Genomic DNA, 72,089 nt, shown 5'->3' with positions numbered 1-72,089 from the left:
TTATTGTTAAAGAGTTTTTTGTTTTAATCAAGCATATTGACTCATCCCGTAAATGACCATTTCATTCAAATAAACAAACAAACAAGCATTGTTTTTGTTCTTCTGAATGTGAGTCTTTCTGTGTTTGAAGCAGAAATTTAGGTATGCTGATTATGGAACAAAATAGCCATTTAGTTCCAGCCTTTAAAACAAACTAGATGACCCTACAACTAATGTAGCATTACCATGCTTCATTTCCCACTTGTAGGCCATTAGTGTAGCCTAGCTTCCATTATTTGAGTTATTACCGAAGTAAGAACCTCAAGCGGTATATGATACCAAGGAAGTTTGATTGCTAGGTCACTTCTCTTTAAACATAAACTTATAGGTAGAAACGGAATCGTAAATTCCTTTCATTTGTTCCTCGTTTTCCTATTTCTTGTACCCTTTCTTATAGTCTTAAGAATTGAATTCTTTAGTGTTGACTTTTATACTTTGTTAGACATGTCCAATGTCACCAACAAGGTTCTTTACCATTTTAATTTATGTTGAATATTTTGTTTCAACTAGATGATCTTACCAGAAGCTTCTAAAGTTCTCTAAGCATTGATCTATTCGAATGTCTAGGGACTAGACTCATTCGAGAATTAAATGGACAAAGATATTATGTTGTTAACCATTGGTAAAGCTGAGCGTTTAAGCTCAATGCTTTATGATCTCAAAACTACAGTGTATTTTGAATTCACAAGCACCAATTGGATTGCCATTCGATTTTGATATTCGAAAACAACCATAAAAGTCGATATAAGAAACGTACATTTTAAATTGCTCACTTTCTCTCTTTTCCGTGAATCGTTCTTGGATTCACTACCAATCGAGGAAATTTACTGTTACCTTTCTAAAAGGATTTATTGCAGTGCAAGATATTTAATTATAAACAATAATTAAAACATACATTGACGCATGCAAAGTCTAAACATTTATCATGAATAATAACTTGAAATTAAAGCAACCATGCAATTCAAACAAGTTATTAGCATTTTATTCGATTTTATTGTTCCGGCAGGTGTGAATAAAATGATTCCAAGACCCTAAAACCATTGAAGAATTAAGCACAGTTTGTCGACTCAATTCTAAAATATTTTAGGTAAGCAAAAAGCCTTTTGCTAATAGTCTAGGAACTACTCTTGGTTGATAGGTACGTCTAAGAACTTATTAGGTAAACCTATCGATTTTGCCACGACATAAAAGGACTCCTTACTTATATCGTTGAGTTTCACCAAAACTAACATGTACTCACAATTATTTGTGTACCTTGCCCCTTTAGGACCAATAAGTAACACCTCGCTGAGCGAAAACTATTACTAGATTGATGTAAAGGATATCCAAGCAAGTGTATATTTTGGCATGGCACCTTTTAACTCAATTTTTAAGTTTGGAACTTAAGGCTCTTACTATGTTGGTTAGATTTTAAGTGAACTAAAATCCTTAATCATGCAACATAATCAAGCTTTTGATCTCATGCATTTTAAGACATATTTAAAAGCAATAAATAACTTAAAACATGCATAAGATAAATGTGATCTAGTATGGCCCTGACTTCATCTTGAAGCTTTAACTTCAAAGTCCGTCTTGAAAATCTCCGTGGGAGGCACCATTTTCTTCAAATAGGATAAGCTATAATTAAAACTAATTACAACTATTTGATGGTACGCAGACCATATTTGAATTGAAAAACAACTTTGGTACTTTAGACCAATTACATTCAAATTAATGGTACGCAGACCATATTTCTATCCTATTTGGGCCATACTAGTCACTTCATAACCTGCAAAACAGTACATATACAATATATACCATTCACCCATTCATTATCATGAATGGCCCACATAGCTGGTTAGTAAAACACATTATGCATCACGTAAATATTTGCAGCAATTAATCAAGGGCACCAATAATCTACCAATTATTCAGTCCTTATTAATTCTAATCAAGTTGTTTTAACCTTAAGGATTTGTAGACCTAATCAAGAGTTTATGACTAAAAAGCGCTCCCACTTAAACCAATAAATTTATATGCTTTACTAATTTTAAACATAAAAATGTATTTCAAGTCTAACCGGAAACATACAAATTTAATTAAAATTTAAAGCCCATATAAATTTATAATTGAATCCAAAAAGTTTAATTTAATTTCAGTCGTATTTAAATTAATTCATGATTTTAATTTTAGTAAAATAATTAGAATAAATAAAATTTATTATAATTACAATATTCAAAATTAAAATCCAAGAAAATAATTTAAATTATTAATTTTAAAATTAATTAAAATTACGTAAACTGAAAATTTCAAATTAAAATTTCAAAACGATCTAATCGCAACGCAACAACCCTACGCATCGCACGCCCATGGGCCACACGCACACAGCCATCGCTGGCATGTGCGCGCAACCCATGCGCTCGTCGCATAGCTGCTGCATCTCCCATCGCAAGCCATCGCACGTTGTGGTGCTCGCTGCGCGCGCGCCAGCGCTCGACGCACGCGAGCCATCGCTCGCTGTGCGCGCTCGCCAGCGCTCGCTGCACGCGCTCCATCGCTCGCTGTGCGCGCGAGCCATTGCTCGCTGTGCGCGCGAGCCATCGCTCGCTGTGCGCGCGAGCAATTGCGCGCGATCAATCGCTGGGCGCAGCGCTCGTGGCACGCGAGCTTGCGCTCGCTGCGCGCGAGGCTGCGCGCGCTTGCGCGAGGCAGTGCGCGTCGTGGCGCAGCTCGCTTGCTGCCCACACGCGACTGCCTTGGCTTGCCTTTCGCCCATGCCCATTTGTTCATAGCTCGTGGCCCACGACACAAGGCAGGGCTGCTGCCTTGTGCTCGTGCACCATGCCCTTGCTCATTGCATTCGTGCCGCACGGGCGACGAGCTCTCTTGCTCGTCGTCGCATGCCCGCACTATACAACACCCCTTAAGGGTAACACGAAGCGTCCATTGCTTTGTGCGTGCAAGTTATATGAACGAATCGCATAAAAAATTAAAATTTATATTTAAAATTAATGACAAATTAATAAATAATATTAATTTCATAATTTTAGGGCGAAAAAATCGAAAATTTATTATCCAATTGATTTCCGATTATTATGGATTCAAGTCTAGGTCATAAAAATTTAAAATTTATCATAAATTTACAATTTTTATGGTGGTTTTCAATCATAGGTTTCTAATTAAATTATAATTAATTATGAAAATCAAATTAATTCTAAATTATTCTAATTTTCAACAAATTAATCATAATTACAAATTAGATTGCATAATTAACAAGGCTAGGCATTCAAACTTGTTAAACATATACAGTAGGTCAATCAAAAATTCAAGATTTATCAACAAGAATCCCAAATATTTAATTTAACATCTTAAATTTACGAAATTTTGCATTCGAAAAACTAAAACCTTCGAAAAGTCATAGTTAGGCTTCGAATTTGAGAATTCTGGAATTTGAGTTAGCCTTACCATCTCCATTAAGTTCACAAGTACTGAAACATCTGGCTCTTGCAGGTATCATTTCTTGGATGCCATAGATATAAGATGACTTGTAAATTCTTTGATGTAAGGACTATTTCTATCAGACCCACATTCTTCTTTCAATCCCCCAGACCTTGCAATGGCACCATAAGCAAAAAAGATAGCCCAAAAGACAATCCCTTGCCTCCTAGAGTACACAAGAACAACAAAATGAATATATCTGTTATAAAAAATCAAAACCAGTTGCAGAAAAAGTGAATTTTGTACCTGCCCTTTCATTAAAGAAGTGACCTCCAATGAATCAATAATCAGCTTTAGCACTGAATCAACTCTAATCTTAGAATTCATACTGGTTAATGGTGTCAAACCTAAAGCAAACCCTTGTCTTGCACACTGCACCAAAAAGGAAAATTAATTTGCATCGAGATGATGGCTATGTAATAGATGCAAGTTATTACTGCCTAAAGAGCACCATAAGAAAACACACCATTAGATTTAACTAATCTTACTGATAGAATGATATGACACCATTAGATTTAATGAAATTGCAATGCAAAAAGATCTGTTTCCATGAATATTAAACCCCGCCCTCTCCTCCTCAATATCATAATTTCCCCTTTTTAATCATCTGATACAGGGCGTAAACTGACCGTGTGTTCCAAATCACTTCCAGGGCATACTACAACAGTTCTAGAGAATGACATCGCGTAAGGAGTGAATTATAAACTGACCGTGTGTTGACTCACTCAACATTATTTAAGAATTGTGAAATCCTCTAGGCCCCCCAGACGGCAAATGAATTATTGCGCTAACTCACCCAATAACACCGCATAACTTCTAGCACCACCTAAGAAGACGGAACCAACAACTTATCTAATTGTTGTGTTAACTCCACCCCCCTTATATAATGCATAATTGGGATGTTCTCTAGCCCCCTGAAAACGGGAACAACTAGAAGCTTATTCTAAGAAACCATGAGTGAGGCAATTAGTTTAAGGATATTTGTACCCTTAATGTGTTTTAAGCAAGGCTTCAATTTTCCATTGTTTAGTACTTGAAGCCAGAGTCTGATAGTATCAAGCTAGGGGTTCATTATGTGAAGCGTATAGTGATGTTAGGTTATGATACATATGACAATTCATAAATCATGCGGAAAAACCATTTAGCCAGGAATACATATTATTTACACATAATCATATAGCATAGTTTAGATGCATACTCTTTGTTGCGTGCCTTCCCTAGCTGCGCCCGAACCGAACAAGAACAAGTCTTTAGGACTCCAAGTGTCGTCCCTCCGTAGATAGTCCACAGCACGTCCGGATCCGCCTTAAGATTGACCAACTAGAATCGCCCTTAAGGTACTAGAATTTTCGGCACTCTTAGGTAAGAAATATGACTGAATTTTTCTCTCAAAACTCACTTTGAATACTTGAATTAATCTCTGAAAATATGTGACCCTAGGCACGTATTTATAGAGTTATGGAAAGGGAATTGGAATCCTAGTAGGATGCGAATTAATTAAACTTAGAATCCTACAAGAACTCTAATTAATTAATTTATCCTTTTAGGAATAGGAATTTAATCATATACTAACTCTAATAGTTTTAGGAATCATGCATGAACACAAACTCACACACACACGGCAGCCACGAGGGCCGCCCATGCGTGTGCGTGCGAGCAGCAGCCCACGCAGCGAGGCCATGGCCTTGGCGCGCGCTGGGCCTGCCTTGCGGTGGGCCTGGGCGCTGCCTTGGCTGGGCGCGCGTTTGGCTTGCTGAGCGATGGCCCGAATTCGTGCTGGGCCTTCGTCCGGCAGGCCTCGTCCGATGCTAATTCGTACGATACGCTTCCGATTAAATTCCCGGTTCCGGAATTCATTTCCGATACGAACAATATTTAATATTTCCGATTCCGGAATCAATTTCCGTTTCGAACAAATATTTAATATTTCCGTTTCCGGAATTATTTTCCGATTCCGGTAATATTTCCGATTCTGACAATATTTCCGTTTCCGGCAATATTTCCGATTCTGGCAATATTTTCATTTCCGATAATATTTTCCGATACGTACCATGTTTCCGTTTCCGGCAACATCTACGACTTGGATAATATTTATATTTCCGATACGATCCATATTTCCGTTTCCGGCAATATCATCGTTTCCGGAGTATTCATTTCTTGCCTGTGACGATCTCAGCTCCCACTGAAACCAAGATCCGTCGATTCCGAATATCCATAGATGGAGTATTTAATGCCATTAAATACTTGATCCGTTTACGTACTATTTGTGTGACCCTACGGGTTCAGTCAAGAGTAAGCTGTGGATTAATATCATTAATTCCACTTGAACTGAAGCGGCCTCTAGCTAGGCATTCAGCTCACTTGATCTCACTGAATTATTAACTTGTTAATTAATACTGAACCGCATTTATTAGACTTAACATAGAATGCATACTTGGACCAAGGGCATTATTTCCTTCAAGTGATTGACCAAATTCAAAAATAAGTATGCAAAGTGTAATGAAAAGAAAGAGTGGAAGACAATCAGATAACCAATTCTGCAGGCAAGATCAATAAGTCAGTCAAGTAGAGAAGGATTTGGATTCATGTGGGATCCAATGTTTAACGCATTCATGTGATCTGGTAACAATGGAAAACAAAAACTAAAAGTGTAAATAGTCACAAGCTAAGACCTGATTTTATGTTTCTGAACTCTCGAGCCAATGAAGATAAATACCTCAAATTTGGATCAATACACAAGTCAATTCAGTAAAACAAAGGGTAAGATCAATATACCAGAACAATTAACTACCCGATTGAGAGAATCCTACCTTCAAGCCTCAAAATTTTGCTAAAAAAACCCAAACCTCCAATCTGAAATTTAACAATTAAAACATGAAAAAATAGAAATACATAGATTTAATCTAACATAATCCATCAAAACAATCAAGGACGATAAGAAAAGTTTTTAAAAAATAAAACATTGTTAATTTCATATATAGGATAATCACAGAATATTGATCATATTAATAAAATTTATCATAATTGTTTCTAAAATAATTGAACTATTTGACAATAATTGGACTGTAATACACCAATTAGATGAAACATAGTTAAGAATTCTCAAAACTACAATTCCAAAAAGCGTGATTCAAATAAAACATATGCTTATTCAGACCTTGGTCTTCTTAGCGACAATGCTAATGGGTCATACCGCCGTCGTGCCGGTGCCGCTATAGCTAAGCCGATTGTCAATCGTTGCAGAGGCGCCAATTTCCTGTAAGAGAACAACATACAGACTAATGATTAAGATCAAGAAAATCTTGTTAATTTCATGACTACTTAAGACCATATGCTAATTCAGAGTATATAAAGGAGTTTCCCAGTATTGCCTATGGATCGGCATAACTGGAACTTGAGAAGAGGAAACATTCTAGGGGTTTTTTTTTCCGACCTAGGTTTTGTAGAGTGTTTATTTTTTAATTACTAGTAGCTCTACCACCACCCCCTCCTTCCCCAAACAATTTCGCATAAATATCATCCGCGTCTCTGGGATTAAACCGAAATGACGAGAAATTAGGGTTATGGTTTCCACTATGATGATTGCGCTGACGATGGTGCGAGGCCGAAGCGCCACCATGAGAGGCGGAAGGCGGAGGAGGGAATTGCCCTGATTTGAGAACTTCGCCGCCGTAAAGATCGTTGATCTGACGCTTCTAAGGATCGCTGAGAACATCGTACGCTTTCCGGAGGTCATCTTCGCTTGCATTTCGATTCACTTTCAGAATGTTGTAGTAATCTACCCCCATTTCAAGCGGAATTCTTTTTGATTGTTGATTGAGTAATTGATTGATTATCTAGGTTGAATTTCTGGGAAATGCAATCCAAAATTAGGGATTTTTTTTAATTAGGAATTCAAGCCAGGAAATCTTCACAAGGTTTTGGAGAGTTTATTTAGAACCGCTTTGCACATTAACGACAACAAAAAAAAATTGAAAAATATGGTATTTATTTTTAATTTAAATCATCCAATAGGATCTGCGCTCCTTTTGACCAGATTTACCTTTTAACTTCTTTGACGACGTATTTATTTTGTTGGTCGTTATTTAGTGGTCGTTGTAGGCATCATTTCTAGTAGTGTGCCCTGCCTAGGAAGTCTCTGGTTGAAAATGACCAGGTTTGCGCTAACTTCCTGTGGGATTCTGTTCCTCAAAAGAAAACCACCCATCTTGTCTCTTGGGATAGAGTTTGTGCTCCCACCCCTCAAGGGGGGATGAATGTTAGGAGAGCTTCGATTCTAAACCAACTTTCCATGATAAAACTGTGTTGGAGAATGAACAATTCCAAGAATCTAGCTTCTACCTTGGTTAGAGAAAAGTATGTTAAGAATAGAACGTACCCAGCTAATTTCAAAACAGGCTCTCACATCTGGCATGACATTGGGAAAGGGTGGGAGGACTTTAATCTGTTAACTGAATGGTGTCTAGGAAAAGGAGAAAATATTCTGTTTTGGAAGGACAACTGGACGGGTAAGGGGACTCTTAGGGAAACTATACAGGGACATATGACATTGGGGGAGGAAAATAGGAAAGTTTCTGATGTCATTAGCAATTGTGCTTGGAACCTTTCCCACATTCCATTTATTCTCCCTAATCATATCTCCCAAGGGATTAATGCTATTCCAATCCCAGCCTTGGGAGAAGATACTCATGTGTGTCAAATGGGGAAGGGAGTTTACTTTGACTCGAAAGCTACCTACTCCTACCTTTGGAATAAAGCCCACAAACACCTTGCTAACACCCAAAACTGGAATGTGGTTTGGAATTCTAATTGTGCTCCGAAGATGAGGGTCTTCTTGTGGTTAATTTGTTGGGGTAGATTACCTTGTGCTAGCCACCTCGCCCATAGGAATATTATTCCCAACCCAAACTTCTCCTTCTGCCCAAACAGTGAGGAAGATGCCACCCACATCTTCTACAAATGCCCTCGAGCCCTTGAGTTTTGGGAGGAAGTTGGGATTTCCCTTCAGGATCTTAATGGAACCGGCAACACCCTCCTTGACTGGCTGCATTACAACCTTACCAGATCCGACTTGAACAACAAACTCCTTGCTCCCTGGCCTACATTTTTTATCTACTCTATTTGGTGTCTTTGGAATAGAAGAAACAGGTGGGTCTTTAGGAAAGAGTCTAAACCAGTTGATATTGTGTGGAAGAAAAACCTCTGGCTTGTGAATGAATTTATGGCAGCCACCCCGGCTAGTAAGATTATTACAAGCTCTACTCTGTTGAACTTGGGTAATTCTAATTTTGTTGTTCAAGTGGATGCTTCTTTTTGCCATTCTTCCCTCTCTGTTGGGTATGCTTCTGTGTGCAGGAATGATAACAATCAATGGGTGTCAGGCATGGCGGGTAACACCCACTACTAGAAATGATGCGTACAACGACCACTACATAACGAGCAACAAAATAAATACGTCGTCAAAGAAGTTAAAAGGTAAATCTGGTCAAAAGGAGCGCAGATCCTGTTGGATGATTTAAATTAAAAAAAAATACCATATTTTTCAATTTTTTTTGTTGTCGTTAATGTGCAAAGCGGTTCTAAATAAACTCTCTAAAACCTTGTGAAGATTTCCTGGCTTGAATCCCTAATTAAAAAAAATCCCTAATTTTGGATTGCATTTCCCAAAAATTCAACCTAGATAATCAATCAATTACTCAATCAGCAATCAAAAAGAATTCCGCTTGAAATGGGGGTATATTACTACAACATTCTGAAAGTGAATCGAAATGCAAGCGAAGATGACCTCCGGAAAGCGTACGATGTTCTCAGCGATCCTCAGAAGCGTCAGATCAACGATCTTTACGGCGGCGAAGTTCTCAAATCCGGGCAATTCCCTCCTCCGCCTTCCGCCTCTCATGGTGGCGCTTCGGCCTCGCACCACCGTCAGCGCAATCATCATAATGGAAACCCTAACCCTAATTTCTCGTCATTTCGGTTTAATCCCAGAGACGCGGATGATATTTATGCGAAATTGTTTGGGGAAGGAGGGGGTGGTGGTAGAGCTACTAGTAATTAAAAAATAAACACTCTACAAAACCTAGGTCAAAAAAAAAAAAACCCCTAGAATGTTTACTCTTCTCAAGTTCCAGTTATGGCGATCCATAGGCAATACTGGGAAACTCCTTTTTATACTCTGAATTAGCATATGGTCTTAAGTAGTCATGAAATTAACAAGATTTTCTTGATCTTAATCATTAGTCTGTATGTTGTTCTCTTACAGGAAATTGGCGCCTCTGCAACGATTGACAATCGGCTTAGCTATAGCGGCACCGGCACGACGGCGGTATGACCCATTAGCATTGTCGCTAAGAAGACCAAGGTCTGAATAAGCCTATGTTTTATTTGAATCACGCTTTTTGGAATTGTAGTTTTGAGAATTCTTAACTATGTTTCATCTAATTGGTGTATTACAGTTCAATTATTGTCAAATAGTTCAATTATTTTAGAAACAATTATGATAAATTTTATTAATATGATCAATATTCTGTGATTATCCTATATATGAAATTAACAATGTTTTATTTTTTAAAAAAATTTTCTTATCGTCCTTGATTGTTTTGATGGATTATGTTAGATTAAATCTATGTATTTCTATTTTTTCATGTTTTAATTGTTAAATTTCAGATTGGAGGTTTGGGTTTTTTTAGCAAAATTTTGAGGCTTGAAGGTAGGATTCTCTCAATCGGGTAGTTAATTGTTCTGGTATATTGATCTTACCCTTTGTTTTACTGAATTGACTTGTGTATTGATCCAAATTTGAGGTATTTATCTTCATTGGCTCGAGAGTTCAGAAACATAAAATCAGGTCTTAGCTTGTGACTATTTACACTTTTAGTTTTTGTTTTCCATTGTTACCAGATCCCATCAATGCGTTAAACATTGGATCCCACATGAATCCAAATCCTTCTCTACTTGACTGACTTATTGATCTTGCCTGCAGAATTGGTTATCTGATTGTCTTCCACTCTTTCTTTTCATTACACTTTGCATACTTATTTTTGAATTTGGTCAATCACTATACGCTTCACATAATGAACCCCTAGCTTGATACTATCACACTCTGGCTTCAAGTACTCAACAATGGAAAATTGAAGCCTTGCTTAAAACACATTAAGGGTACAAATATCCTTAAACTAATTGCCTCACTCAAGGTTTCTTAGAATAAGCTTCTAGTTGTTCCCGTTTTCAGGGGGCTAGAGAACATCCCAATTATGCATTATATAAGGGGGGTGGAGTTAACACAACAATTAGATAAGTTGTTGGTTCCGTCTTCTTAGGTGGTGCTAGAAGTTATGCGGTGTTATTGGGTGAGTTAGCGCAACAATTCATTTGCCGTCTGGGGGGCCTAGAGGATTTCACAATTCTTAAATAATGTTGAGTGAGTCAACACACGGTCAGTTTATAATTCACTCCTTACGCGATGTCATTCTCTAGAACTGTTGTAGTATGCCCTGGAAGTGATTTGGAACACACGGTCAGTTTACGCCCTGTATCAGATGATTAAAAAGGGGAAATTATGATATTGAGGAGGAGAGGACGGGGTTTAATATTCATGGAATCAGATCTTTTTGCATTGCAATTTCATTAAATCTAATGGTGTCATATCATTCTATCAGTAAGATTAGTTAAATCTAATGGTGTGTTTTCTTATGGTGCTCTTTAGGCAGTAATAACTTGCATCTATTACAAAGCCATCATCTCGATGCAAATTAATTTTCCTTTTTGGTGCAGTGTGCAAGACAAGGGTTTGCTTTAGGTTTGACACCATTAACCAGTATGAATTCTAAGATTAGAGTTGATTCAGTGCTAAAGCTGATTATTGATTCATTGGAGGTCACTTCTTCAATAAAAGGGTAGGTACAAAATTCACTTTTTCTGCAACTGGTTTTGATTTTTTATAACAGATATATTCATTTTGTTGTGCTTGTGTACTCTAGGAGGCAAGGGATTGTCTTTTGGGCTATCTTTTTTGCTTATGGTGCCATTGCAAGGTCTGGGAGATTGAAAGAAGAATGTGGGTCTGATAGAAATAGTCCTGACATCAAAGAATTTACAAGTCATCTTATATCTATGGCATCCAAGAAATGATACCTGCAAGAGCCAGATGTTTCAGTACTTGTGAACTTAATGGAGATGGTAAGGCTTGTCTTTACATGCATGAAAGAGAGCATTCCTGATTATTCCAATACATTTCTGTTTGTCTTGCTAAGTGTGATGCTTTGTTGTATATCTTAAGAGATGCATAATGTAGATGTGCTAGGCATTAAGTTGCATGTGAATTAAAAACCTTTTCTGCTGTATCTCTATCTAGCTTGAGCATTGAAAGTTAGAAATTCCTGAATTCTATTTAGCTTACAGGGAGATTTTAAACATACAACTCTTGACTGCTGCAAATACTAATCAGTCTTTCAACTAACTAAAACCAGCACAACCCTTTTTAAAATCAACAGCACAAATAGCGTAGAAATTTCAGTTGCCCCTTTAACTACAACACACACCAGACAAATTCGCAGCAGAGCAACGGAAACAAATCAACTTTTCATGAATCTGATGCTGATGTTATTAAATCAGGGGTTTTTTTAGAACTTTTAAACTGATGTTGCTGCAGTTTACACTCCAATTTTTTTCTTCTACTACCTAATGCGGAATCTGTCTTAACTTCCTCTAGTTTTTAAGCTTATTTCCTGAGAGTTAATTAAGAGATTACAACTTTAACATTTGGTCTTAGTTTTTAAGCTTCTCATGTATGATATTAATTTTTTCATGGTTATATATATTGCAGAAGGAACTTTAGAAAATAATTGAAGAACTAACACTTTTCCATGTCTAGGTTACTTTTCTTCTGTTATATCCTTTTTGGTTTTATTTTTACTTTCCCATCCCATGATATTTAACTTTTTTTCTTCTTTATATAGGTAGCACAAAAGGTGCTTAAGTCGAAGTCTCGTGATCAGGTTGTGGACTTGTGGGTTTAGGGAGGTACTTCAATCTAAGTTGAATGAAGCAAACGAACAAAATCAGGTTCTTACCAATCGTGTGGATATGGTATATGAAGAAAACAATGCACTTAAGAGCCGCATGAGTTTAGTTGAAGATGAGCTTAAATCATTTAAAGACGTGTTACTACAACAGCTTGAGGCTCCAAGAGAGGACACTTGAACTATTTAGATTTTATTTTGTTGTTTTAGATTGAACATGAGTTATTTATTTATTAGTTTTTTTAAAATTTAAAGACAACGGGATGAGATTTGGGTTCACATAACTTGAAGTTCTATTGTCAATACTTTATTTGAGTAATGAAAATTTCATTTGTTTTAATTGATTGATTTATAGTTTTGTATATTGTTTCATAGTGAAAATGTAGGCGAGAATGTAAATAATATTATTATGATTGCAATATTAACTACATAATATTTCGTCGGAATTGCCATAATTCAATTTTCTTTTACCGTTTGAGTGACATTTTACTAGGGTTGTTTTGGTCGTTATTGATCAATTGTTCATTGTGAATGAGTATTTAACGACGGAATATCATGTCGTCGTTGTTTTTTAACGACGAAATAATAATTCGTCGTTAACTTTTAACAATGAAACTTTAGTTCGTCGTTAACTTTTAACGATGAAATCATGAATTCGTCGTTATTTTTTAACGACGAAACAATAATCCGTCGTTAATTGTTAACGATGAACGGATAATTCGTCGTTAATGCTTAACGACGAAACAGGTATTCGTCGTTAATAAGCGTTAATTATTAACGACGAACATTGTCGTTAAAGCCAATAACGACGAAACCTGTTACAACGAACATCATGACCGTCGTTTAAGGTTTTAACGATGAAAATTGAGGTTTTTAACGACGAAATTGTTCGTTGCTAAATGTCCTTTTTCTAGTAGTGACCGTAGCCACGGACTCCCTAACAGCTGAAACAATGGCCATCTTCCACAGCATCAAATGGTGCCTTGAAAACGGTTGGAATGATGTGGTGATATGTTCGAACTGCCAGAGAGCGGTCCTTGGAATCAATGATATTAATATCCCTATGGACAAGCTAGGTAACATATATTTAATGTGTAGGGAGTACCTGCAAGAGGTAGTGCGAGGACAGCTAAGGTACGTGCCAAGGAAATGTGTGAAGGAAGCGGATCATATATGTTGCTAGAGCGGCTAGGAAGATCCAGTCCATGCTCTTCAAGGATATCAGGATTAATCCCCCCCCCCCCCTAATTTAAGTAAACCTGTGTGTTTGAGCAATGATGTTGTATTAAATTTGGTACCCATCCAACTTAATATGAGTGACAATGATCTAGAGGATGTAATATCTTTTGGAAACTATTCGAAGTAATGCTAGGTACTCGTTGTTAACCAAAAAAAAAAAAAGAGATTGAAAGTAAATAGAATGAATGTGAACGGAGTGAGGAAAGAATCCAAGTCAATAAAGGAAGTCAAGTACACTCTAATCTGCCTAGGTTGGGTTTGGTAGTTGCTAATCAGACTTTATAATGCCCGTTTGTTGACTTGCTTATATATATCATTCTATGGTATAGGAAAAATAAAAATTTCAGTGTGAATGGAACATCATAATCATGATGTTCAAGATGCGATAGAATTGTTATTGTTACTCACCTCTTGTAGGAGGAAAACATCATAATATAACGAATAGTCCACAGCCATCATTATACAACATCCATTATTAATGTCACCATATCATTGACCTTAATATCTTCCATACAACTATATAAAGGATACGTTAATTCAAGTGCGTGTCATACATATATTCTCCGTATCATTTTTATTTTCATAATCCAGCCTAAGGAAAATAAGTGTTTAATTTATTTTCTAAATTGGAATTCGATCATTTAGTAATTTATGTCAAAAGCACATGTTAAAACGGTGTAATTAATGCTTAACTTAAACTAATGTTTTCACTTTTATCTTCTTATATATCCAACCCCTTTGTGATTTATCAAATTTTATATATTGATATGTGTGATACAGTGTTTTAAAACCATGTAACAAAAATAAAATTCATTCTGGGTTTTTAAGCGTCTTTTTTTGTGATGAAATTACTAGAGTACCAATAATTAATAAAATTCTACACAAGTGGTGTACAAATTATAGGATAGAGGCCGGATTTTGAATCGATTGATTCTGCGAGTCTGATTCTTCTCTCCTATAATTTGTGAAAAAGGATACTTATGTTTCACTTCCTTTACTGGTTGATATATACTCCGCACAAATGTAGTTTTATAAAATATACAACAAAAGGTCTTGTGCACACAAGGTATACAATAAATTTATTGTACACCAAAATAACTTTTACTCATTTTTTTGTAACTTTAACCTAGTTTGATTAACTTTTATATTAGTAAAAAAAAAAGTTGATAGATAAACATTTAAATGATTAATTTTATACATTATTAGTGATTTTGAATAAATAAGTTTTATTAAAATGAAAAAAAATTCACTAAAAATTAGATAACTTTTATATAAGATTAACTTTTAAGCATGATGAGTTAACATTTACTATGGTGTACAATATTTATTGTACAACCATTATAAATAAGAATCTGTGAATATACAAATCCTAACCAACAAAAAAGAATACGTGGTACACAAATTGTAGGATATATAGAAGATTTTGATTCTTTCTCTATCGAGGGTAAACTTCTGTTATATTATCAGTATTTGACAGAAACTCATTAGAAGATGATAAACCCAAATTTTGGTGGAAACCGCACGCAATGTTTGTTGATGGACCAATCAAAGGTGGTTCCGGTTCCGAGAGAGCTACTTGGTGACCATTGAGTGCCGAGACAATCGTAGCCATTGTTGGTCTCTTGTTCGAATCTTCTTGAATACAAAGCAAACCAATGTGAATGCTTCTTGACATTTCATCGCTCGAGAAGTTTCCATCAAGTTTAGGATCTATCAAGTCTATAGTTGCATTGTCCTTCCAAAGATTCCATGCCTGAATATGATCGAACATACTAATTAAGAATAATAATCACAACATATGAGGCAAATTTAGAAATAGAGTATACTTCAATTCCTTTTGCACTACAAAATTATGAATCAATTAGAGATGGATTTTGAGACGGATACAATAAACGTCTCAAACTTGAGACGAATTACTAAAATTTCGTCTCTAAATTAAAATTGAGATGAAATTGTATATGGAGTTTCAAAAATTCCGTCTCAAATTTGTAATGGTTTTGCAAGAATTCCGTCTCAAATTTTTTTGAGACGCCCTCTATAGAGACGCCCTATTTCCGTCTCAAATCCGTCTCTAAGCATCATTTTGAAACGGATTTGGACTATATAGAGACGAAATTACTCGTCTCTATAAAATGATTATTTTGTAGTGTTGTATTAACACTACAAAATAATCTCTTTAGATGAAACATTTCGTCTTTAGTTGGTCCAATTCCGTTTCATAATGTTGCATGATTAGAGAGAGATTTGAGTCGGAATTAGGGAGTCCCTATAGAAGTCGTCTCAAACTTTTGGGGATTTTGGAAAACCTATTACAAATTTGAGACCGAATCGTTGGAACTGCGTATACAATTCCATCTTAATTATTTTTTAGAGACAACGTTTTAGCAATCCATCTTAAGTTTGAGATGTTTATGGTATCCGTCTCAAAATCCGTTTGATGCATACTACCACTACAAGAATTTGTATCTTTAACGACAACCTAATTACGACGGGTCAAAAATCCCGTCGCAAAAGCCTTTTGCGACGGGGCAAACAACCAAACAATGACGGGAATAACCGTCGCAAATGTCTTTTACGACGGGTTTACGATGGATTTACGACGAGATTTCTATTAACGACGGCCCCCTTTTATGACGGGTTCGCGACAGGAAATCCCATCATTAATCAACGATTATTGGCCTTTCGCGACGTGTTTTCCTATCGTTAATAGTACAATTTCTTGTAGTGTATCTCCGTTCTACGCTTTACGTTTAGTCTGTTTCGTAATGTTTTTTATAATTTATTTTATTATATTTTTGTACATGTTAATTTACTACTTGCCCCTATTACCCACAACAATTATAACTTTTCACTCACTTTCTTACTTTATTATTTCCTTACACTCACCTACTTTTTTTTACATATAAATATTTTTTACTTTATCCATATTTTATTATATTTACACACCTTGTTACAAATTCTTTCTCTTTTATCTAAAAATTTGTGTAAATAGTAACGGTAAATATCATTATGAAACAGAGGTAGTAATTTGTAGTGTAACTTACTCGTAGAGGTAGACTTTCTTCATGATAGGGGAAGGCAACTGAGCTACACATATGACCACTTATTAACTCCAGAGCTATTATTCCAAAGCTATACGCATCTGACATAACGGAGAAACGCCCTGTCAATGCATACTCAGGAGCCATATATCCGCTGTAATACATAGAATTACATAACAACTTTAAAGATATATTCAAGAGACTTCGAAGTAGGTATATGGGTAATCTTTTGGGAGAAACCCCGGCATACAAGTAGTTATAACGGAAGTAAGAAATACAATTAAAGACGTTAAAAATAATAAACACATGGATTTAGCGAAATCCTCATACTGGGGCGTTGCAGTAAGGGGACAAGAGCGATTCAAGGCATATAGTAACACAATTATATAATATATTGAATAGAGTATGTAATATACTTACTATGTTCCAGCGATTTTACTCGTATCAGCATGATTTTGATCCCTTCCAACAAGTCTCGCCAGTCCAAAATCCGTAATCTTTGGGTTCATAGTTTCATCTAACAGAATATTGCTAGATTTTAGATCTCGATGGATAATCTTTAACCTTGAATCTTCATGTAGGTATAAGAGTCCCCTGGCCGTTCCAAGTAAGATCTTGTATCGAGTTTTCCAATCTAACGTTAGATCCTTGTTTTGGCCTACACATTAATATCATGTTATGTGATAGGTGAGTTTATTTATATTTGTACAAATTAGAAGTAAAAAAGAGGGATATATAATTTCATGAGATGATACCGAACAAGACTTTGTCAAGACTTGAATTAGGCAATAATTCATAGACAAGCAACTTCTCTTCTCCATGTAAGCTAAATCCTAAAAGTTTCACCAAATTATTGTGTTGGAGCTTTGCAGCTAAAAGAATCTCTGTCTTGAACTCTGATGTACCTTGCCCCGAGTATATTGACAACCTTTTCACTGCTATTTCTTGCCCATCTTGAAGCTTTCCCTACCAAAGTGGTGATATGAAATAAACTTTATTTTCAACAACTAGATTTAACTAGTATTGTTCGAATTATAGGGTCCTTCCCAGAGTTCGGCGAGGCGGTATGCTGTGATGTGTGAGCAAACACATCAGAGCGCCATTTCGATAAAAAAACATGTAGCATTTCTTTAAAAAATAGTACAATTTCACACTACTACATAAACGAGCTAATGCAACCCCTGAAAACCGTTGCAATAGGACCAAAAAACGTTGCTATATGTCTATTGCAACGGTTCATGAACCGTTGCAGTTGCTGCCGTTGCATTAGTCCTGATGCAACGGTTCTATTGGGCTAATGCAACGGTCCTTTCCCATCCATGATGACCGTTGCATTAGGTCCCTAATGCAACGGTTCAAATAGCTAATGCAAGGGTACTTGGAATCTACAAGAACCGTTGCTTTAGCGTATAATGCAACGACTGTATAGAGCTAATGCAACATTCATGTCATATTTAGGAACCGTTGCATTATGACCTATGCAATGCTCAAAGAACCTAATGGGCATATCAATAAATATTTGTATTGGCAAAAACATAAAATACAACGGGGGATAAAATTTCATTTTTATTAAAAATATCCATAAATATATACACATTATCGTCACATCGTCTATTGACAATTTACAAAATGAAGTAATATTTGTACAAAACCAAAAAGACATAACAGAAGGAAAATAAAAATAATTCTAATTATGTAGCTGCGTGTAGCGCTAGTTTATAAGATCCACCACCAAAAAGTTTGAATCCCCATTATTGGCGTTCCTTCTTGTGTAATTAATTTGGTTCTTGAAGGACCTGTACATTCAAACATTCAGGAAATTACCAAGGAACAAATTGTAAACAAAGTAAATGTTATTTTAAAGGTAATTTTGTTAAAAACTACCTTATAAAAGAGTTCGATTCTTTTAAATAAGATACACTAATATGTTATCTCATTTAGGTACGTGTCTAACATCCAACAGCAATAAAACATCTATTCCAAAGAAATCTCTGTCACATGAATAAACTACAAGTGCGCATGATTCAATTCTAACTTAGCTTATGAAATCTCTGTCACATGAATAAACTACAAGTGCGCAAATATTAAACTTAACACTTGAGGGAAAAAATTCAAAGGTTATTGCCTGAATTGGAAATAGATATAGTGGAATAACAAAATAGAGTAATAAAAGGTTTAAATATGATTAACAAGTGATTTTAGTTCACTTGAAAACTTAAGGGGGGAAAGAAATAGCAACAAAATTAGCTAAACAACAACATAACTATTGTACTTGCAATTGCAACATTTGATCATAGTTCAGAAGCTTTACCAAGAGGGCATAACCAATTCCAGGAAAATATAACATGAATCCCAACTCCTTATATGTAGTCTATTAGTCAAACCTGTAGTACCTGATCGACGACTACGAACAACTAAAACTAAGAGATACTATAAATCAGGTGATGAAAAGGACTACCTTACAACTTCTTTTTATGGAAAGGGAGGAAAGACTACCTGGAGACCAGCTCTTGACGAACGAGAAATAAGCCTCATATTTTCCTCCATTTTGTGCCATCTTACGGCCTCAAATTTGTGGATCATCCACCCAAAAATCCTCAACCAAAAATCCGCTAATTAGCTTAAGAGCCACAGCAAACCGACTTGGTAGCAGCTGGGACAGGGGCACCTAAGTCTGTTGCATTGATCTTAAGTCCCCCACCAGGCTGCATGTCTAACAAACAAAGGTATAAACCCTTTGGTTTCAGGAATCTTATGATAACTAGTGATAATTTATAAGTTCACTATGAACGTGGTGTTGAGCTATACAACGTTAATCAACTAACAAGCAGGTAAAGAAACTAGCACTTCAGGATCATACATACATACTAAGTTCACGACAAAAGATATTCTCAATATGCACATCAAAACCTGATAACCACAAAAGGGTAATCACTTTTTTCTCGATGATCATGTACATGAAATAGACAGGTAAATGATGACTTACAACCTTAGCCTTGGAGTCATATTCTGCAAGTCTCTGTTTAATATCCCTTGCTATTGAAAGGAAGACCCCCTCCACATTCAAGATTGTCTTGGCACTCTGTTACATTTTCAATTCAGCAGAAGATGACAGATAAAGTATAAGCAAAAAAAGCAACCACCTGCAACAAGTTAACTGTTTTAAAGAATTTGACCCCATACTCATCAGTCAGGGCTTTCCCCTTCGAGGTAGGAACAACATGTAAATGAAACTCTCAAATCAGTACCAAACACTATAATTTTATAGACAGATATCGAAGGGGAGAGAGGGGGAAACATAAATTACCCTTTTCTCTCATCCATGTTTGCCTTGTTACCGACCAAAATCTTGTTCACATTGTCTGAAGCATGCTGTTCAATATTGCGGATCCAATTCCTTATATCTGTGCATACATAATTACATATGGCTCATCAACATTCTACCACCCTAGGGTGTCATTTAAGAGAGAACTACGGTAATGGATGCGAAGAAAGGTCATACATAGATGAAACATAAAAAAACACAGTCTTTCCTTATTACAGAATTCCCATGGTTTTAATGCACTCAAATTTTGTGGATCGTCAACCCAAAAGCAGTAGACCATATAAACAAAAAATATTACTACATATCAAGAAAGATTTTTGTCTTAACTTGAAGGACATATGAACAAATTTAAGTTCATGAATATGAATTCGAGATAAATCCACATAAATTGTACTGTATATATAACCCTGAAGAAAGTTTTGAGGCCACTTATTTAATAATAACTTGCAAAAAAAAACTCAGGTAATTAAATTGACATGTGAGTGAAACCTAAAATAAACCCCAATTTGAGGCTCTTATAGAACCAATACTACCAAAAATGTCATTTTCTCAAAACCCAATTATCAAATAAACAAACAACATAAACACACAAATTCTTAACTTCCCATATCTGATTAATTAGCAAAGAAAAAATATAGAGAAAACACAAGAAAATGCAGAAAGAGAGGGGAAAAAGAACAACCCAACTATATGTTCCAGTCAAGAATCCAACCTAATTTTGAGAGGCAATTAAAGATGAAAAATAAAGAGGCTATAATATATGGGAAAACAAAATTCACCAGAATTGCTGGTCAATAATTGTCGAACCTCTCATCAAATTGACATCCTTTGGCCAACGAATATATGTTAAAGTTGAGATGGAAAACCTTCTTGAAGAGGATCTACCGCATCTGGATGTATCGCAGAAAGAGACTCAAATTCGTAGTTGCAAGCCTACAACAGTTGAGAGATTTAGAGAGAGAGTGAGTGAGTTAGGGAGGGAGGACAGACGGTGGTGGTATCATAATATTTTGGTGTTTGGGTAATTGGGAGGGATGTTTTTACTTAAACATTTTTTTCGCTTTTTATTCGAAACAAGCGCCATATGGGAAACAAACAAATGCCATTGGGCTTTAGACGGCTTTTCAAACAAATGCCACTACTAAATGCCACCCAAGTAAACACTAAAGCGACATTTAACATAAATGCCGCTAAATAAATGCCGTTAAAATGGTTATTTGTTGTAGTGTTCTAACTTAGCTTATGACCAGATATGATTATTGAGGAAACAGGAAACAGGAAACAGACATCACCAAAACCACCATTTATGCTATTTATCACAATCATTTTCAATATGGAATCATCAATTGGAACAACTTACCAAACACATATGAAGTACAAAATAGTTAAATTACAGGCTAAAATAGAGAGAAAAACACATCAAGGAAAAATTAAGGTATTGAAGAAGCGAGAAAGAACAGTATTCTAAATCAAACTCGAAACTTCACTGAAGTGCATATTGAATTAACTAAACTCGAAAAAATATTAAACCTAAACCCTAAAACCCAAAAAAATGTTAAGTGTACAAAATCTGAAATTCCCAAGACAATCTACGCTACTAACTCCAATCAAATTTCTTAAACCTAGAACCAAGAAAAATAATTAACTGAAAACAAATCGAATTTCATAACAAAATTAAGAAGTTGATGAACAGATTAGCAAGAAATTACCTTGTAATTATCGAAATTTGAGATTTAAATGGAGATTTCAAGGTATAGCCGCAATCAACATTCATCAAGTTAACCTTAAATTTCGATTGCATCAGATTAGAGAACGGAAATTAATGACATTAGGGAAATTGAAAATTATAATTGAAAATTATAATTGAAAATTGAAACTAAAAAAAGGAAGAGAAACGACCTTGCAATGAAAGAGAATGAACAGCAAGCGAAAAAATGGTGGAGCGTAATCGAACAACGGGAGTGGTGAACCTGAAGAGGAAGAGAGAGAAAGGCTCAAAGCGTGGGTTTTGGGGCAAGCAGGAAGGGGGGGTAAGATTTTGGAAAATGGGGTAATGAAAATTTATGATATTGCTCCGAACCCTGTAGACCCGAGTCCCTCGTACTTCGTACAATTTCTATTTTCCCTGCCTAATAAGGAAAAAAAGAGAAGCTTTTGATCACCTACTGCAGCGGTCTTTTATATACCGTAGAACTAAACCGTTGCAATACATTAAACTGTTGTAAAATGTCGTTGCATCAGACTACTCCGTTGCACTAAACCGTTGCATTAGTTAAAACCGTTGCATTCCACCGTTGCAATAGCTTTAACTGTTGCATTCCACCGTTGCAATAGCTTTAACTGTTGCATTTGACCGTTGCATTTACTCGTTTATGTTGTAGTGTCATTAAAAGAAAGAGTACCATTTCGTTAAACAGAGTACATGCAATTTTGATAAAAACATGTACCATTTCGTTAAAAAGAGTACCTGCCATTTCATTAAAAATAGAGTATCATTTGTTTAAAACATGTAGCATTTCATTGAATTTTTTTGCTGTCATGTTTTTACAAAAACATAACAGACGATTGTGATTTTTACTTCCTCGTACTTCCATCGAAGATAGTAGCAAGCTTCATGGAAGGACAAAATCGAAGATTTAAAAGGGATGGGGGCATATAGTAGAATGAACCCTTTGAATTGTGACATCATATTCTCTTCAATGCTAATTCTAAGGGAATGACATACAATTTATATGTTCTCTTTTAGCTGCAATATTTACGACTTTTGCATTAATCACACACTACAATTTTATATTAGCACTACAAAAAATTGTACCATTAACGACGGGAAATTCCGTCGCTAAAGGCCAATAATCATTGATTAATGACGGGATTTCCAGTCGCAAACCCGTCATAAAAGAGGGTCGTCGTTAATGGAAAATCTTGTCGTTAACCCGTCGTAAAAAACATTTGTGACGGTTGTTCCCGTCTTTGTTTGGTTGTTTGCCCCGTCGCAAAAGTCTTTTGGAACGGGGTTTTTGACCCGTCGTAATTAGGTTGTCGTTAAAAATACAAATTCTTGTTGTTGTGGGGTTTTTCCGGTGAGATACCTTGGAGGTTTTCCGGTAACTTTTAAGGATTTCACAAGATTGTATTTTTATAGAGAGAGAAAGTAGAGAGAAGGCAGAGCAGCAATCGCTCTTGAATGTATTGATTGTGACCCCTTTTTCTAGGGAAGTGGGACTATTTATAGTACTAGGTTTTTGTGGGAATGACCTAATATTCCCTTTACATGATTGGCTAGGGTATGGGAGGAGGACATGTGTCCTTTCTCCTTACAATTCTCTGGCCCCTTTTGGCAATAGTGGGCTGCTTGGGCCTATTGTGCTTATTCATGCTACTTGGGATACCTACTACTTAGGCCCCTTTTCAGGTATAGGTACACTACATACATTTATACACTCTTAAATACAAATACATATACATTGTAGATACGTGCTGTGGAGTAGTATTCGTATGGTTTCTGCTTAGGGGGCGTAATACGTGCCACGTGTCGCATCCTCATTGGTACACGAAGGCGCGGTAATTTTGCCCACAACATTTGCCCCTCAAGAAGGGCATTTCTGGAAACACTTTCCGGATATCGGTTCTTGACCTTTGATTTGCATCTTCGTCTCTGGGACAGGTGTTGAGGTGGTGACATGTGTCACCTTTCTCCATTTTGCCCCTCCCTATATATAGAGGGGGGTAAAATTCATTTATTACATTTCATTTTCACAGAGCTCTACACAGGCGATTTCCGGCGAACTCTCACCACCAGCAGGCGATTTCCGGCCACCGCAAAACTCAACCTGATCTTCACCAAACTCAACCTGTTCTTCACCAAATTCAACTTGTTCTTCACCAAATTCAACTTGTTCTTCACCAAGTTCAACTTGTTCTTCACCAAGTACTTCACAGATCTTTCAAGGTTAGTTTTCGCCTTTCTTTCTTGTTTTTGTTATCCCCTCGTCATTTTTCCTTTTGTTAGCGGCCGGCCTCCTAGTACTAGGTAAGGGTTTGAAGGTTTTAATTGAGATTTTTACGCCGTTCGTCTTTTGTCGGGGCGGGCGTCCAATCGCGTCTTTTTCTTCATTGTTGGTCACTCCTAAGCCGTGCTTCGTTCACTATGCAGAAGGCATGGCTAGAACCAAGCAAACGGCAGATCCTACGTGCTTGCGCTTGCGGGAGGAAACATTCACACCCCCTAGGGAGAGGTATTCTTCCACCGCCCCGGCAGCCAACGAAGAATATGCCGAACTCTTTCAAGAGATCGACGAATATGTCGAGGTGGGGGAGCAAGCGGCAAGCTCGTCATGGGGTACAGCGAGCCAGGCAGTGGGGGAGTCAAGCGTCGCTCCATTGTCATCGGCCGCCGAGGAGCAAGAGGCTGCTCCCCAGCCTATTAGGCCCAGAGGACGGGAGGAGGCCCAATTGCTTCCGTCGGAGATTCACCTAGACGTAGGCTGGATGCGGTGGCTAGACAGGCACGGGGCCAAGATGAGGGACGACCTCTGCGTGGGGGAAGGGTACCAGATGCGCATGCCGGCCGGTCTGGACTCGACCGTCAGCCTGCTTGCCGAGGGAGAATTCCCCGTGTATGCCGCATCCATCAAGCTCGGCATGAGATTCCCTCCACACCCCTTCGTTGTGGAAGTGTTAGATGGTTTTAACATTGGGGTGGCCCAGCTGACCCCCAACTCGTGGGCTGATATCTTTGGCTATATTGCCAAATGTGCGCTGAACGACGTGGAGCCGTCTTTCAACGCTTTTCTGCATCTGGTCTCCCTCTCTCGTTCCCCCAGTGCCGCCAAAGGGTGGTTTAATCTGAGCAGCCGTGGTACCTACCAGATAGTGGTCGGCAAGCTCAGCAAATGGCATATGTGGAGGAAAAGGTGGGTCGTGTTTTACACGGACGACCAGGAGATGTATGAGAGGATGAGCCGCTGGAACTGCAACGCCAACTATATGAACCGTGACGAGCCCCTTCCACCCCTTACTGCCGAAGAGTGGGATCAGATAATGGTCCTGTTCAAGGCCAACACTTACCACTTAACAGTGGACAAGACTTTCCATGTGCCGGCCGAGTGGTTGCCGCACATTAGCCAGTTTCGGAACGAGGCCTTTCTAGCGGCCGTAGGCTTAGGATATTCTATGACTCGAGGTTGTATGCCAATTTATGTGCCGTTCCGCGTTGGTCTATTCATTTTTTCTAACTTTGGATTTCTTTTGTTCACAGAGGAAGGGATGAGCAAGTTATCGGCGGCGGATATTGGGAAGGGCGATATGACCGATTGGATGGCCGACATCTATGAGGCCAAGATGCAGAAAGCCAAGGCCGAGTTGGAGGAGAAGGTGAGTATTCTCTTAGGTTGTTGTCTTTGCAAGTTAAGCTTTTCCCGTCCAGTGTCTACAGTGGACGTCATTTTAGTGACGAGCCGATATCCTGACATGTGACCCGTGTTTGCTAAGGTAGGCCTCGTCACTTTTTAATGACGGGCCCCTAAGTTAGTGTTTTTCCTGCGGTTGCCAAGGTGCGCCTCGTTACTTTTTAAGACGGGCGCCCCTTTGGTAACGAGCCATTTTTTTTTTTTTTTTTACAAGTGACTCGTGATTGATAGGGTACGCCTCGTCATTTTTGAGACGGGCGTCCTTTTTAATGACGAGCCACTATTCAGTGAGTGACTTGTGATTGATAAGGTACGCCTCGTCATTTTTGAGACGGGCGTCCTTTTAAATGACGAGCCACTGTTCAGTGAGTGACTTGTGATTGATAAGGTACGCCTCATCATTTTTGAGACGGGCGTCCTTTTTAATGACGAGCCACTATCTTGCGAGTGACTTGTGATTGATAAGGTAAGCTTCGTCACTTTTGAGACGGGCGTCCTTTTAAATGACGAGCCACTGTTCAGTGAGTGACTTGTGATTGATAAGGTACGCCTCGTCATTTTTGAGACGGGTGTCCTTTTTAATGACGAGCCACTATCTTGCGAGTGACTTGTGATTGATAAGGTACGCTTCGTCACTTTTGAGACGGGCGTCCTTTTAAATGACGAGCCATTGTTCAGTGAGTGACTTGTGATTGATAAGGTACGCCTCGTCATTTTTGAGACGGGCGTCCTCTTTAATGACGAGCCACTATCTTGCGAGTGACTTGTGATTGATAAAGTACGCTTCGTCACTTTTGAGACGGGCGTCCTTTTTAATGACGAGCCACTATCTTGTGAGTGACTTGTGATTGATAAGGTACGCTTCGTCATTTTTGAGACGGGCGTCCTTTTTAATGACGAGCCACTATCTTGTGAGTGACTTGTGATTGATAAGGTACGCTTCGTCATTTTTGAGACGGGCGTCCTTTTTAATGACGAGCCACTATCTTGTGAGTGACTTGTGATTGATAAGGTACGCCTCGTCATTTTTGAGACGGGCGTCCTTTTAAATGACGAGCCACTATCTTGTGAGTGACTTGTGATTGATAAGGTACGCCTTGTCATTTTTGAGACGGACGTCCTTTTGAATGACGAGCCACTATCTTGTGAGTGACTTGTGATTGATGACGAGGCCCAATATTTGACTGTCCTTTACGTTCTTTTTTAGCAAGCTAAGGACGCGGCTAGGGCGTCAGGGAAGAAGAAGGGGACGACTCTGTCCCAGCTTAAGAAGAGAGCCGTGCCAGCTGGCTCGGAGACTCCGAGTACCTTCAAAAAGCCCAAACCCATACCCCGCCGTCTTGTGAAGAAGGACGAGTCGAAGGTTGCTGAGGGGGGTTGCCCTGATGACGATGAGATTGGCGTGGACAAGCCGTCTCTGGTTGTGGACTTGGTGTCCAAATGGAAGTCTGGTGGGCATCCTGACGAGCTGGAGGACCCTCTTTCTGGAATTCCGGCCGACGTCCATTCCCAGATACCTGCGGAGGTGGCCCGCCGAGCTAGGTCATCGGGCGGTAAGTATTATTCGAACGTCGTTCAGACGTATCGAGCCTCCTCTGGCAGTTCTTCTTACTCTCCGCGTCATCCTAAGGCCGTTGTTTTTCCTATAGCCAAAGACAAAGGGAAGGATGCAGCTGCTGCAGAGGACGAGAACGTACCCGCTACTCCCCACTATTCGTCAAAGGATAGGGTGGCTATATGCCATAAGGTTTTTAAGGCCGTCCCCGCAGAGTATGTTGCTTCTCTTCCTGGCCGCAAGACTGACGCCCAGTTTGGTGCGATCCAGGCCACTCTTCTCGACGTGAGTCTATTTCCAACTTGCTTGTACTTGTTTTTTCTTTTCGAGTCATTTACTAACATGTAGCTCCTTTTGCAGTTGTTCTGCCGCATGGAATTCTGCAAGAGTTGGAAGACCCGCACTGCTGAGGAGCTCAAAGCTCAGGTGGCTGAGTCCACCCACCATGGCGACTATGCGTTCAAAGCCATTGAAGAGGTCCGCCTGCAGATGCAGACGACCATAGACCTTCAAGCAAAGGAGGTAGCTTCGTTGAGGTCTGACAAGGCCGAGCTGCTTAAGAAGATCTTGGCGCAGGACAAAGACATGGTGACAATGGTCGAGGAGGCCAAGACAGCGGCGGCGGAAATACGGACGCTTAAGGACCAGTTGCGGGAGTACCCTCAGGTCAAAGAGGCGGCTGAGGAAGTCGAGCATCTTCGTGGGGAGCTGGAGACGGCCAGGTCGCAAGTTCGCACCTTGCGTGAGCGTCTTCTGGAATCCTATGATCAGGGGGAGCAGGCGGCCAAGGACGCTGTTAAGCACGCCTGGGAGAGCCACATGCCAGAGTATGATCTTGCGTGGTTCCAGCGGCGATTGGAACACAGTGCCGCTGTGTTGGCTGCTGAGCGTCTCGGTCAGCCGCCCCTTGAGTTTGTACCCTCTGATGATGAGGACGATGCGGCTGCTCCCTGATTTGCTTCCTTCCAAGTTCTTCAAAGTTTTATTCAAGTGTTCCCATGCCTAAGGGCAAAAAACAATCATTTTGTTAAGTTTTGGCGCTGCTGGCGTCTGTACCATTGTGCCTGCTGAGCACACAACAATTTCTTTCTTTTTGCTTTTGAATTCTGGGCTACTTTTACACGCCTTTCTACGGGCGTTGTTTTATAAGTAAATAGGTTATTTTTGTTGCTTCTTTTATCTCGCATTTATTTGCTCTTCGTAATTTGATTATTCCTTAATCAATAGGCTTAATCAATAGGTATGGTAGCCAAGGTGCAACTGAGTATACACTAAGCACGTTGGTGCCGCAGGCAACTGAGCATGCGCTAGGCACTACTGTGGTCGTCTCTTTCTTTGGCGAGCGTGTCTATACCGATATTGATTGACGCAAGTTAATCAATAGGTATGATTGCCGCTAGACATGCTCGTCAAGTGGACTGGACGGCCAAATGTTCGTGCCGCCGCACTTTTGAGCAAACAACCTTTGTCTCAAAGATATTGGTGCCGCAGGCAACTGAGCATGCGCTAGGCACTACTGTGGTCGTCTCTTTCTTTGGCGAGCGTGTCTATACCGACATTGATTGACGCAAGTCAATCAATAGGTATGATTGCCGCTAGACATGCTCGTCAAATGGACTGGACGGCCAAATGTTCGTGCCGCCGCGCTTTTGAGCAAACAACCTTTGTCTCAAAGTTATTGGTGCCGCTGAGCTTTTGAGCAAACAACCTTTATCTCAAAGATATTGGTGCCGCTGAGCTTTTGAACGAACAACCTATGATTTAAGTTTATTTGTGCCGCTGGCACTTACTATGCCGTACTGGTTGGCCAGCGGCTTGCTATACTGGGAAGGGAGTTGGATAGGTGATCAGCCTACAACTTGGTGCTAATCTGGGCCACTTCTTAGGCTTCAAACAATTAGTCTTGTTGAGAGTTTTTGCTAATCTGGGCCACTTCTCAGGCCGTCATACAATTAGGCTTTGGTTATGCATTGGAGTGTACATTTTTATATTCATTGTGCGAGCAATAAATATTACGAGACACATAGAGTAGTATTATTTATAACTTTGCAAGGCGAATTTAGCCGGTTACAAAAGTAATTACTACCCTACTATGACCATTAGAGGCCGCCCCTTGGGCAATGGATCGTGGTAAGTAAGACAAAGCTTAGCACATATCTAGAAGAAATACTTCTTGAGATTGTCGGCATTCCAAGTGCGCAAAATAGGCCGGCCTTGCATGTCTTGAATGCGGTAGGTTCCATCTCTAACCTCATCATAGATCTCATAAGGTCCCTCCCAAGTGGGCGTCAGCTTACCCTGTTCATTTGCTCGTCCTGTGGACTCCATTTTCCTGAGGACAAAATCTCCCACTTTGAGCACTCTATTAGAGACTCTCTTGTTGTATTCTCTTGCCATCCTTATCTTGTACAGCTGTTGTCTGAGCGCTGCATTTCCTCTAACCTCGGGCAGGAAGTCCAAGGCTGCTTTCATTGTCTCCCAGTTAGCATTTTCGTCATACAGCATGACTCTCAACGTTGGTTCACACATTTCTATGGGTAGGACAGCCTCGGCGCCATAGGCTAGCAAGAAGGGTGTTTCACCGGTTGAATTCTTAGCCGTGGTGCGGATGGACCATAAGACATTTGGCAGCTCATCAGCCCATAGACCTTTGGCTTCGTCAAGCTTCTTTTTCATTCCTTCGGAGATAATTTTGTTGAACGCCTCAACCTGACCATTGGCTTGGGGTCGTCCGACTGATGCAAAACAAGTGTGTATGCCGTGATCTGCCAGCCACTCTTTCAGCTTAGGCGTCTCAAACTGGGGCCCATTATCGAAGACGATAGCCTGTGGAATCCCAAAGCGAGTCATGATGTTCTTCCAAATAAATGCTCTCACATCAGTATTTTTATGTTTTTGAGCGCTCCTGCCTCCACCCATTTGGTGAAGTAATCTACAGCAACGATGACATAACGCCTTCCTCCTGGTGCGGCCGTAAATGGGCCTAGAAGATCCATCCCCCATTTAGCAAATGGAATTGGGCTTGTAATGGGCGTCAGAACTCGTGCCGGTTGGTGTATTAGGTGAGAAAAACGCTGGCATTTGTCACACTTCTTGACCAGTGAAATTGCGTCCTCCTTAAGAGTCGGCCAGTAATAGCCGGTTCGAAGTGCCTTTTCAGCCAAAGCCCTTCCACCAATATGCGAGTTGCACACCCCTGATGAAGGTCTTCTAGAATTTCCTGCCCCTTCTCAGGTGTTACACATCTTAACAAAGGACGGGAGTAGGCCTTTTTATAGAGGGTGCCGTTCCACATTTCAAACCAAGAGCATTTCTTCTGAAGTTTTTCCGCTTCCCTTGAGTCTTCGGGCAAGACTCCATTCATTTTGAAGTTTACTATGTCATCCATCCATGTGGACGTCCTGTCAAGAGTTTCCACCTCCATTTGCTCAACACTTCTGTGCTCTTTTACCTCCCAAAACACGTGCCGAGGGGTATCACAAGACGCGGAACTTGCCAATTTTGACAGGGCATCAGCTTGGTTATTTTCCGAGCGAGGGACTTGCCTTACTTCAAAAATTTTCAGTGGCTCTACTTCCTGATGGACGGCCTGCATGTATTTGACCATAGTCGGATCCCTAGCTTCGTAGGTCCCATTAACTTGGCTCACAATCAGTTGGGAGTCAGATAGTGCTACAATCTCCTCGGCGCCTGCCGCCTTACACATTTTAATGCCACAAAGCAGGGCTTCATATTCGGCTTCATTATTTGACGCCTGGAAGTTAAATCGCATAGCATACTCAAAAGTGTCTCCTTCTGGGGAGTGACAGATTATCCCAGCTCCACATCCATTCTGTGTGGATGAGCCGTCTACATACACTGTCCACACCGTGTTTGTATTCTTGGCAAAGTCAGGCCTCGTCATTTCAACAATAAAGTCGGCACATGCCTGCCCCTTGACAGCTTTCCTCGGCTCATAAGTGATATCAAAGGCGTTCAGCTCTATTGCCCAATTCAGCATTCGTCCTGACGCCTCCAGCTTTGTGAAGGGAAGTTTGAGCGGTTGATCTCTGTAGACCACTATTTTGTGAGCTAAGAAATAAGGACGGAGTTTTTTGCTGGCCATGAACAGAGCTAAGCCAAACTTTTCCACTGTAGGGTATCTAACTTCAGCATTTTGAAGAACATGACTGACAAAATATACCGGCATCTGTATTCCTTCCCTCTCTGTCAGTAGAACGGCACTCAACGAGTGCTCGGACACGGCAAGATACATGTACAAATTCTCTCCTAGCAAGGGACTAACAAGACGAGGCAAGGTATGCAAGTGCTCCTTTAGTCTGACCAATGCCGCCTCGGCCTCGTCCGACCATTCAAACTTGGCCTTCTTTCTAACAGACCTAAAAAAGTAGTGGCACTTGTCTCCAGCCCTGGAAAGGAATCTGCCCAGGGCGGCCAAGCAACCTGTGAGCCGATGGACCTCCTTCACTGTCTTTGGTGAGCTCATATCAATTATTGCCTGGATTTTGTCTGGGTTGGCTTCGATTCCTCTTTCATCAATCAAGAAACCTAAGAATTTGCCTGCCGTCACCCCGAACACACACTTCTTAGGATTCAACCTCATGTTGTAAGCTCGAATAGTCTCAAATGTCTCCCTGAGATCAGTTATGTGCGCCGCCCTCAGCTTACTTTTTACGATCATATCATCAATGTAAGCTTCAATATTTCTGCCGAGCTGCTTAATGAACACAGTGTTAATAAGACGCTGAAAGGTGGCCGGTGCATTCTTTAACCCAAACGGCATCACTTTGTAGCAGTAAAGGCCTTGTTCAGTAACAAATGACGTTTTTTCCTGGTCGTCAGGCCACAACGGATCTGATGAAACCCTGAGTATTCATCCATAAAGCTCATCATAGCATGCCCTGCTGTAGAGTCGACGAGCCGGTCAATCTTGGGCAATGGGAAACTATCCTTTGGACATGCCTTATTGAGGTTGGTGTAGTCAACACACATTCTCCATGTACCATTAGGTTTTTTGACGAGGACCACGTTAGCAACCCAGTCGGGGTGCTGACTAGGCCTGACGAACCCTGCCTCCATCAACTTTTGTATTTCCGCGGCTGCCGCCTGATTTCTATCTTCCCCATGGTTCCTTTTCTTCTGACGAACCGGTTTGAAGTTTGGGTCCACATTCAGCTTATGGACGGCCACAGCAGGGTCAATACCCGACATTTCGTCCACTGTGAAAGCAAAGATATCTTCAAATTCTCTCAAAAGGTGGACCAACTCTACCGCCAGCGGGTCGTCAGGAGAAATCCCGATGGGCACTACTCTGTCAGGTTTATCTGTGTTTAATACCACATTGAAATGGGCCCCAACAGGCTCTGGGCGTCTCTCTTCCATGTGCCCTGCTGAGATAGTTAATGTTTCTTTGACGATCTTGGGTTGTGTGTCGCCACATTTTCGTTTGTTTCTCGATGTCCCTTTCTCTTCACCCGTCCCCCATGCTTCTGGACTCAAGGTGGTTAGGTAGCAATCTCTAGCTTGTTGCTGGTCACCATGTATAGTGCTGACACTCCCATCGTCACAAATGAACTTAAGAAGCATCAGATGAGTCACAATGACAGCCTTTGCCCTATTCAACGTGGGACGCCCCAAGATGATGTTATATGCCGTCAGGTCTTTCACTATGAGAAAACGGACGTCCATTTGTCGAGATTCCTTTTTATTTCCCATCCTCAGAGGAAGGGTAATTATGCCGACTGGGTGGATGATACTACCTCCGAAGCCTATAATGGGATAGTGGATTTTCTCAATCTTTGAGGAATCATGTTGCAGCCGATTCAAGCACTCTAGACTAATTATGTCCGACGAACTTCCTGTATCAACCAAAATACGCCTAACCCCCAGGTTAGCAACTTTTAACTCAATTACCAAAGGATCGTCATGCGGGGTGGAGATTTTCCCACGGTCGGCCTCGCCGATTTCAACTTTTGGAAACGGGTCAACTGTGGCCTTGCCGGACAGCATCACTTGCCCCAATCGCTTGGCATAATCCTTCTGGCCCCTCATGGTCGGCCCGCCGGCGACCAATCCTCCGGAGATGACTGCTACGCACTCTGGGTCGGTACGATTCCCATCTTCCTCCGAGGGAGGGGATTTGTTTTTCTTGTAGAAGGGTTTGCCAGAACCTCCCGTGTTCCTACTGATATAACTCTTTAAGAATCCCTTCGTGGCTAGGCCGTCCAATGCCCTTTTCAAGCTCTTACATTCATTGGTGTCATGCCCAATGTCACTGTGAAAGTGACAGTACAGTTTGGGGTCCCTACTTTCTGGTGGCGACTTCATGGGAAATGGACGATCAATGTCATATTTGGACCCGACGTCCATCAGAATTGTGTACATGTCTGTGTTATACTCAAATCGCTCCCGATCATAAGTTCTGGACTGTTTCTGACCTGCCGCTCCGGGGGCCCTGTCTGACTCTTTTGCAATAGCCCACGTCCCGTTAGGCCGGTTCTTCTTTTCGAATTTCTTCTTTTTTGCCGCTAGCTCGGCGGTATCACTTCCTCTGGGATCTTTCGGGACGCTGCAAATCTCTGTTGCATGAATGAAGGCCTCGGCCTCATCCAGCACTTCTGGCATTGTTCGGACGCTTTTCTTTACCAGATCAAACTTGAAAGAGCCCTTTTTAAGCCCTCGAATGAAGTTATCGAATGCAACACCATCTGGCAAATCCGGAATTTTCCCTGCCTCTAGATTGAATCTCTTCACATAACTCCTCAAAGACTCGTCTTTCCCTTGCTGAATCCTACTCAGATGCATGCTCGTCTTCTTCTCTTCCTTGTGAGCCATGAACCGAGTAGAGAACAATAGCTCGAGCTCCGAAAAAGAGCGAATAGTTCCGGCTGGAAGTCTCTCGAACCACTTAGATGCTACTCCTTTGAGTGTGCCCGGAAAATACTTACACCAGGTTGAGTCAGTTGTTCCTTGGACATACATGTGATGCCGGTAAACCAAGAGGTGCATGTCTGGATCTGTGGTCCCATCGTAAGCATCAATGTTGGGCGGCTTGACTTTGGGTTCCCTCGGGGCTCTCATGATGGAGTCTGCAAAAGGGGTGGTGTGCCCTAGGGCCATGTTGGACACCCCCTCCTAAATGTGATACACAGGATCTTGACGCCTTGAGTAGGGTACCCGCAGGGAAGACTCGCGTCCGCGAGTTTGACGGGTTGGACGGGTGACCCCTGGGCGCGCCTGGCTCAGATGCGTATAAGTTGGATGAGGGAGAGGTCTATCCGGCATGACGGGGGTTGACCCAGTGTCAGAAAGTTCAGACTCAGAGTCAGGCAATTGCTCTGCGCGTGGCTGCTCACGTCCTCGGGACGTTTCTCCGATCAGCCGCCGTGGCAGTCGGCGTGGTAGGTAAGACATTGCCTGATTGGGCTGACTTGCTGGCGGCTGTCTCCTCAGGTCCTCGCCTGTCAGCCTGGTCCAGACGTTTGGGGGGCGCAAAGAAAGTGTTGGCCTATTGCTTGCCGGCCCCTCATGATTTGCAGCCACAGCAGTGGTGTAGATCAGCATACTCTTCTGTACCTCAGCATTAACTGTCTTTCCCACATCAGCTTGGAACTCAGCCAAAATAGCCCGAAGAGCACCCACAGAGACAGGCATATCAGGGTTCTCCTCTATTACCGTATCCACCCGAGGATCCAGGTGTCCTCCAGGAGGGGTGCGATTGGCCTGGTCGTCCTCCTCGCTGAGCACCTCTACCTCGGCAGCGCGACGAGGGGTGTGCCCGGCCGCAAATATACGCGCGGCATCTCCAGTGATTCTCGTGGCCGGCGTATGATGTTCAGTCGACATTTCTCTTTCGAGGGGTGGCCGCTCTACTCGCGTAGGCCGCCCAGTATCGTTGTCCTGTCGTTGATCTTCCATGTTACCGTACCTCCCCACAGACGGCGCCAAATGTTGTGGGGTTTTTCCGGTGAGATACCTTGGAGGTTTTCCGGTAACTTTTAAGGATTTCACAAGATTGTATTTTTATAGAGAGAGAAAGTAGAGAGAAGGCAGAGCAGCAATTGCTCTTGAATGTATTGATTGTGACCCCTTTTTCTAGGGAAGTGGGACTATTTATAGTACTAGGTTTTTGTGGGAATGACCTAATATTCCCTTTACATGATTGGCTAGGGTATGGGAGGAGGACATGTGTCCTTTCTCCTTACAATTCTCTGGCCCCTTTTGGCAATAGTGGGCTGCTTGGGCCTATTGTGCTTATTCATGCTACTTGGGATACCTACTACTTAGGCCCCTTTTCAGGTATAGGTACACTACATACATTTATACACTCTTAAATACAAATACATATACATTGTAGATACGTGCTGTGGAGTAGTCTTCGTATGGTTTCTGCTTAGGGGGCGTAATACATGCCACGTGTCGCATCCTCATTGGTACACGAAGGCGCGGTAATTTTGCCCACAACACTTGTAGTGTAGGTAACAAAAATAGTGTAAAATGTTATTGGATTAGTCTCAGAGTGTATTTTAATTAAAATCTACGTACTATGTAGTAGCTAGTTAAAGATAAGGTTATCGAACTATACCTTGTAAACCACACCAAATCCACCTTGTCCAAGTTTATTACGTAGGGAGAAATTCCCTGTTGCATCTTTTATTGTCCTGAAGTCAAATTGTAGTGACTCTAATCCAACAATATCTTCCATATCTGTAATAATAGGTAGCAAGACATCTAAGGTCAAATCTACTTCGTAGTCATTCATTAAGGGGTGCTAAATGCAGCATGATTTTATTTGACGCAACCCTTTTTTCTTTCACTTGTTTCATTCTGAAAAAAAACCTAACCCCCACTTTTATTGTTTTCTCTCAACCTTTTCCCCTATTATTAGACATGTCATTTGTGTTCCAAGCGTGAATTAAGTTTTCTAATACAAAATGAATCGTAATTTGTGATAAATAATCAAAAATTGACTTAGCTTTTATCCTAGACTACATAGGAGTATTCAATAACAAGCTGCTAGCCACGATTTTATGATTATTCTTGAAGAACATAATGTCAAGTCACCAGAAATTATGCTAGGAATATCTTGATTATGAGCTTTATCCTTTTGCATGTTCACGTAAACTTGAATTTTTTTTAGTGTAACGTGTACGTGATAAAATTAGAATACGTATTTGGATTGACATAGACGATTTTTTTTGACTTGGAAGACCTTGGAATTGAGGTAATATCCGTTTTTTCTGTTTTTTTCGAGTCACTTCATGTAACTTATATGAAATATACACTTCCATTTTGTACAGATTGAACAAAACAGAATTAGCTATTTCGTATATATTGAACATAATGGAACTAACTATTTCGTACAGATTGAACAAAATAGAGTTAACTATTTCATACAGATTGAACAAAATATAGTTAAGTATTTCATACAGAAACCAAAGAATTAAAAAGGGTATTTCTGGTTTTTTACAGGCACTACAAGAATTTGTATCTTTAACGACAACCTAATTACGACGGGTCAAATATCCCGTCGCAAAAGCCTTTTGCGACGGGACTAACAACCAAACAATGACGGGAATAACCGTCGCAAATGTCTTTTACGACGGGTTTACGACAAATTTACGACGGGATTTCTATTAACGACGGCCCCCTTTTATGACGGGTTCGCGACATGAAATCCCGTCGTTAATCAACGATTATTGGCCTTTCGTGACGGGATTTCCCGTCGTTAATAGTAACATTTCTTGTAGTGAGGGGTGCGCCAAAGTAATTGAAGGTTGCGTATAGCAATCGTGTTCATTAACTTCTGTTTAATTTATTTTAGTAAAGATATTTTCAAGATTTTCTGAAAAAAGTTGCCGAGTTACCTGAGGATGGTTTTCTGCGCTTATGACGATAGATACAAAACCAAGCACCGGAAAGAAGCAAGATTGCAAGAACTATGGGAACACTAACCGCCGCAACAATATGTGATGATCTATTCTTCTTTTCTGCATTGCAAAATAAAATTTCAAATTATGATAAATTGCTTTTTACCATCTAAAAAAATCGAAAAAATATTTATTACCACCTAAAAAACTAAAACTTGTAATTTGCCACCTAAAAAACATTTAAAAATTGTTTTTTACCACCTGAAAAATGGATAGATAGATGAAAATGTTATGTAGGGGGTCATAATAACGGTACTTCTAATATGTTCTATTCTTCCACGATTTCATGTATTTAACTCTATTTTCTTCCCCCGCTTCCTTATTTTCTATTAATTTACATAATTTTTCACCACCATTAATTTACAAAATTGACAAAATTTAATGGAAGTAAAGAGCGAAGGGTGAAAGAGTTAAAGAAAATCACACAAGGAATGTATAATATTGGAGGAAAATTGAATTAGGTAGCCATACATAAATGTTTCATCTATTTTTTCGTTTTTTAGGTGGTAAAAAAAATGTTTTAATTATCTTTAGGTGGTAAAATACAAGTTTTAATTTTTTAGGTGGTAAAAAATAATTTTTCGATTTTTGTAGGTGGTAAAAAACAATTTGTCCTTCAAATTATATTGAAAATTATAAGTGAGTGGAGCAGAATGTGTTCTGTTTTTTTATCAGAAAAGAATCACAATGTCACGTTCTTTTACATATTCTCTCATATATTTTTTTTTCCTGCATAGTGAATATCGTGTGCTTGTGTCTTTGATCTACTACCTCCGTTTCAAAATAATCTTTACACTTTCCATTTTAGTCCAGTTTAAAATATTCTTTACATCATGTTTTATTCTATTTCTGGACATGAAAATTTATTACCTTACCTTTCTTAGCCCCACAATATTTACATTTTTCCACCCACTTTTTCTTACAACCACCCATCTTTTTACACATTTCTCCAACTTTATCCATATTTTTTTTATATTCAACTAATTTTCTCATTTTTTTCTTAATTTATGCAAATAGTAACCGTAAATATTTTTATGAAACGGAAGTAGTAATTCTTTACAAGCGTACTAACCAGGAAGGGAAAAAGTTGTTTACCGGTTGCAGTTGTGGGTGGTGGGTGTGTCCCCGAGGTTGAGTTAAAAAACGGGTAGGTGATTGCTGATGAGTTATAGAAAGGCGTTGTCTGATACCAAACAATACAACTAGGCAACAAGGCGCGGGCACTAACACTTATTGCAACCCTCTCGATAGCCGTCGTTAGGCAAAGGTGACAATCCTTAGCTGTAAGTTCCGGTACACACTGCGCCGTTTCATACAAATTCCCAAACCCTGAAATGTTCACCATTGTCGTCTTAAACTTGGCCCCTGGAGGCGGAACATCGGCTACCAAGGTCGCCAAATCGGTCATACTCTTTCGCATACTACTTGCGAAATGGGTTACTTGACTTTTACTAATGTTTTGCGGTGCTGTTATTGGTACCCATGGAGATACATCCATTTTTCCGAAGAACGAGAATCGAGAATAACGCATCATGCAATTTTCGTACCAAATGATAGCCTCCGTTTGGTATGGGCATGCTTTGAGGATTCGATTTTTCGCTTCGTTGATACAAGAGCTGCAACTTCGAGAATCTTGATCGAATCGACAGATGAAGAAAGCGTACACACAATTGGGTGTTTCGCCCAAGGAAGAGTTGTAATAGGCGGTTTTTGAGGCCTGTAAAGTGAAGGCTCCTAGGAGATTATATAGGTTGTACAGGTACGAGGGCGAGGCTCGATTACTATCTAGTGAGGAATTTGTGCTACCTGTGCAATTGTACCCAATATAAAGCGCATTGTGTGTGGTAGCAATAACAAATGAAACGGGTAGGAAGGTGAGAAATATTATATTGAATCGCACCATGTCATTTGTTCACCGACTAATTCAGGGCTATGAAATTGTAAATATGCAAGTGTAGCAAGAAGAAGATGACACCTTTTTGTGGTTGATGTCTTCATTCGTAGTACTACTATTCATTTCGTTGTCTCATCAATAATCGACACGCCATTCGGCAATCTCGTCAACGATCGATAAACATCAAAAAACGAATTTAATCCTCCTGGGCATCATCGAAGGATAAAGTTGGAAACAATGCTAAGATGTGAAACATAACCGTTTCGATGGCATAAGAATACCATCATCAATCTCTAAAAAGCCCTTGACAAGTTGACATAGTCTACTTTCGAGGAGTTAATAGAATACGTACAATTTTAGGTGACATTTATTGCCAGCTTTGATTTCTTGAATTTAAATATTTAACCAGAAAGTAGTTAGGAGGAGTGAACATAAATATAATGGGACCAAATAGTTGTCTGCTTGGGCCTAAATTTCTGAATTCTTTTAGTTGTGGATTTGGGGTGATGGGGATACATTTCTTAAGTCTTGTACAACCTCTTGGTCAAATCAACTTTGCACATTTATGGACCCCGTCAATACCACAAGTTGACTTGGAATATGGGAATGGACATATCCATTTAGGTATAGAGTAAACCCGACCTACTTAAAGCCCAATATTAGTATTATTATGATTGGTTAGTAGAATCATAAGGCTAAAATAGCCCAAAGACACATATATGTACCCCATGAAGCAAAGGTAAATAAAGGTCAATTCTCTAACATAAGAGGATTCATCCTACTCCCAAATACAACATACATTATCCTTGTACTCCATCTATTTCAGAATACTCGCAACGTTTTGACTGGACACGTTTACCAATGCACAACTTTGACTATTAATATATTTAATTATCTATTCTAAAGACTTATAAATATTAATATTTCGAATATATATATCAAGATGAAGGCAACAATATATTATATGCTAACACTTGTTTTCATATATTATAAATAAATTAGGGTCAAAGTAAATTATGTGAATAGTGCAAAAAGTCAAACCCCTGCGAGTATTCAGAAACAGAGGGAGAACTAACCTAAGCGTCGAAGGCTCTGACTCAAGGAAGAACCGGGTGTCAAGGATGCTCATGCCATCACTGTCTTACATTACCGTTTTAACTCCGAAACAAGTTTTATTCATAATTTTTTAACAATTTGATTTGAAAAACAAAAGTACGTATACAAAATTATGCATTATTAGTGATGGATTGAAGTATGCATTGACGGGACCAAATTCAACTGAAAAGCAAAGCATTCGAGTACGTACTATCTATGATGCAAATACTACAATTTTTCTGACATCAAAATGGCATGGAAAAGGCCACGAACGTACACTTATATGTAATTGGAATGGAAGAATTCTTTAGCAAAATGAAAGCCTTCTTAAGTATTAGTTGCCTTCATTCTATGTTTCTCGATCTATCGAGGATGAATCTCAGTGATATCGTCGTTGTTTACAGAAACTCCAATGGACGGTTTCAAACCATCTTGGTAAGAACCATACTGGATAATATAGGTTGGTTGTCCAAGTTGAGGTGACTCTGGCTCTGGAAGAACTACATGATGACCGTTAAGGGCTGAGACGATTGGAGCCATGTTAGGCCTTTTCATCGCGTCTTCCTGGATGCAAAGCAAGCCAATATGTATGCATCTTGTCACTTCGTCGCTTACGAAGTTTCCATCAAGTCTTGGATCTACCAAGTCTAAAATAGCACCGTCTTTCCATAACCTCCATGCCTGCAGCATCACATTTCAATTACTGAATATAAAATCATCATGTCTTTTGTAGGATAATAGTTTAGTCATTTTTTAGTAGGTAAGAAAAAGAACCGACAGAACTAGCACCTATTTCAGGTTAGCCAGCTCAAATACAGTCTACGTTTGAGACACTGCAGTCCCAAACATTTCGCAATTGATGGGACTCATTCTTGTGACCTCTAACTCACAGGGTGAGCTCCCCATCAACTTAGATCGTACACTTATGACAAAATTTAAGTACAAGTAATTGAAAATTGAATGGGAGAATACTTGTTTCTAAATTCGACTTACTCGTAAGCATAGACTTTCATCCTCGTAAGGGAACGTGGTTGAGCTACACATATCGCCTGTTACTATCTCCAAAGCTATTACTCCGAAGCTATAAATATCTGACATGATTGAGAAACGCCCCGTCAAAGCATATTCAGGGGCCATATATCCGCTGTATAGTACGCAAAGTTGTTTGTTGTAAGAAATTTAAGATACGTATGAGACTACTAGCTAACAATATGTACATGATAACATTCTATGAGAAGTACTAGGAAAAACGAAAATAAGATTATAAGTAGTACTTACTATGTGCCAGCAATCTTACTAGTATCTGCTTGAATTTGATCCCTCCCTACAAGTCTTGCCAATCCAAAATCCGCTATCTTTGGGTTCATATTTTCATCTAACAGAATGTTGCTCAATTTTAGATCTCGATGGATAATTTTCAGTCTCGAATCTTCGTGAAGATACAATAGACCTCTTGCGGTTCCTAGTAAGATCTTGTACCGGGTTTCCCAGTCTAAGGATGGTTGTCTCTTCCGGTCTGCACTTCGTATTTCATACAATGATTAATACGCCTATTTTAGTCCCGAAAAAGAAAAATATGATTCTTAATAAACAAACAAAATGGTAAAGTCATGAAATTGTACCAAGGAGGAATTTGTCGAGACTTGCATTAGGCAAGAGTTCATAAACAAGTAACATTTCTTCTCGATGTAAGCAGAATCCCAAAAGTTTAACCAAATTCGTATGTTGGAGCTTTTCAACCAAAAGAACCTCTGTTTTGAACTCTTTAATTCCTTGCCCTGAGTATGTCGACAACCTTTTCACTGCTATTTCTTGTCCATTACGAAGTTTACCCTAGCAATGTCGCAATGAAAAAGCACAGTTTCATATATTGTTTTTGAAATTGGCTATCGAACAAGTCATTTAAATCATGTAACGTGTTTGTGATTGCAGAGTGATACCTTATAAACACCACCAAATCCACCTTGTCCAAGTTTATTTCGTAGGGCGAAGTTGTCTGTTGCATTTCTTATTGTCTTGAAGTCAAATTTTAATGACTCTACATCAATAAACTCTTCCAAATCTGTAATATCAATGCAAACAGAAGAACAATTGAATATTTCAAATTCGCAAAAATATTGTTAGTTATTAATTTTTTTTTTTTTGTGCAAATGAGCCACAATGGCAGGTATGAGAATCCACTATAAGAAATTGTACTATTAACGACGGAAAATTCCGTCGCTAAAGGCCAATAATTGTTGATTAACGACGGGATTTTCCGTCGCGAACCCGTCATGGGGGGCCGTCGTTAATGGAAAATCCCGTCGTTAACCCATCGTAAAAGACATTTGCGACGGTTGTTCCCGTCTTTATTGGTTGTTATCCCTGTCGCAAAAGCCCTTTTGCGACGGGATTTTTACCCGTCGTTATTAAATTATCATAAAAGATACAAATTCTTGTAGTGATCGATCCCAAGATCATCTGAAATCGGGAGTGAAACTCTAACCAACTGAGTTATCCCCTACTCTCTAAAGAAAAAAAATTATAATAATTGTTACTCCCTCCATCCCGAAATACTCGAAACGGTTTGACTTTTTACACTATTCACATAATTACTTTAATTACTAGATTACCTGGAGAGGGTTTTACACCCTTGTTGTGACGGTAAATACAAAAGGAAACACAAAAAACGAGGAGCAAGGTTGCAATCACTGTCGGAATACCAACAACTACAGCTGAAGGAATTATGTCCTTAGACATTTCCGGCAATTACTAAATATAAATAGGAATTAATTATGAAGATAATAAGTTAATTATTTTAGTAATCATATTTGCTTGCTAGAGAATAAATGTGATTAGTAGAACAATATTGATTGGACCTACAACTAAAATATATTAATCCTATAAGGTCACACATATAAGCACTAATTGGAATGGACCCAAAAGGCCCGATGGCAACCGGTCTGTTAAGGGAAGAATGTTGGGCTTTAGTTTTGTGTTAACCTAAAACTCTCACATTATAATAGTTATAATGTCAGGGATTTAGGTATCACGTTCATTCAATATCTGACAAAAGGAAAACACAAAAAACCCTAATTATAATTCTCTAAACGCCGTACATCCCAAACAAAGCAAGAGACAGATTGTGATCGTTCTCTTCCGTACTAGCATACGTGGGATTCAATTCGTGCTTGTGGACTGAGTAGAGGAGCAACAAGTGGGCTCTAAGATCTTCGAAGCTTGCATACGAACGGGAGAACACGCTTCAAAGGTGATTATTCTTTCGACTTAATCTGATCTATACTATTGTTATGCATGAGATCCTGTGATAGATGTTAGGAAATTGTTTCCTGAAATTCCGCTTTATGCATCTATATGTTCCTACAGTGGTATCAGTTTTAGTCTCTTGCATAATATTTTATGATCATGATTGTATGCAACATTATTATTTTGATTCAATTAAGGGAAGATTTATTTATGGCTTGAATTTGCAAAATTAATATATGATATTAATTGATTGGAATCATTAAATCGTGATTTAATTAATTTTTGCTCAAAATAAATTTATAAAATTCCGAAATTTTTATCACAGGGTCGAAATTAACAGTTAATATCTCATAAAAATTTTCGGATTTTTTAAAATTAAATTCGTCAGATTTTAAATTATTTAATGGTTAATAAGATTAATCATGGAAATAATTTGTTAACAATTAAAGATTTGATTTTTAATTTGTTAAATAAATCTACTGATTATCCCCTAATTTTTATACAATAGCCGAAATTTTTGCTAATTTTTTAACTAATTTTCGGAATTTTTGTATATTAATTATTGAATTTGGTTAATTTTTATGTTTAATTCGATTAATCATAAAATTTAAGGATAACAATTAAAATTTTTGATTTTATTTGTTAAGAAAATTCAATAGATCTGCCTGGTAATTTAATTCGAATTTTTCGGATTATAATTGTTATTTTCTTGAATTATTTGAATAAAATGAGATAATTATGCCTTAAATTTTGAATTCTTGTTAGATTTAATTTTAATAAAGAGTTTAAATTGAAATCTAACTTCTAACAACCCTAAAATTCAGTTTAAGGATTGTTAATTTATTCAAATTTTTGCCATTATTTTCGGATAATTAAACCCTAATTAAATTGTTAATCTTTAACAAAAGTTGAATAAAGATTAATTTAATTTAGGTAATTGTTACCCAAATTAAAATAACAACCTCCATGGCTGGGTGGCCACCACCTGCGACGGTGGAGCCACGGTAGAGGGCGAACTGAAGGAAATAATGCCCTTGGTCCAAGTATGCATTCAATGTTAAGTCTAATAAATGCGGTTCAGTATTAATTAACAAGTTAATAATTTAGTGAGATCAAGTGAGCTGAATGCCTAGCTAGAGGCCGCTTCAGTTCAAGTGCAATTAATGATATTAATCCACAGCTTACTCTTGACTGAACCCGTAGGGTCACACAAATAGTACGTAAACGGATCAAGTATTTAATGGAATTAAATACTCCATGTATGGATATTCGGAATCGACGGATCTTGGTTTCAGTGGGAGCTGAGATCGTCACAGGCAAGAAATGAATACTCCAGAAACGATGATATTGCCGGAAACGAAAATATGGATCGTATCGGAAATATAAATATTATCCAAGTCGTAGATGTTGCCGGAAACGGAAAAATGGTACGTATCGGAAAATATTATCGGAAATGAAAATATTGCCGGAATCGGAAATATTGCCGGAAACGGAAATATTGTCAGAATCGGAAATATTATCGGAATCGGAAAATAATTCCGGAAACGGAAATATTAAATATTTGTTCGAAACGGAAATTGATTCCGGAATCGGAAATATTAAATATTGTTCGTATCGGAAATGAATTCCGGAATCGGGAATTTAATCGGAAGCGTATCGTACGAATTAGCATCGGACGAGGCCCGCTAGACGAAGGCCCAGCACGAAGCCAGGCCATCGCCCAGCGAGCCAACACGCACCATCGCATGCCAAGCCTCGACCAGGCCCAGCGCAAGGCCAGGCCCAGCCAAGGCCTGGGGCGCGCGCGCGAGAGCACAACAGTGGGCCGAGCGCTGTGCGCCTAGCGTGGGCCGCAAGGCTTGCGCGGGTGTACGGTGCTCATGCAATGCTTGTGCGGGAATCCTAAAGCAATCGGGATTCGAAATATGATTAAGTCCTAGTAGGATTATAATTAAATAAATTAGTATCCTAATAGGATTCCAAAACCTTTTCCATAACTCTATAAATAGGTGCCTAGGGTCACATATTTACATAGATTATTCAAGTATTCAAAGTGAGTTTTTGAGAGAAAAATTCAGTCACATATCTTGCCTAAAAGTGCCGAAAATTATTAGTACCTTAAGGGCGATTCTAGTTGGTCAATCTTAAGGCGGATCCGGACGTGCTGTGGACTATCTACGGAGGGACGACACTTGGAGTCCTAAAGACTTGTTCTTGTTCGGTTCGAGCGCAGCTAGGGAAGGCACGCAACAAAGAGTATGCATCTAAACTATGCTATATGATTATGTGTAAATAATATGTATTCCTGGCTAAATGGTTTTTCCGCATGATTTATGAATTGTCATATGTATCATAACCTAACAGTGGTATCACGAGCCTCTTATTATTTTCATAATCTAAATTGCATGAACATGATTAAATATTACAAATTTGCAAGAATTAAAAGGGGTAATTAATTTTCGTAATTGTTAATTAATTGCAAATTGCGTTTATTTTATTATACGTACGCAGTTTTTCGGCAGTTTCTTCGTTACTCATCCAAATCGAGTGATTTTTGTGTCAATTCCGCATGTAAAAGGCATTCTAAAATTTTGACAAAATTTTTTTTTCTGCCGAACCCAGAATTCTCAAATTCGAAGCCTAACTATGACTTTTCGAAGGTTTTAGTTTTTCGAATGCAAAATTTCGTAAATTTAAGATGTTCAATTAAATATTTGCGATTCTTGTTGATATATCTTGAATTTTTGGTTGACCTACTGTATATGTTTAACAAGTTTGAATGCCTAGCCTTGTTAATTATGCAATCTAATTTGTAATTATGATTAATTTGTTGAAAATTAGAATAATTTAGAATTAATTTGATTTTCATAATTAATTATAATTTAATTAGATACCTATGACTAAAAACCACCATAAAAATTGTGAATTTATGATAAATTTTAAATTTTTTTAACCTAAACTTGAATCCATGTTAATCGGAAATCAATTGAATAATAAATTTTCGATTTTTCGCCCTAAAATTATGAAATTAATATTAATATATTAATTTGTCATTTAATTTTAAATATAAATTTTTTAAATTTTATGCGATTCGTTCATATAACTTGCACGCACAAAGCAATGGACGCTACGTGTTACCCTTAAGGGGTGTTGTATAGTGCGGGCATGTGACGACGAGCAAGGGAGCTCGTCGCCCATGCGGCACGAATGCAATGAGCAAGGGCATGGTGCACGAGCACAAGGCAGCAGCCCTGCCTTGTGTCGTGGGCTATGAGCAATGGACGAATGGGCATGGGCGAAGGCAAGGCACGGCAGTCGCGTGTGGGAAGCAAGCGAGCTGCGCCACAACGCGCACTGCCTCGCGCAACCTCGCGCGCAGCGAGCGCAAGCTCGCGTGCCACGAGTGCTGCGCCCAGCGTTGATGCCGCGCGCAGCGAGCGCTGGATCGCACGAAGCGAGCGCTAGCGAGCGCGCACAGCATGCGCTGGCGAGTGCACAAAGCGAGCGCTGGCCCGCGTGCAGCGAGCGCTAGCGAGCAAACGCAGCGAGCGATGGCTCGCGTGCATCGAGCGCTGGCGCGCGCGCAGCGAGCACATGCTCGCGTGCATCGAGCGTTGGCGCGCGCGCAGCGAGCACCAGCTCGCGCGATGGCTTGCGAAGGGTAGAAGCAGCAGCTATGCGACACAGCGCATGGGCTGCGCGCACATGGCCAGCGATGGCTATGTGCGTGTGGCCCATGGGCGTGCGATGCGTAGGGTGTTTGCGTTGCGATTAGATCGTTTTGAATGTTTAATTTGAAATTTTCAGTTTACGTAATTTTAATTAATTTTAAAATTAATAATTTAAATTATTTTCTTGGATTTTAATTTTGAATATTGTAATTATAATAAATTTTTATTTATTCTAATTATTTTACTAAAATTAAAATCATGAATTAATTTAAACTTTTGGATTCAATTATAAATTTATATGAGCTTTAAATTTTAATTAAATTTGTATGTTTCCGATTAGACTAGAAATACATTTTTATGTTTAAAATTAGTAAAGCATATGAATTTATTGGTTTGAGTGGGAGCCCTTTTTAGTCATAAACTCTTGATTAGGTCTACAAATCCTTAAGGTTAAAACAACTTGATTAGAATTAATAAGGACTGAATAATTGGTAGATTATTGGTGCCCTTGATTAATTGCTGCAAATGTTTACGTGATGCATAATGTGTTTTACTAACCAGCTATGTGGGCCATTCATGATAATGAATGGGTGAATGGTATATATTATATATGTACTGTTTTGCAGGTTATGAAGTGACTAGTAAGGCCCAAATAGGATAGAAAATATGGTCTGGGTACCATTAATTTGAATGTAATTGGTCTAAAGTACCAAAGTCATTTTTCAAATTCAAATATGGTCTGCGTACCATCAAATAGTTGTAATTAGTTTTAATTATAGCTTATCCTATTTGAAGAAAATGGTTCCTCCCACGGAGATTTTCAAGACGGACTTTGAAGTCAAAGCTTCAAGATGAAGTCGGGCCATACTAGATCACATTTATCTTATGCATGTTTTAAGTTATTTATTGCTTTTAAATATGTCTTAAAATGCATGAGATCAAAAGCTTGATTATGTTGCATGATTAAGGATTTTAGTTCACTTAAAATCTAACCAACATAGTAAGAGCCTTAAGTTCCAAACTTAAAAATTGAGTTAAAAGGTGCCATGCCAAAATATACACTTGCTTGGATATCCTTTACATCAATCTAGTAATAGTTTTCGCTCAGCGAGGTGTTACTTATTGGTCCTAAAGGGGCAAGGTACACAAATAATTGTGAGTACATGTTAGTTTTGGTGAAACTCAACGATATAAGTAAGGAGTCCTTTTATGTCGTGGCAAAATCGATAAGTTTACCTAATAAGTTCTTAGACGTACCTATCAACCAAGAATAGTTTCTAGACTATTAGCAAAAGGCTTTTGCTTACCTAAGATGTTTTAGGATTAAGTCGACAAACTGTGCTTAATTCTTCAATGATTTTAGGATCTTGGAATCATTTTATTCACACCTGCCGGAACACATAACTTGAATAAAATGCTTAATAAACATTGAATTATGCATGTATGCTAGAATTTAAGTTTATTAAGAGAAACTGTGAATGGTTATTTATTTGTTTATTCTTTTCAATTGTAGTTTTTAAAATGGAAAACAACAATTCATTCAACATTCGATCAATTCTCGAAAAGGAGAAGTTGAACGGGAAAAACTTCCTTGACTGGCAAAGGAACTTGCAAATAGTTCTTATGCAGGAAGAAAAGGAGTATGTCCTAGAAGAGGCGATGCCCGAAGCCGCAGGCGACGGGGTCACTCAGGCAGCCCTCAATCGTTGGATTGATGCCAACAAGGATGTGAAATGTCTAATGCTCGCCACCATGAGTGCAGATCTGCAGAAAACGTTCATCAATCATCAGTGAGTTGAAGAACATGTTCCAAGATCTGGCTCGAGTCGAAAGATTCGAGACTCATAGGCAAATTCTTGAGACCAAGCTTAAGAAAGGCGAGCCCGTAAGTCAACATGTTCTCAAAATGATTGGACTCATTGAGAATATGAGTCGGCTGGATCAGCAATTTTCTCAGGAAATGGCTATAGACACCATCCTCCATTCTCTTCATAGCGGGTATGATCAGTTCAAACTGAACTACAGTATGAATAGTCTGGACAAAACGCTCACTGAGCTTCACGGTATGCTGAAGACCGCTGAAAAGACGCTCAAAAGTGATAAGCAGGATGTGCTTATGGTGCGTGGGGGCAAGTTCAAGAAATCTGGAAAGAAGAGGAATGCTAAGAAAGGTGGCAACAAGGCCAGCCCAACTAAGCAAACTGGCGCCAAATCTGTAAAGAGGAAGGTCAGTCAACCCACTTCTGAATCCGAATGCTTCTACTGCAAGAAGAAGGGGCATTGGAAGAGAGATTGCTTGAAGCTAAAGGAAGATCAGAAGAACGGAACAGTCGTTCCATCTTCAGGTATTTTCGTTATAGACTGTATACTTGCTAATTCAACTTCTTGGGTATTAGATACAGGTTGTGGCTCACACTTATGTTCCAATCCACAGGGACTAAGAAGAAGTAGAAAGTTAAGCAAGGGTGAAGTCGACCTACGAGTGGGAAATGGAGCACGGATTGCTGCATTGGCTGTAGGAACTTACTATTTGTCGTTGCCCTCCGGGCTAGTTTTGGAACTGGAAGAATGTTTCCATGTTCCAAGTCTTACTAAAAACATCATTTCAGTTTCTTGCTTAGATGCTAAGGGATTTTCCTTTTTAATAAAAGACAATAGTTGTTCGTTTTATTTTAAAGAGATGTTTTATGGATCTGCTAGATTAGTCAATGGACTTTATTTATTAGATCACGACAAACAAGTATATAACATAAATACCAAAAAGGCCAAAAAGGATGATTCAGATCTCACCTATCTGTGGCATTGTCGATTAGGCCATATAAACTTGAAACGCTTAGAAAGACTTCAAAAGGAAGGAATTCTAGAACCATTTGACTTAGAGGATTATGGTAAATGCGAATCATGTTTACTTGGCAAAATGACAAAGCAACCTTTCTCTAAAGTTGGAGAAAGAGCAAATGAACTATTGGGTTTAATCCATACAGATGTATGTGGACCAATGAGTACAAATGCTAGAGGTGGTTTAAGCTACTTTATCACTTTCACTGATGACTTCAGTAGATATGGTTATGTCTACCTAATGAAGCATAAGTCTGAATCCTTTGACAAATTCAAGGAATTTCATAGTGAAGTAGAGAATCAATTAGGCAAGAAGATTAAGGCACTGCGGTCTGATAGAGGCGGTGAATATCTGAGCTATGAATTTGATGACCATCTGAAAGAATGTGGAATTCTATCAGAATTGACTCCTCCTGGAACACCACAATGGAACGGTGTGTCGGAACGGAGGAACAGAACCTTGCTAGACATGGTCAGGTCAATGATGGGTCAGGCCAAACTTCCATTAGAATTTTGGGGACATGCACTAAATACAGCTGCACTCACTATAAATAGAGCTCCGTCTAAAGCTGTCGAAAAGACTCCATATGAATTATGGTTTGGAAAGCCTCCAAATGTGTCTTTTCTTAAGATTTGGGGATGTGAAGTATACGTCAAACGATTAATTTCAGACAAACTTCATCCAAAATCTGACAAATGTATCCTTGTGGGCTATCCAAAGGAAACAAAGGGGTATTACTTCTACAATACATCTGAGAACAAAGTGTTTGTTGCTCGAGATGGTGTCTTTTTGGAGAAAGATCACATTTCCAAAATGACAAGTGGGAGAAAAGTAGACCTCGAAGAAATTCGAGTCGAACAACAAACTCTAGAGAATGCTCAAGATGACATTCAGGATGAAACTCAGAGATCTTTAGAAGAATCTGGTGAGAATCATGGTCAATCTAGAAATGTTACCCCGCGTAGATCGCAAAGATATAGATCTCAACCGGAAAGGTAGTTAGGTATTTTGACGAACGAGAGCTATGACGTTCTATTACTTGAAAGTGATGAACCTGCGACTTACAAACAAGCTATGACGAGCCCTAGCTCCAAGCAATGGCAAGATCCATGTCTGAAAACCAAGTATGGGATTTGGTCGATTTGCCAGATGGCTACCAAGCCATTGGAAGCAAATGGGTTTTCAAACTGAAAAAGGACAAGGATGGGAAACTTGAAGTTTTCAAAGCTAGATTGGTTGCAAAAGGTTACAGGCAAGTCCACGGTGTGGATTACGATGAAACCTTTTCACCAGTTGCAATGCTAAAATCTATTCGGATAATGTTAGCAATCGCTGCATATTACGATTACGAAATATGGCAGATGGATGTCAAAACTGCTTTCTTAAACGGCGTTTTAACAGAAACTGTGTTTATGACACAGCCTGAAGGTTTTGAGGATCCAAAGAATGCTAAAAAGGTATGCAAGCTAAAGAAGTCAATCTACGGATTGAAGCAGGCATCCAGGAGCTGGAATATACGTTTTGATGAAGCAGTCAGTGACTTTGGTTTCATCAAGAACGCAGACGAATCTTGTGTATACAAGAAGGTCAGTGGGAGCAAAATTGCTTTCCTAGTATTATATGTCGACGACATATTACTTATCGGAAATGACATTCCTATGTTGAACTCTGTCAAGATTTGGCTTGGGAAATGTTTTTCGATGAAAGATCTAGGAGAAGCACAGTACATATTGGGCATCAAGATTTACAGAGATAGATCTAAAAGGATGATTGGACTTAGTCAAAGCACTTATATCAATAAGGTGCTTGATAGGTTCAAGATGGCGGACTCCAAGCGAGGCTACCTACCCATGTCTCATGGAATGACTCTAAGCAAGACTCAGTGCCCAAAAACACTTGATGAGCGTAGACGAATGAATGGGATTCCATATGCATCATTGATTGGTTCAATAATGTATGCTATGATATGTACACGCCCGGATGTTGCGTATGCACTCAGTGCTACGAGCAGATACCAGTCAGACCCAGGAGAGGCACATTGGACTGCTGCCAAGAATATTCTGAAGTACCTGAAAAGGCACAAAGATGACTTCCCGGTCTATGGTGGAGATGATGAATTAATTGTTAAAGGCTATACGGACGCAAGTTTCCAAACCGACAAAGATGATTTCAGATCACAGTCTGGGTTTGTCTTCTGCCTCAACGGAGGAGCAGTAAGCTGGAAAAGTGCTAAGCAAAGCACCATTGCGGATTCTACAACTGAAGCGGAGTACATTGCTGCACATGAAGCAGCAAAGGAAGCTATATGGCTAAGGAAGTTCATAGGTGAACTTGGTGTAGTCCCCTCCATTAAAGGACCAATAGCCCTGTATTGTGATAATAACGGAGCTATTGCACAGGCAAAGGAGCCTAGACACCACCAGAGAGTCAAGCATGTACTTCGTAGATTTCACCTTCTACGAGAGTTCGTTGAAAGAAAAGAAGTCGAGATAAGAAAAATTGGAACTGATGACAACATATCAGATCCATTGACTAAACCTCTGCCGCGGGCGAAGCACAACTCGCACACTGCAGCTATGGGAATCAAGCATATTGGAGAATGGCTTTGATGTCTCTGTTTAATGTTTTAAAGTTTTAGAGTTTAAATCTTTGTAAAACATTATTGGTTAATCATTCACAATAAATGAAGAGAATTCATTTTTCCATTTAATTTGTGGTTTATTAAATGATGAGTCCCTTCAATTTGACGATACATTCAAGATAGACTGTCAGGACCAGTCCTGTGACTAAGAAATGTCTATCAAGTGAACTTGAATGTCAAAGGTTGAAAATGGTCCCTAGTTGAAAATGGCCGTGCTCGGATGAATCATAGGCTATGATTATCTGTTTATTTGATCAGTTGAACTCTGAAACCGAGGAACACCTCTGGACATAATAAGGATGACAAATCTTACCCTATGTTCAAGAGCAAGCATCGGGCGACAAAGGAATTAGGAAATGCACACTTGTCCCTAAGGACAAGTGGGAGACTGATGGAAATAATGCCCTTGGTCCAAGTATGCATTCAATGTTAAGTCTAATAAATGCGGTTCAGTATTAATTAACAAGTTAATAATTCAGTGAGATCAAGTGAGCTGAATGCCTAGCTAGAGGCCGCTTCAGTTCAAGTGGAATTAATGATATTAATCCACAGCTTACTCTTGACTGAACCCGTAGGGTCACACAAATAGTACGTAAACGGATCAAGTATTTAATAAGCATTAAATACTCAATCTATGAATATTCGGAATCGACGGATCTTGGTTTCAGTGGGAGCTGAGATCGTCACAGGCAAGAAATGAATACTCCGGAAACGATGATATTGCCGGAAACGGAAATATGGATCGTATCGGAAATATAAATATTATCCAAGTCGTAGATGTTGCCGGAAACGGAAACATGGTACGTATCGGAAAATATTATCGGAAATGGAAATATTGCCGGAATCGGAAATATTGCCGGAAACGGAAATATTGTCAGAATCGGAAATATTATCGGAATCGGAAAATAATTCCGGAAACGGAAATATTAAATATTTGTTCGAAACGGAAATTGATTCCGGAATCGGAAATATTAAATATTGTTCGTATCGGAAAGGAATTCCGGAATCGGGAATTTAATCGGAAGCGAATCGTACGAATTAGCATCGGACGAGGCCCGCTAGACGAAGGCCCAGCACGAAGCCAGGCCATCGCCCAGCGAGCCAACACGCACCATCAAATGCCAAGCCTCGACCAGGCCCAGCGCAAGGCCAGGCCCAGCCAAGGCCTGGGGCGCGCGCGCGAGAGCACAGCAGTGGGCCGAGCGCTGTGCGCCTAGCGTGGGCCGCAAGGCTTGCACGGGTGTACGGTGCTCATGCAATGCTTGTGCGGGAATCCTAAAGCAATCGGGATTCGAAATATGATTAAATCCTAAAACTATTAGATAATGATTATTTAATTAGAGTCCTAGTAGGATTATAATTAAATAAATTAGTATCCTAATAGGATTCCAAAACCTTTTCCATAACTCTATAAATAGGTGCCTAGGGTCACATATTTACATAGATTATTCAAGTATTCAAAGTGAGTTTTTGAGAGAAAAATTCAGTCACATATCTTGCCTAAAGGTGCCGAAAATTATTAGTACCTTAAGGGCAATTCTAGTTGGTCAATCTTAAGGAGGATCCGGACGTGCTGTGGACTATCTACGGAGGGACGACACTTGGAGTCCTAAAGACTTGTTCTTGTTCGGTTCGGGCGCAGCTAGGGAAGGCACGCAACAAAGAGTATGCATCTAAACTATGCTATATGATTATGTGTAAATAATATGTATTCCTGGCTAAATGGTTTTTCCGCATGATTTATGAATTGTCATATGTATCATAACCTAACACGAACTAGGGCGGCTTTCCGGCAGAGGATTGGGCGGCGTAGGGGCGGCAGGCGAGGCGGCGTGTGGACGTCGCCGTTTGTCCTGGCTGCTGTTGCGGCTAGTTAGTTGCGGCCTAGCTCGCCGGTGGGCTTGGCTGCCGGATTTCTGGTGGCTGGGTCGACCAGCGTGGCTGGGATTTTGAGTCGCGGCGGCTGGCTGGCAGTCCTGGCGGCTGCTGGCTGGCGTCAGCCGTGAGGGTTTTGATTTTGTGAAGTCACTGCAGCAGTTTCATTATAAAAAAAGAAAAAAAAAGGGGGAAATCTGGTTTATTAAAAGGTCAAATCTCCTAAATATTTGGAAAGGTTGATTTTTTTTTTGGAAATTCCAAAAACGTGTTGGATTTTCTAAATTAATCTTTTTCAAAAACTTCCAAAATCTGCGCATCGTTCTGTATTGTTGTAATTTAATTTAAAATCTTAAATTAGATTATAAAGTTCGTATTATGAGCTCGATGGAGTAAGAAGGTTCAATCAGAAATTCAAGGATGGAGATCTAAGAAAGATGAACAGGAACCCAAGAAGATTTGAGCTTATTTTTTAGGGGCCATACTAGGATCACATTTATTTTTATGCATTTTATATTGCCTTAAAATGCTTATTGAGTTTATGTATGTGGTTATTTAAAGCAATGTGTTCACTTTTAATTAACCAACATAGTAAACTTAGGTCCCAAAATAATATTGAGTTTAAGTGCTTTTCCATACAACACCTATAAAGCCTTAGATCATGAGTAATAGGTTCTGCCAAAGCAGGGTGTTGCTTATAATTCCGGGGATAGTAGGGTAGGTTTTTGAAACTTACATGTTAATGTTTGGTTTAACTCAACAAAACTATCAAAAGACAAAGTTTTGGGTTTTGAAGCTAAGAGATAGGAAAATACAAAGAGTTGTTAACCTGTCTACCAAGAGTTATAATCAGTTATAATTAGTAAAATGTTTACTTACCTCGAATACTATAAATTAAAGTAGCAGGGCCAAAGTCCGTTTGATTGTAGTGGGAGGGGATCTTGGTTAATTCTTTATTCAATGGGGACTTCTAATTTTGAATAAAGGGTAGTAGTGAATTGAATTTGTTTAATTGCTACTTTTGGTAAACATTATATTGAATCTTGCTTTACTTTTTATTGTAGTTATCATGTCTGGTGCAAACAACTCTACTTTTAACTTGCGCCCTCTAATTGAAAAAGACAAACTGAATGCTACCAACTTCCTACAATGGCAAATGGCTGTGAGAATTGTTCTCAGAGCGGAAGGAAAAGAAAGTGTTCTTGACAATCCTCTACCTGAACCCTTGCCAGAAAATGCTACTGCAGCTCAAAAGCGAGCTAGACAAACTCTAGAGGATAACTCCTTGCAAGTAACATGCTTGATGCTTGCTTGCATGGAACCAGAGTATCAAAAACATTTTGATGGTCTGGATGCCTACAGCATAATCCAGCAACTGAAAACTTTGTTTCAGAAAAATGCTAGATTGGAGAGATTTGAAGCAAACTGCAAACTTCTGGATTCCAAGTTGGAAGAGGGGAAGCCCGTTGGTCCGCATGTGTTCGATTTGATTGGACATTTTCAGACCATGGATAAATTGGGTTTCCCTTATCCTAAGGACCTGGCAACTGACATAGTCATCAGATCCTTGCCTGAAGATTTTCATAACTTTAAGTTGAACTTCTACATGCAAGGAGGGGAGGCTACCCTGCAAGAGTTGCATAGTTCACTAATTCAGGCTGAGAGAAACTTACCAAGTAAACCTAAACATAAGGATGTTCTAATGGTTAGTAAAGGTAAGCAGTTCAAGAAGAAAGGGGCTCCCATGAAGAAGAACAAGGGCAAGGTAGTTGCCAATGAGAACTCTTCAACCAAGCCAAAGGCCACTCCCAAGGCTAAGGTAGCTGCTCAACATGAGTGCTACCACTGCCACAAGATTGGTCATTGGAAGAGGAACTGCCCCAAATATCTGGAGGATAAGAAGACTGGTGCTTTAACTTCAGGTATCTATGTCATAGAAGTTAATTTAGCTACAACTGCTTCTTGGGTATTTGATACCGCTTGTGGATCTCACATTATTGGTAATGTGCAGGGACTAAAAAGAAGTAGGAGCTTGAGCAAAGGCGAAGTGGATCTCCGAGTAGGCAATGGAGCAAGAGTTGCTGCTTTAGCTGTAGGAGATTATAGTTTACGCTTGCCTTATGGTTTAATATTAGAACTTTATAATTGTTATTACGTTCCAGTTATTACCAAGAACATAATTTCTATTCCGATTTTGGATTCGGAAGGTTTTTCATTTCAAATTATGAATAATTGTTGTTCAGCATATTTGAATGGTATGTTCTATGTCTCTGCTAAATTATCAAATGGTTTGTATGTACTAGACTTACAAAACCATATCTATCACATAGAAAACAAGAAACACAAACCAAATGATTTGAACCCTACTTACCTATGGCATTGTCGATTAGGCCACATAAGCTCAAAGCGCATAGAGAAACTTCATAAGGATGGAATTCTCAAATCATTTGATTTTGAATCATTTGAAGTATGTGAGTTTTGCTTAATGGGGAAAATGACAAAATCTCCTTTCACAGGCTCAAGTGAAAGGGCCAATGATCTTTTAGCCCTCATACATACTGATGTGTGCGGACCTATGAGTACTTTGGCTAGGGGAGGGTACGGGTATTTCATTACTTTTACTGATGATGTGAGCAGATTTGGATATGTTTACCTCATGCGACATAAGTCGGAATCCTTTGAAAAGTTCAAGGAATTCCAAAATGAAGTACAAAACCAACTTGGAAAGAAAATTAAAGCATTGCGATCCGATCGTGGTGGTGAATATTTATCTCAAGAGTTTGGTGATCATTTGAAAGATTGTGGAATACTTTCGCAATTGACTCCACCAGGGACACTACAGTTGAATGGGGTTTCCGAAAGAAGGAATCGAACTTTATTAGATATGGTTCGGTCCATGATGAGTCTTGCTAACCTTCCTGCCTCATTTTGGGGATTTGCGCTTGAAACAGCGGCATTCACACTCAACAGAGCTCCGTCCAAAGCAGTAGAAAAGACGCCATATGAGATGTGGACTGGAAAAGTTCCGAAATTGTCTTTTCTAAGGACATGGGCTTGTGAAGTTTATGTAAAACGTTTACTTTCTGATAAGCTTTCACCCAAGTCCGATAAGTGTCTTTTTGTGGGTTACCCAAAACAGACTAAGGGATACTACTTCTACAACCAAAGCGAAAACAAAGTGTTTGTTGCTCGCGATGGTGTCTTTCTGGAAAAGGAGTTTATTTCCAGAAAAACAAGTGGGAGTAATGTATATCTCGAAGAAATTCGAGATGAGCAACAAATGGATGAGGTTCACACCTCGTCAGAGACGACCCAGCATGAAAATGCTCAGGAGGCGGTGCATTCCATTCTTGCGCCTTCTACCGTCCCACTTGGAGATAATCCATGCGAAGTCCCTCAACCTAATGAGGTGGAAACTTCTCCTGTTGTTCCCCAACGTAGGTCTAGTAGGACCGTCATTCCGTCAAAGAGATATATTGATTTCCTTTTGACTGAAAGTTCTGAAATAGAGATTTTAGAACATGAGGAACCTACTAGCTACACAAATGCTTTGACGAGTCAAGACTCCGAGAAATGGCTTGAAGCCATGAGATCCGAAATGGATTCGATGTTTGAAAATCAAGTATGGGACTTGGTTGCTTTGCCTGATGGGGTTAAACCCATAGGTTGCAAATGGATTTTCAAACTGAAAAAGGACAAAGATGGAAACATTGATGTCTTTAAGGCAAGACTAGTGGCAAAAGGTTTTAGAAAAATTCATGGTATCGACTATGATGAAACCTTCTCACCAGTAGCCATGCTGAAATCCATCAGGATAATTCTTGCGATCGCTGCCTTTCATGACTATGAGATCTGGCAGATGGACGTCAAAACCGCTTTCTTGAATGGGTTCTTGAAAGAGGATGTGTACATGACACAACCACAAGGTTTTGAAGATCCAAACAGTCCAAGAAAAGTTTGCAAGCTTAAGAAGTCCATATATGGGCTTAAGCAAGCATCCCGGAGTTGGAACCTCAAATTTGATGAGGCAGTCAAATCTTTTGGCTTCCTCGGAAATGAAGAGGAATCTTGTATATACAAGAAGTTGAGTGGGAGTAGTATTTCTTTCCTAGTCTTGTATGTGGATGACATACTTCTCATAGGAAACGACAAGACCATGCTTGAGTCAGTCAAGGAATGGCTTAAAAGTTGTTTTTCCATGAAAGACCTAGGAGAAGCTGAATACATCTTGGGAATAAGGATCCATAGAGATAGATCCAAAAGGCTGATTAGACTTAGCCAAGAGACTTATATTGATAAGGTTCTTGCAAGGTTCAAGCTGGAAAACTCCAAAAGAGGTTTCATTCCCATGCAACATGGCATTTCACTTGGCAAGACTCAGTGTCCTTCGACACCTGATGAGGTCAAGCGCATGAGTAATGTTCCTTATGCCTCTGCAGTAGGGTCCATTATGTATGCCATGGTATGCACTCGACCGGATGTTGCATATGCTTTGAGTATGTGCAGCAGATACCAGTCAAACCCAGGAGAGGCGCACTGGATGGCAGCAAAGAATATCCTTAAGTACTTAAGAAGGACTAAGGATGATTTCTTGGTCTATGGTGGAGATAATGAGTTGGTTGCCACTGGATACACCGATGCAAGCTTCCAAAGTGACAAAGATGATTTCCGATCACAATCTGGTTTCATATTTTGTCTCAATGGAGGGGCTGTGAGCTGGAAGAGTTCTAAGCAGAGTACCATCGCAGATTCTACAACAGAGGCTGAGTATATTGCAGCAAGTGATGCAGCAAAAGAAGCTGTTTGGATCAAAAAGTTCATTAGTGAACTTGGTGTAGTTCCTAGCATTGAAAATGGCATTGAGTTGTATTGTGACAACAATGGTGCCATTTCCCAGTCCAAGGAACCCAAATCGCACCAAAAATCCAAACATGTGCTCAGGAGATTCCATCTTATTCGAGAGATCGTTGAAAGAGGGGATGTGAAAGTAAGCAAGGTTCATACTGAGGATAACGTGGCTGATCCTCTGACTAAACCGCTTGCTCAACCTAAGCATGAGAGTCATACTAGGTCTATGGGGCTTAGGCATATGGGAGAATGGCTTTAGTTTGTTTACTTTATGTTTACAATTGTAAAGACATTTATTATGCTTTGAATGTTTATCAATAAAAGTTCATTCTTATTTAATTGTTTGGTTTAGTATTAAATAAAATGTCCAAATAACTTGTGTTTTCAAATAGGATTATCGAAAACGTTTTGATAATGGAACCCTATAAAGTGAACTGAAATCACAACTTATTAAGTCCCTAGTCTGAATCACTAAATTGGACATAAGTGATTTATGAGACTAGCATGTAATTAATTGATAGTGCAGTTCCATGGGCTATGGAGACATAGGGATGTCTAATTGATTATATGGATGTATACTTGATGCATTGAGACTTGACCTAACTAGATTCTAAAAGTAGAATCAAAATTCTATATTTAGTGGATTCCTTAGACATGAGTATGTCTTAATAACCATGAGACAATTAGTTTAACCTTGACTCTGTTAAACGCCGCGCCGTAAAAGGAGGTTATAAAAGAAGTGATCAGGTGGGCTAAGAATTGAGTGGGAGTTATGGTCATACAAGAGTGAATAAGTCCTCCTATTTGATAGGAATGGTGTCTGGGCCTCTTGATGAGCGAGAACTGAAAAATTGCATGGCCATGCGGAATGGGATTAAAATGTTAATCTTTATTTGAACAGTTCGAACTCGGCGATCAAGAAACTAGAATTTGAGAATAACAGTGTGTTATCAAATTTTGGCATTAAGAGACTTAAGGAATTTAGCATTGCGTTCTTGTGTTCGGACAAGTGGGAGATTGAAGGAATTATGTCCTTAGACATTTCCGGCAATTACTAAATATAAATAGGAATTAATTATGAAGATAATAAGTTAATTATTTTAGTAATCATATTTGCTTGCTAGAGAATAAATGTGATTAGTAGAACAATATTGATTGGACCTACAACTAAAATATATTAATCCTATAAGGTCACACATATAAGCACTAATTGGAATGGGCCCAAAAGGCCCGATGGCAACCGGTCTGTTAAGGGAAGAATGTTGGGCTTTAGTTTTGTGTTAACCTAAAACTCTCACATTATAATAGTTATAATGTCAGGGATTTAGGTATCACGTTCATTCAATATCTAACAAAAGGAAAACACAAAAAACCCTAATTCTAATTCTCTAAACGCCGTACATCCCAAACAAAGCAAGAGACAGATTGTGATCGTTCTCTTCCGTACTAGCATACGTGGGATTCAATTCGTGCTTGTGGACTGAGTAGAGGAGCAACAAGTGGGGCTCTAAGATCTTCGAAGCTTGCATACGAACGGGAGAACACGCTTCAAAGGTGATTATTCTTTCGACTTAATCTGATCTATACTATTGTTATGCATGAGATCCTGTGATAGATGTTAGGAAATTGTTTCCTGAAATTCCGCTTTATGCATCTATATGTTCCTACAACAGCAATATGTGATGATCTATTATTATCGCTTTCGTTCCCTAAGAGAACAAGATCTGTTGTGTTAGGTGGGTTCTGTAATGGAACAAGAAACGTTGTATTAGAATAGATAACAGAATCCTGCTCAGATACATCATTGGCTTCGAGAGTTTGCCCAACATCAGCTCCAAATCTTGTCGCGATGCTGCCAACATTATCGCCTGTGTAGATGACAAAGCTAACAAGGTACCTAATCCCATCACCAACTTGCGCTCTTGTAGGACAAGCACATCTTAGTGGTATAGTAAGCCTTTCATCAGGGAATATGTCAATAATATTTGGACTAAGTTTTTGAGTTTGGATGGCGTTGCAAGTAGTCAAACTCGAAAAGATGTTGCTAGTTATGGTGTAGTAACTATCATTGATTTGAACAACATAAGTGGTGTTGGCTTGATAGAATCTACCTGCACAAGAGCAAGTCACGGGGACAACCACCTCGTTGTTTGTTTCTAATGCCGTGTTTTCTGATACGTTGTTCATCACCGACATCTGAGAAGCATTGGCGGAACTTCACTTGTTGATAATGGGAAATGTAATCTAGCTTGTATTGATCGAAGTCAATGTTCAACAACAGGAGAAATATTTATAATCGAACACTTATCATACACTTATTATACACTTATCATACTTATCATACACTTATCATAATGTAAGCTATCGACGCCCTCGTCGACTTACAAGAGTTACAAAAGATGAAAGAAAAAGCTCCTATTCTAAACTCTGTAGTCTTTTCTGCGCCGTTGGTTGATGGCGGTTGCTGGAGTCTTCTTGAATCTTGTTGTGTCCTGATAGGCTGGTGAATCTTGTAAATCCAAGTCTTCCTTGTTTTCGGTTTCTGGCTCGGAGCGGCTTGGCTTGAGCTTGTATCTTGTTTCTTGTTTCTGATGCGAGGGGGTATCACTAGTGGAAAAAGGCTTATTTGCATCCCCGCATTTGCCACTCCATTCTGAACATGTGATGCAAATAATAAATTTTAGCATAAAATTTACTCATTTGCGTCGCAGCTTTGTTAAACTGCGAGGCAAATGACTCTAGGATGCCCCCCAGAGTCATTTGCATCGCAGATTAACAAAGCTGCGAGGCAAATGACTCAATCAAGTGCATCGCAGATTTACAAATCTGCGTGGCAAATGACTCTAGGAGCATCCTAGAGTCATTTGCCACACAGATTTGTAAATCTGTGATGCAATGCGTGTCCACCTAGGAATGTACTTTCTCGCTTTGACCCAGCACACCACACCAACACCGCAAACTTTCCGCCTCTTCTATCTTTCTCTCTCATCTATTCTTTTAGAATCTCCATTGTTGGTACTCCAACACCTCTTCATCTCTCCTCCAACAACACAATATCAACCTTATTTTTCGACATCTCCTCTCACCAAAGCTGTCACAAATATAGTCAATTGGGTTTCTCTGAAAATTCAAGATCTGCGATGTCAAGAAGAGGCAAACCCTAGGTGTCGGCGCCGCGAAGAAGGCTAAGAAACATGCCGAACTACCGCGAAGAAGGCTAAGAAACGCCGAATACGCCGAACTGCCTCTAAGAAACATGCTAAACTACCGCGAAGAGGCAAACCCTAGGTGTCGGCGCCGCGAAAATGTCAATACGATTGGTTTGCATTTTCCGGCGGGTCATATTGCTTGGTTTTTGAAGGGTAAGAAACACGCTGGGTCATATTGCTTGATTTCCAAATTCAATTAGTTTTGCACATTTTAAAAAAAATCTTATGAATCTAGGGTTTAATTATTTTGGTTAATGTGTGAATTTGAGTATCTTTTTGCCCGATTGTTTGGATTGTTAATTTGAGTATCTTGATTTCCATGTTCAATTAATTTTCTCTAGTTTTTTTCATTTGAATTTAGGGTTTAGTTATGTTGGTTAGTTTGTGAATTCAAGTATTTTTTTTTCAATTTTTTATGAGTTTCGCTTTGAATTTGATGATAAATTAAGTGACTGATTTGAATTTGATGATAAATTAAGTGTTGAATTGAATTTGATGTAATGTGACCTTTTTTTTATTGATGTTGAATTGCTAGATTTGTATCTAATTAGGATTTTTATTGTGACCTTTGGATCTTTTGAAGAGGAATCAGTATCTAATTAGGAATTTAGGATTTATATTCTTGTTTAATGCTTAGCAACCTTTTTCTAAGTAGTTTGAGGTGAAGAAAGGAGTTTCGTGGCTGACTTTAGATCAGCACTTTTGAGTTCAACAGGTTGGGAGACTTTCCCTTTGAATGTTTTTGAAGAGGAATCAGATTCCATCGTCCAATTAAGATTTAGATTCTTATTTGTGGTTATTGTCCTCTTACAACTTGACTATTAGCTTTTTCCTAACAAATATTCTGTAAATTCTCTTTGTTCCAAGTATATATACAGGCCTTTTTAATTGAAAGCTTTGGATAGTGATAGGTAGATGGGAGAGCTTCTGGTGCTGGATTTGTTTTCGTTTTTGGGGGGTATGTTTGACAATGATAAGTGCATACAAATTCTTTGTGTCTTTTTCTGTATTTTCGAGAGTAAGGCTCCGTTTGTTTTGACGGAAAACACAATTCCAAACTACTTTTCCTTCGTTTGTTTCATTACAAGAAAAGTTATAGAGAAAAGGAAAATGGAAATAGAATGGGGTTGATGGGAGGAGGAGGAGATGTAAGGAGGAGGGAGGAAAATGTGTTTCCCCTCCCTTTCAAAAGGAAAATATTTTCCACCTTGATAGAGTTGTATTCCTCCATTTGGAAACAACTTTCCATCCCTTACAAACCAAACAAAGGAAAGTGGGAATCAAACACTCTCTAAATGTGTTCACATCAATTTTAGGGTATAAGACAGTTAATCAAAGAAGTATTTGTTTTATTTCTTTTGCTAATTCAAAGCACATTTTTTTTAATGTTTGTGTGAGTGTAGGACTGTAGTTTATTTTATTTTTTAATAGGAATGAGCCAAGATTTAAAAGCGTTGTTTTTTTTTTAATATATTTATCGTACTTCAAGCTTTAACAACTATTTTCATATGTCATTTGTTTTCTTGGTGGATTTAATCCTTCTATCTCCATAGTATACCAAGATGTAAGTTGTAAACAGCCTACTTGATTTCCACCTCCCTCTTTTTGTTTGCTTATGCGATATCATTTGTTAAATAGAGCTCACGTATTGTTTGCTAATATCAATAACATGATGATGCTAAGTTGTGATATCTCATGTGTTTCAGATGCGAGCTGATAAATTGAAGACACAAATCGAGCTTACATTCAAACAGATGAACACTGGTGGGACAGAAGCAGAAAGAGGTAGAGAAAACATTGCCGAACTGGAAAGGGTCCAGCAAATCATGGATCAGTACAAACTGCAAGCTCAACAACTGGAAGAATTAGAAGTAAAGAAACGCACAGAAGAGTTGGCTGCGTTTGTAGCTAAAGAGCCTTCTCATCACTTGCTACGACTTGGCCATGATTGTTGGGACGTTGCTCGATACTACACTAGAAGCAAGAGAAACACTAGAAGATTCTGGGCAATAACTAATTTTTTTTTTTTTGTTGGGTGTCAAGAGAAACCGTTAGATGGAATACATTGTTGTAGATATTTCAAGCTTTTGTATTGTAAAATTTATGAAGGTACTGCCTTTACGTATTTAGTCTTATTGATTTGATGTGGTTCTATTTAATAATATGAGTTGTCTATTTTACTATATATATATATAGTAAAATGGAACCTATTTTTTTTACAAAATTCAAAGTCATTTGCGTCGCACATTAAGCTATTGTGCGTGGCAAATGACTTTTTTTTGGCGCCTGAAAGTCATTTGCCACGCACTTTAAGCTAATGTGCGTGGCAAATGACCTTTCAACATGGTGCCTGAAAAGTCATTTGCCACGCACATTTGCTTAATGTGCGACGCAAATAAGGGTCATTTGCATCGCACTTTTGTGCGATGCAAATGACTTTTAGTCATTTGCATCGAGATCTTTTGCCACGCACAATGTGCGACGCAAATATGCTTAAAAGTGCGATGCAAATGACCCTTTTTCCACTAGTGTATCTGGGATGTCGCCTTTCTGAGTGGCTCCATAACTCGCATTGCCAAAAGGAGTCGGCCCTTCTCTTTTGTCTTCGTGGGAGTACCTGTACTTCGAACAAGACAAGTTTGTCCACCTGCTACAAGCAAAGAATTCAAGTGAGGCATTATAACTGCTTTGCTGGAGCGGAGGAACTCCAATCCAAGTACAAGATTGAAGTCGTCCATTTTGACGGCAGTGAAGTTCATTTTTCCTTCATAGTCTCCCAACTTTGCTTCCACCTGTTCTGCCACACCGAGAATCGGCTTGGCTTTGGAGTTGACGAATTTCATGCTACCGCCTCCTTTCTTGAGCACTGACCCCAATCTTCGGGCTTCTGCTTCGGTCACAAAGTTGTGGGAGGCGCCGGTGTCTACCATAGCTCTAGCATTCCTCCCATTTATCACGAGGTCCACATACATCATGTTTGTGGATTCCTCTCTTGTCTCCGGGGCCTCTTTCCCCATTACATACATCATGTAGACGGAACTCATTCTGCGGGGTTCGTCGTCTTCATTGCATGCTTCTTCTTCTGTCTCTTTTGGGGTTTCCTCCACGGACATGGCCGACAACTTCCTCTGTAGGTTGTCGATCTCCCCTTTGTGTTTGCACTCCCACCATTTGTGTGGGTCTCGACATAGCAAACAGTTAAGTCTACTAATGTTTCCCGAGGGCGTGCTGATCTTGGACCTTTGTTGATACGGAAGATGATGACCAGGATTTCTGTGAACCTCCTCCCCCATTTCCTTTCTTGAATCCCCTACTGAGCTGGACGACACCCTTGAGTCACTTCTCGCACTCTTGGGTGAGCTTGGAGTCGGCCCTCCGAGCTTGTAGGCGTCCCCCTTGTTCGTTCTTCCGAGCGATGACCCCTTCATGCAGAGTAGTCCATCAATCGCTCTGCAGCAGTCATAGCGGCAGAAAGCGTGTCCACTTTCGCCCTCAATACTTCACGCTGCGCCCATTCTTGTAGCCCGTGACCAAAGTTGAACAACTGATCTTTCTCATTCATGTCTCGGATGTCCAACATGCAGGCCGAGTATTCCTTCACATAGTCGTGTATGGAGCCCTTGTGGCAGATCTCCTGTAGCTTCATTCTTGCAACAAACTCGGTGTTCTCGGGATAAAATTGATCTTTGAGTTCCTTCTTGAACTCCTCCTAGGTGTCTATCTTTATTTTTCCCTCTTCGATGTCGGCGTGCTTGGTGCGCCACCACAGCTTCGCATCATCCGACAAATGCATGGTCGCGGTATCCACCTTTAGATTGTCACTCAGTTGACAAATTCTGAAATACTACTCCATGTCGAAGAGGAAGTTATCAACTTCGTTCGAGTCTCTAGCCCCACTGTCACTACTAGAAAAATAGCCTTTAAAGGCGCTTTTGTAGCGACACATATTAAAATAATGCTGGGCCCAAGAAACATATTGAACATTGTGAAGCGCTTTTCCAAAAACGTCGGAGGACTTTCGCGGATCCCTAATATTCCCACTACTGAGAGGCGGGTAACAACAAAAAAAAAAAAAAAATATCAGAATCCCCAGTTCCCACTACTTCGTCTCTAACCTTCCAGTCTTCCCACGTACAATTCGAAAACCCCTGATTCTTTATTCCCTCAACAAAAGAAATTGCAGCCGCTGAATTTTCGATTTCTTTGTTAAGTCTATCAGCAATTCAAAATTCATTAGTATACTTTTCCCAATTCGAATTTGTATATTGTTCTTGATTTTTGCTCGTGTTCTTCGCACAAATTGCAATTTATTTTGTTTCCTCTTTGAATTTCTCCCGAATTTCTCTATACAGCTACGAGAATAGGTTCTTGTTCATCTCTTGTTCTAATTCTTATTCTTTACAAATGGTTCTCATCTAATCTTAATTTTTCTATTTTGAATTTCTAGCGGGTTTAGGTGCTGATTAGAGGTCTGCAGAGAACTGGTAATTCTTGATTCCCTTATTTCAATTACTATTTTATACACTTTTTTTCCCTTTTAAAATTATATGTTATTACTGTATTATGTGCTCCAATTTATTTGTTGAATTCGGATTCACCAGGTTTTAGATTTTGGTAAATGTATTTAACAATTAGTAGAATTGCATAGTACATAGGTAGCCTGCCTCAATTTTAACTTATGATCGTGGAATCAAGTGAAGGATTTCATGATCGAGGACCCTAATCTGAATTTTACCTTCCGATCCTTCTTACCCTGTTGTGGAATTGAGTGAAGGGGTGAATTTTATCTGAAACCACATAATAGTAAATCTGTTTGCTTAACTGAACATGAAAAATGAACAATTTCCCCTGTAAATACATGTAACAGTTTTGTGGTTGAATTTATGGTTTTCTGTGTCCTGCCTTTTAATGATCATCGGATATGCTTCAGGCTTGCCTTGTGCTAATTTTGAGAATCCGATGTGTCCTATCTTTTAATGATCATTAGATATGCTTCAGGCCTGCCTTGTGCTAATGTTCAATTTGTGCATATTTTTGTTTGTTAATTGTCCAGCGTTGTCTATTTATACAGTAGGTTTTAATTTATGAAGTTGGATGTTTTCCTTCTCGTAGGAGAGTATAAAGTATCTTTTATGCTGTTAAGTTTTTCAAATGACTAAGTATAAAGTATCTTTTACTATGTGCAAGTGTTTTGGAATAGTTATCTGACTTTTGTTCCACATACACGTATCTTTTCATTTGCACTCATTTGTGTTGTGATTTTTGTGAAATTACAGTGATTGAGTTTTCATTTTCAGTTTAGTTGATCATGGAGTTAAGAACAATCAAGGAATATTTGATTTGGCCAATAAAAGCAACACAATATCTATTAGGGGTTGAAGGTTTTATGAGTTATGCTAAGAAAAATAATACATCAATTGATGGTAGACTTAGATGTCCATGTATGAAGTGCGTTAATAACAAACTTTTGAGTCCAGATGATGTAAATTACCACTTACTTCAGTTCGGAATGATGAATAATTACACTATCTGCATTTTTCATGGAGAAAGAGTGGATTCAATTCCAATTACAATTTCAACTCCTTCTGAACCTATGGTAGAAGATGAGATGGTACCACAGACTACTATGCATCAGTTAGTGCATGATGCGTATGGTCATAGTGGTGGTGATCCAAATATGAGCGAGAACATGGACCAAGGTAGTCATGGCCAAAATAAAGAAGCTCAAGAATTTTATAAGCTTCTTAATGATGCCGACACTGCATTATGGCCAGGTTGTGAATTGACTTTATTGTCCTTTTTAGTACTTCTATTTCATATAAAGAGTATTAACAAATGGACGAATAAGTCTTTTACTGACCTATTGGGAGGTTTAGAACTTGCGATTCCAAGTAGTGCTAATTTACCTAAGTCATTTGCAGAGGCTAATAAGGTCACCAAGAAGTTAGCCCTTGGTTATGTTCAAATTCATTCATGCCCAAATCATTGTCAACTCTACTGGAAAGATAAGGCTAATGATGATACATGCTCAGTGTGTGGTGCTTCAAGGTGGAAAAAAGTGACTGAGCATACTACCTCAACAGGTCGGACGATGAAAAGAGGGATTCCTGCCAAAGTACTACGCTATTTTCCTTTGAAGCCTAGACTTAAGAGATTATTTATGTCTAAGCACACTGCGTCAATAATGAGGTGGCATGAGGATGAGCGTATAGAGGATAAGGAGGTATTAGCACATCCAGCTGATTCTGAAGCTTGGAAGAGCTTTGATACTAGGTATCCTGAATTTGGAAAAGAGAGTCATAACGTTAGGCTAGGACTTGCTAGTGATGGTTTTAATCCCTTTGGGATGATGAGCTCTGCTTATAGTTGTTGGCCTATAGTTTTGGTGCCGTATAATTTGCCACCGTGGTTGTGTTTGAAAAATCATCTCTTATCCTTTCGACACTAATTCCTGGACCCACCAGCCCTGGGAACAAAATTGATGTATATATGCAGCCCCTTATGGAAGAGTTGCTTGAGCTTTTGAATGTTGGAAGTGAGACCTATGATGCTTCAAAGGATGAAACTTTCAATATGCGAGTTGGTTTATTATGGACAATCAGTGACTTTCCCGCTTATGGAATGCTCTCTGGTTGGAATGTACACGGGGAGAAGGCATGCCCTGTATGTGTGAGGGGGTCGAAAAAGCACGAGGCTAATGCATGACCTCGTCCCTCGTGGGCGTGACGTCGTCAGATCAAGTGTAGTTAGATTTCTTGTGAGTTTACACTGAATCGACTAGTAATATAGGAGTCACCATTCAGTTTTTAACGACAATGAGAAAAACTGACAAAACCCGGTTATCGTGACATAAAGGGAGTGCAATTATGTTCGACCACGACGGCCATAGGTTCCCTTGTGATCCCTGGTGTGGGGATCGCTCAACGTACACCCGCGGGGCAGAGATTGAGAGTTCGGGGGACTGTAACTACCAAGAGGAGTGCTCATCGATAACTCCAGAGGCAGGTTATCCTTACTAGCTCAGCATAAATAATTGAAGGGACATGCGTTAACTATTAAACTATTCTGAATCGATTTTAGCAATATGCAACACATAATACTAAATCAGTCGTGATTATCTTATTTAGATTGATTTAAGGTACCTAGCATGATAGTTCAATTGTCCAAGGTATTATATTTATTAGGCGTGATAGATCAATCAAATTAATAGTTTAACAATTTTATAAAAGGGTGATGAAAGCGATTAAATCATGCGAAGGGACACATTACAACGCACCCTTGAGAGGTGCGTCACGGTTCTCGGAAAACTAACCACTTGGCTTTTCTATTTCTCCTTTTATTTAACGAATCTCGGGTTTCTGAGAAGTGTTCCAGTATTTAGGCTTAATTCATCAGCTACAAGGGACAGGATACGTTCTGTTCGACTTTTGGGTCGATTGCGACAGAACGCGGGATCATTTTCGCAGCGTGAGGCTTAGGCTTAGGGTCGGAGTCAATACTCAGATTATGAATTGTGTGTTCACGTCGGTTTTTAGGCTATATTTATAGGGAAAGAGTTTGTGGAAAGATAGATCTTTAGAACACGAATCCAACAAGAATTCGGAGACGACACGGCCCCAGATATTTTCAGCGCCCAGGGCTGGGCGCCGATGATTTCGGCGCCCAGACCCAGGCGTTGAAAATAGGATTTGAGCCGAGCCTTTTTGTCAGATTTGGACTCTTAAACACGGAGCTTTGAGACTTATCCGAGTTTCTTAGTGCGTATCAACTTATGACGGAATGCGTCTGGGCCCGTTACGAACTCTAGGTTCGTTAGGATTTTAATTAATACGTAACTCTTATTTCCGAATCATAGCAGGAATAGAATTCCTTTTGCCAATTCTATCTCTTTTAGGACTTATGTTGGAGTGCAACACCTAATTCTGACAGATTTCTATCTTTTATGACTTTGCCACTTTTAACAACTACTCTTTACGGCAGTTACTATTCTTAGCAGGTTTCTATAAATAGCAGTTTTGGCTGAAATGAAAGGGTGATTGAGATTCGTTATTTTATAGGAGATGCGTTGCCAAATGGAGATTTATGTTCTCATCATCGAACCTTTCCTTTCGGGAATGGGGACAAAAGTAGGTGTCTCCAGTTAGCCCCCACTTTGACTGAGTCTTGGAGTAAGACAATGGTCAAAGTATCAGACGGAGTTCGTCATACAAGCCATGGTGTATATGACCTGTTTTGCGAGGGTCTCACGAGCCCCCGAGTGATAACATTTGACTTAAGGGTCATCACTTGAAGTGTTAACACATTCCACACGTGTCATTGGAATTTGTTAAGTATAGAAACTCCCTCACTTTGTCATTGGAAGTACCTACAGATGTATAGAAACTCCTTCACCTTGTCATTGGAAGTATCTACAGACGTTTTCGAAATCAAAGCTATAAAGTGTAACTAGGCCTGGCCAAGCCCGATCACGAGGTAAAAATGTTTTTAAAGATTCTCATTTTTAGGGTTAGCTAAACGAGAAAACCCCCTTGTTTTTATAGGACGTAAAACGAAGGAAAATCCAGCACATCGCTCTTTTTTGGAAAAGCGGAAAACCAATCCTTTGATTTTTGGAAAAGGGAAACCATCTTTTGATTTTTGGAAAAAGATAAACCACCTTTTGATTTTTGGAAAAAGATAAACCATCTTTTGATTTTTGGAAAAAGATAAACCATCTTTTGAATTTTGGAAAAAGATAAACCATCCTTTGATTTTTGGAAAAGGATAAACCCGGGAAAGTTATCGCTGCAACAAGTAAGGACCTGTGCGGTTAGTGGCGCAGACCCCGCCCGCTGAAGGTGGGCGAGCCTGTTTTTGTTTTTGAATATTTTTATTTTCGAAAACTGAAGACCTACGCGGTTAGTGACGCAGACCCCGCCGGCTGAAGATGGCGAGCCTGTTTTTGTTTTTTTTTTATTTGGGACTCGCATGGTTCTGACGCGATCCTGCCTGATCGAGGTGGGCCAGAACCTTATTTCATTTATCCTTGGGATTTCTTTTGAGAATTTTTTTATTCATTCTTGTAAGAGCGAGTTCTCTCGAGAAATTATCGGGTTTAGTGGGTTGGCAACGTGTCTAAACGGACCATCGTTTCGTGGTCGTCTGCCTTTGATGGTTTTGAACAAGTCTTGAATGTGGGTTGGCAACGTGTCTAAACGGACCATCGTTTCGTGGTCGTCTGCCTTTGATGGTTTTGAACAAGTCTTTGCGGCCCATAGGATGTATGTCACCGTTTAGAACTGGCCTAGTTGTGCCATTACTTGGGTCCTTGCGAAATGACTGGTGGGACCATACGCGAATGTTAATGGAGACCTTTGGTATGAGGTCGAGTCCGTTTTTTTGAATTTGTCCAAGCACGGGACGCCGCCTGAAAGTGTTGTTTCAACTTGTATCGTATATTTTCTTTCTTTCAAGCCCCCAAGCATTCGTACTTGATGGTTGCTCTTTGCCAGGAAAAGTGCGCATTTTATAACGTCCTTGACCGTGTTTGGGATCGTGCTCGTAAGTGCAAGCGACCTTTGTAGTGGTATGCTACTTTGATGAAATCGTGGGGTGCGACTTCATTTCCGGGCGACAAAGTTTGCTTCATTTTTCAATGATTAATACATCGAGCTTACTTTGGCCCGGATTGATCTTTTTGACAAATAAACGCTTTTAATTTTGAGAAACCAACGACATTATGATTTTTTGCTTCGGTGA

The 72,089-nt window shown here is 39.4% G+C and overlaps 4 protein-coding genes across 4 annotated transcripts; 1 reads left to right on the top strand and 3 right to left on the bottom strand.

Annotated features, from left to right (window-relative positions):
- The first annotated feature begins 7,828 nt into the window (after nt 1–7,828).
- Nucleotides 7,829–8,923, top strand: LOC130462927 (uncharacterized). The gene has a single exon (XM_056831918.1). The coding sequence runs from the start codon at nt 7,829–7,831 to the stop codon at nt 8,921–8,923; it is 1,095 nt and encodes a 364-aa protein (XP_056687896.1).
- Nucleotides 8,924–15,020: 6,097 nt separating this feature from the next.
- On the bottom strand, nt 15,021–39,230 carry LOC110776347 (cysteine-rich receptor-like protein kinase 25). Its single transcript, XM_056830630.1, has 7 exons — nt 38,129–39,230; nt 36,971–37,093; nt 35,689–35,810; nt 17,572–17,782; nt 17,237–17,474; nt 16,820–16,970; nt 15,021–15,528 (listed from the first exon to the last, which is right to left on the bottom strand). The coding sequence occupies exons 1-7, from the start codon at nt 38,934–38,936 to the stop codon at nt 15,211–15,213; spliced, it is 1,971 nt and encodes a 656-aa protein (XP_056686608.1). The 5' UTR covers nt 38,937–39,230; the 3' UTR covers nt 15,021–15,210.
- Nucleotides 39,231–40,647: 1,417 nt separating this feature from the next.
- LOC110776345 (cysteine-rich receptor-like protein kinase 5) lies at nt 40,648–61,338 on the bottom strand. Its single transcript, XM_056831917.1, has 6 exons — nt 60,795–61,338; nt 41,963–42,084; nt 41,645–41,855; nt 41,301–41,538; nt 41,072–41,166; nt 40,648–40,703 (listed from the first exon to the last, which is right to left on the bottom strand). The coding sequence occupies exons 1-6, from the start codon at nt 61,336–61,338 to the stop codon at nt 40,648–40,650; spliced, it is 1,266 nt and encodes a 421-aa protein (XP_056687895.1).
- Nucleotides 61,339–64,876: 3,538 nt separating this feature from the next.
- On the bottom strand, nt 64,877–65,644 carry LOC130462926 (DNA damage-inducible protein 1-like). Its single transcript, XM_056831916.1, has one exon. It carries the CDS (start codon nt 65,642–65,644, stop codon nt 64,877–64,879), a length of 768 nt encoding a protein of 255 aa, XP_056687894.1.
- Between the last annotated feature and the right edge of the window lie 6,445 nt (nt 65,645–72,089).

Source organism: Spinacia oleracea, chromosome 6 (assembly GCF_020520425.1).
Source record: "Spinacia oleracea cultivar Varoflay chromosome 6, BTI_SOV_V1, whole genome shotgun sequence".
Lineage (NCBI taxonomy): Eukaryota > Viridiplantae > Streptophyta > Magnoliopsida > Caryophyllales > Amaranthaceae > Spinacia > Spinacia oleracea.
Note: the sequence above shows the minus strand (reverse complement) of the source record. Positions and strands in the feature narration are given on the sequence as shown.

Excerpts from the sequence above, each read along its gene's own strand:
- LOC130462927 (XM_056831918.1), top strand. The coding sequence starts at position 7,829 with ATGAACAATTCCAAGAATCTAGCTTCTACCTTGGTTAGAGAAAAGTAT.
- LOC110776347 (XM_056830630.1), bottom strand. The coding sequence starts at position 38,936 with ATGGTGCGATTCAATATAATATTTCTCACCTTCCTACCCGTTTCATTT. Across the intron at positions 16,971-17,236 it reads AGTAAAATCGCTGGAACATA|CGGATATATGGCTCCTGAGT; the intron begins GTAAGTATATTA and ends TATGTATTACAG. Across the intron at positions 15,529-16,819 it reads AAGAAAGTCTACCTCTACGA|GCATGGAATCTTTGGAAGGA; the intron begins GTAAGTTACACT and ends GATCATATTCAG.
- LOC110776345 (XM_056831917.1), bottom strand. The coding sequence starts at position 61,338 with ATGTCGGTGATGAACAACGTATCAGAAAACACGGCATTAGAAACAAAC. Across the intron at positions 41,539-41,644 it reads TCTCGACAAATTCCTCCTTG|ACCGGAAGAGACAACCATCC; the intron begins GTACAATTTCAT and ends TACGAAGTGCAG. Across the intron at positions 40,704-41,071 it reads AGCTTTGGAGATAGTAACAG|GCATGGAGGTTATGGAAAGA; the intron begins GCGATATGTGTA and ends GTGATGCTGCAG.
- LOC130462926 (XM_056831916.1), bottom strand. The coding sequence starts at position 65,644 with ATGGGGGAGGAGGTTCACAGAAATCCTGGTCATCATCTTCCGTATCAA.